The sequence below is a fragment of the Ochotona curzoniae genome, unplaced genomic scaffold (genome assembly GCF_017591425.1).
Source record: "Ochotona curzoniae isolate NIBS_2020 unplaced genomic scaffold, NIBS_Ocur_1.0 contig_430, whole genome shotgun sequence".
Taxonomy (NCBI): Eukaryota; Metazoa; Chordata; class Mammalia; order Lagomorpha; family Ochotonidae; genus Ochotona; species Ochotona curzoniae.
Genome location: NW_024466219.1, coordinates 443452 through 510035, shown reverse-complemented (window position 1 = coordinate 510035; position 66584 = coordinate 443452). Strand labels below are relative to the sequence as shown.

General features: G+C 60.8%; 5 protein-coding genes across 6 annotated transcripts in view; 3 read left to right on the top strand and 2 right to left on the bottom strand.

The window, feature by feature from the left end:
• Positions 1 to 4212, top strand: part of LOC121159795 (regulator of G-protein signaling 8) — a 7873-nt gene extending 3661 nt beyond the window's left edge. Inside the window, exons 4-5 of the mRNA XM_040985181.1 lie at positions 3715 to 3881; positions 4030 to 4212. Of these exons, the coding sequence (XP_040841115.1) occupies positions 3715 to 3881; positions 4030 to 4212 (350 nt within the window). The remainder of the gene's footprint in view (positions 1 to 3714; positions 3882 to 4029) is intronic.
• A 9357-nt stretch (positions 4213 to 13569) lies between these two features.
• RGS16 (regulator of G protein signaling 16) lies at positions 13570 to 15006 on the top strand. Its single transcript, XM_040985768.1, has 5 exons — positions 13570 to 13643; positions 13861 to 13962; positions 14288 to 14352; positions 14463 to 14629; positions 14821 to 15006. The coding sequence occupies exons 1-5, from the start codon at positions 13612 to 13614 to the stop codon at positions 15004 to 15006; spliced, it is 552 nt and encodes a 183-aa protein (XP_040841702.1). The 5' UTR covers positions 13570 to 13611.
• A 2241-nt stretch (positions 15007 to 17247) lies between these two features.
• On the top strand, positions 17248 to 25587 carry RNASEL (ribonuclease L). 2 transcript variants are annotated; one of them, XM_040985341.1, is made up of 7 exons: positions 17248 to 17310; positions 20274 to 21765; positions 23561 to 23655; positions 23919 to 24124; positions 24200 to 24332; positions 24786 to 24928; positions 25239 to 25587. In XM_040985341.1, exons 2-7 carry the CDS (start codon positions 20349 to 20351, stop codon positions 25426 to 25428), a joined length of 2184 nt encoding a protein of 727 aa, XP_040841275.1. In that variant the 5' UTR covers positions 17248 to 17310; positions 20274 to 20348; the 3' UTR covers positions 25429 to 25587. The 2 variants fall into 2 exon arrangements, with proteins under 2 accessions (XP_040841275.1, XP_040841274.1); XM_040985340.1 differs by lacking the exon at positions 17248 to 17310 and having other exon boundaries at positions 20123 to 21765.
• Positions 25588 to 28720: 3133 nt separating this feature from the next.
• On the bottom strand, positions 28721 to 51588 carry RGSL1 (regulator of G protein signaling like 1). Its single transcript, XM_040985767.1, has 21 exons — positions 51576 to 51588; positions 50321 to 50436; positions 47789 to 47863; positions 46716 to 46845; positions 44141 to 44245; positions 43099 to 43260; positions 41641 to 42572; positions 39405 to 39467; positions 38778 to 38997; positions 36924 to 37031; positions 35398 to 35500; positions 34934 to 35127; positions 34504 to 34621; positions 34287 to 34419; positions 33690 to 33819; positions 33089 to 33260; positions 31930 to 32068; positions 31675 to 31799; positions 31239 to 31345; positions 29206 to 29298; positions 28721 to 28849 (listed from the first exon to the last, which is right to left on the bottom strand). Exons 1-21 carry the CDS (start codon positions 51586 to 51588, stop codon positions 28779 to 28781), a joined length of 3309 nt encoding a protein of 1102 aa, XP_040841701.1. The 3' UTR covers positions 28721 to 28778.
• An 11378-nt stretch (positions 51589 to 62966) lies between these two features.
• LOC121160075 (transmembrane epididymal protein 1-like) lies at positions 62967 to 63815 on the bottom strand. Its single transcript, XM_040985766.1, has one exon. It carries the CDS (start codon positions 63813 to 63815, stop codon positions 62967 to 62969), a length of 849 nt encoding a protein of 282 aa, XP_040841700.1.
• Positions 63816 to 66584: the final 2769 nt, after the last annotated feature.

The following is a 66584-nucleotide window of genomic DNA, read 5'->3' as shown; positions in this document are numbered from 1 at the left end:
TGCGTAGCCTGGTGGGAGACCCCAGCAGGGGCTGGGTCCTGTCTGCACCTGTTCCAAGGGCACTGGAGCGGCATCAGACTCGGCACCTGCAGGACACCCAGGAGCTGAAGCAGCCCCACTGGCCAGAGAGGGCTGTGTGAGCCCAACGGCTTCTGGGCTCAGATCTCAGCAAAGGGGGAAGCGGCTCCTCCAGCTGCGGAAAGCCGCGTTTGAGGTGACATTCGCAGTCATTTGGGGAGCACCCCCAGGCCTGCGAAGTGACCGCTTGCTCTGTGTCCATTCTCATCCCACATGGGAAGTGGAAGTTGCCAATGTCTTTATCACAAGGAACAAGTTTGCAAAGTGGGTTAATCTGAATTTCCCCTGTTCACCCAGGATCAGTTAGAGCAATGTTAGACTGTGTTCACATAGCTCATCCCTGAGGGCGTGTGTGCAGGTGTGTTTGAGCAAGTACACAAATGTATGTGCATGTCCACATGTGTATGCCCATATAGGTGTGCCAACATGGGATGTATGTGCCCATGTGTATCTGCATATGTGTCCACACATGCACACCCAACATATGTGCATATGTGTGCCCTATAGTGTGCACATGTGTGATATGTGCATGTGCCCACATGTGTGTGCCGTGTGTCATGTGCCCACATGGATGTGCACACACACATGCACCTACGTTTATGTGTGTATCTGCATATGTGTGGGCCCACAGGCGTGTGACCACATATGTGTGTGACCACACACATGTGTATGGGCACACCCACATGGGTGTGCTGCATGTGTGTATTGCAGCATGTGTATGTTGATGTGTCCACATGGGTGTGCCTGCATGTGTTTGTGTGCTTGCAGTGGGTGGGTATACCTGCACACACATGTGGGTGTGTATATATGAGTGTGTGTCATGCACATGTACAGGAGTTTGTGTGACCACATATGATGCAGCTGTTTGTAGGTATGCGTGCACCTCTGTTTGCATATATGGGCCATTTACTCATGTGCATGTGTGTATCTGTGTGCTTGTGCTTTTGTGTGCCACTGTGAGCTTGTTCATGCATGAGTATATATGCGCAGGTATGTGCGTTCATCTGTGTATATGATGTACACATGGGGTTGTATTTTTCAACATGTGTATCTGTATTGCATGTCTACATTGTATGCATATATGTAGATGTGTCAGCTGTGTGCTCACATATGCCTTGCATTGTGGGCTTTGTGCCTGCACATGCATGAGTGGGTTTGTACATGTGTGGGCATGCATGTGCATGCTCATGTGTCTAGGTGTGCTTCCCTGCACATGCACACCTAGAGCCCTGCCTCCCAGGAGGGGGAGCCATGAAAGGTGCATGTCTTTCCTGTGGCGTCGCCCCGGCCCAGGCATATGGTGGTGTGTTTCATGTACAGACCTAAGCCCCTCTCTGCTCCCTCACCATCCTCCTGCCACTGCTGGTTTTTCTCTCTGGTTTTGAGATACAGGTGCAAGCAGGGTTTCATTCCTGTGCTTGTGTATCTTCCATGAACGTACACCCTGGGGCATGGGAGAACTTAGCAGTCCTGTGGTTGCCAGGAGCTCATGTGGCGGGGTATGCCTGTGGGGCTCCATGAATGAGAGCAGTGTGGCCCAGGGCTCTGGCCTGGGGGCCCCAAGGGGGTGAGCAGTGTGGCCCAGGGCTCTGGCCTGTGGGGCTCCATGAATGAGAGCAGTGTGGCCCAGGGCTCTGGCCTGGGGGCCCCAAGGGAGTGAGCAGTGTGGCCCAGGGCTCTGGCCTAGGAGCCCCAGGGGTTCAGCAGAGGCTCATGTCTTGCTCATGACTTTGTCATTTTCCAAATACAGGCTCCAGCTCCCGGGGACTGCTTGCTAGGCTCCTGCACACTCAGCATGCACCCCACCCTGCCTGCTCTCTGTGTTCTACTTTCTCTCTTATGTAAGCTCTGCTGAGGCCGGGCAGGGAGCTGACTGATGGCAGTGTGGCCGTGGCTAGGGTGGGGGTGGTTCGCTGTGCACACTCAGGGTTCTGGACACAGTGCCCACCCTCTGTGCTCTGTATGTCACTTGTTCCCTGGGAACTGGGTTCCCCAGATGGTGGGGCAGCAAGGACACATTGCCAAGTGCCTCTCACTGCCCTGAGCTGTGCTCTGACTGCCACCGAGGTCCCAGGTGGCTCAGCCCTCGGGCTGCCACAGTGTGGCAGGGTCACAGTCACTGACCCAGCCAATGGTTGGTATCGCGCTCTGTATGTACTACATGTGTGTGATGTGTATGTTCCATGTTTGTAAACTCACACATCCCTGTGACCCTGGGGAAGAGGCTGTTAGAGCCTGCCGTCACAGGTGAGCATATAGAGACACAGGCAGCTCCGCCTCCGCCTGCAGCCCAGGAGGCAGTGACAGGCCCTGCTCTGGCTACCAGGCAGCTGAGGGACAGTGAGGGGCAGCCGAAGGGCTGTGAGCATCAGTGAGGGGCAGTAAGGGGCAGAAGGCAGCGGAGGGGCAGCAGGCAGTGGAGGGGCAGCTGAGGGGCAGAAGGCAGCGGAGGGGCAGTAAGGGGTAGCAGAGGGGCAGCTGAGGGACAGTAGGCAGTGGAGGGGTAGCTGAGGGCCTGGCCCTGACCTCCCTCCTAGCTCGGTGTGGTATGTGCTCTCAGCAGCCGTAGGACTGTAGCTGACGCGGCTCCTGCTTGCTGAAAGCAGACAGGGCTGGTGCTGCAGGGACCCCAAGAACAAACATGGCTAATGTACAGTATCCTCAGGGCCTCCCCTTCTGACCGAGGACATGGCTTGTCCAGCGCCCCTGAGACCCTGTTCTCCCCAGTCTGGGGGCCCCACATGGACTCTGAGTGCCCATCCTCACTGAAGGCCCCGCCATTTCTGCCTGCACTGTGGCTAGTATTTTAGCACCTTCCCCTATTTTTCTTTTTGAAGGTTCATTTGAAAGACAGGGAGAGACTCTTCTATCAGCTGTTTCACTCCCCACAGGCGGGGCCAGGCTTAAGGCTTGAGCTCAACTCTGCACAGCTGACATCATGGCCTTGGGCAGTGGGGGGTGGATGCACAGGGAGCTGCCTGGCTGCTTCAGTCACTGCCCACAGTTAGGGGACTCACGTGGGTGCAGGGGTCCAAGCCCTTGGGACACCCTCTGCTGCTTTCCCAGGTTGTTAGCAGGCAGCAGGAGCAGAACTGGAGCAGCCAAGACTCGACCCAGTGCTGGTGTGGGGGTCGGCCTGCACACCACGATGCTAGCACCTCCTTTGGTGTTTCTGGCACATGCCCGGAGGATGTGGGCTGGGGGCTATTCCTGGTCCAGAGTCTTCTGCCTGCTCCCAGGATGGCTGATGGAAAGCTATGGTGCTATGAGGTACCAGCAGAGTGTGAGGATCCAAAAGTGTCGCTGGACGCATACCCTGGGGACCAGCGCCGTCCCTGCCCGCCTTGGAAGTGTCACCATAGGGCAGACATCATGGATGACATGACTGATGTGTTAACTGCGCAGGCACAGGAAGAACCATGCTGGTGGCCTTCACAGAGGCCTGTGATCTGGTGGGCTAGAGGCAAGGACTGAGCCGTTGGACCAGAAGTTCTCTGCAGTGCTTGCTGGGGAAGTGGGGGGGCAGGGGTGATCAGCTGGGGCAGTGTGGCTGGCTCCTGGGTTCCCCCTCGTGTAGCTGGGGGGCCATCTTACGGTCCTCTGGGCACTCACTGTAGCCCCCGGCTCTCCTCGCAGACGGCGTGGCGGCCTTCCGAGCCTTCCTTAAGACCGAGTTCAGTGAGGAGAACCTGGAGTTCTGGCTGGCCTGCGAGGACTTCAAGAGGACGCGGTCGGCGGCCAAGCTGGCGTCCAGGGCGCACCGCATCTTCGAGGAGTTTGTGGATGTGCAGGCTCCGCGGGAGGTGCGCTGGCTCCACCTGCCTATTTGGCCCTGGGGGCGGGGGTACCTCCCTCAGGGGCAGTGGTCCTCCCTGGCAGCATGGGCTGGTGTGGGAGCGGCAGTGGCATGGAGCCGGGCTGCCAGCTTGCTGTGCATCTGCACCCCTGTAGGTGAACATCGACTTCCAGACCCGAGAAGCCACGAGGAAGAACATGGAGGAGCCCTCTCTGAGCTGCTTCGACCAAGCCCAGGGCAAGGTGCACAGCCTCATGGAAAAGGACTCTTACCCTCGATTCCTGAGGTCCAAAATGTACTTGGATTTGCTATCCCAGAGCCAGAGGAGGCTCAGCTAGGCCGGCACTCCCTGCCCTATGCAGATGGCTGAGGTCCGGGGAGGAGTCCCCCGGGTGGGTGAGGAGGGTATGGGAGCCCTGCAGTACTTCCCCTGGCCCCTGCTCTGGGTCCTGACCAAGGGGAGGCAGATTCACTCCCAGGCCCAGCTGACTTGTAAATAGCACAGGACGACGCCCACTGCTTCCGGTTCACCCATCTGCTCACTTGGCCGGCTGGGGAGGGGCTCCATGGTCTGGTCCCCACAGAGCCCCAGCAGCTCACTGACATTGGTCTTTGCCTGCCCCCTCCCATGTGGCTCCAGCAAGTGTCTTGGACAATGCCCTCCATGACCTCTGACCTGACACTGCCCTTGGTAGATTCAGCTGGGAACCCTCCCAGCTCTGCCCATAGACTGGAACTGGCAAAGCTGGGGTCCCCTGACTGTGGGCAGTGACTGAGGCAGCCAGGCAGCTCCCTGTGCATCCACCCCCCCCACTACCCAAGGCCATGATGTCTCAGCTGTGCAGAGTTGAGTTCCAGGCAGTTTGTTGCCCAGGAACATGCTGTTGGGACAGGCTCTTCTTGACCTCTGACCTCTGGCATTGCAACCCCAATGGACAGGGTAAAAGGCTGAGGGTCGTGGACTTCTGGCTGCACAGGACTTGCCCACAAGGATGCTCTCCTGAGAGCCGGCGAGCACATGGAAGACACCGACCACGGTGCAGGGCCTGGTCCCAGCAGAGCTGAGGGACCAAGTGTGGAGACTGGACCAACCGCCCAGCAATGCGCCCAGCAATGCGCCCAGCAATGCGCCCAGCTGGGCAAGGCTGGCTACGTGCTCTGGGCTGCAAAGGGGGAGCCCTCTCCTTGCAGGGGAAGCAGCTGTGGCTGGGAGCTGACCACAACTGGATGGGGCCAAGCAGGCCCTCATCTCATGCTGTAAGGACCACTGTCCTGCCTTGCGTGTCATCATCCCAGAGTGAGGGCTGGTGCATGGGTGTGCAACACATGTGCCCAGAGCTTGTACCTCTTGGGGGCTCCCAACCAGACCCTAGAGCCCCAAGGGGACATTCCCAGGGGCACGGGTCAGTGCCGTCCTCAGTTGAGTCTGCCGGAATGAGTCTGTGATGGAACTCTGCTGCCGGGAGCCACAATGTTTACATGCAGCTCGGGCCTCGGCAGCCTGCTCTGTGGCCCGAAGGCTCATGTGGACAAGGAACCGTCATGGGGGTCAGCATGGACAGCTCGGCAGAGCACACCGGCAACCCAGACAGCACAGGTGCAGAGGTGTGGCTGGGCCAGGCGTATGGGCACCTGTCTGCATGCCCAATGCCCCCTGCCAGCACAAGTGGTCTTCCAGGGGGTGGGGCCCACACCCATCTCTCCATTGTCTTCCTGAGCTTCTCACCGCATGTGGCCACATTCCCCATCCTGGGCCTGGCAGTGGTTGGGGCTCTGTGGCTCCAAGACCTGTCCCTCTGCCCACCGAGCCCCATCTGAGAACTCACAGAGCCCATTGACCAGCAGGCAAGCCTGTTTCAGGCATGGCAGCTCCTGCTCCCCTAACAGTTGCACTGGGTAGGCCCTGACGTTTGTGCTTCTCCTGGGCCCTGGACTGCGCCCTGGGCTTCCATGGCCGCCCAGCATCCACATCCCGCCACAGAACTGACCCGGCGACGCTGGTGGGGGACTGGGACGAGCTGGGGCCGGAGTGGCCAGAGAGGAACCAGGAACCAGAACAGTGCTGGGATCCCCGCAGCCTGAGGGGGCAGGGACCCCATAGTTATCAGCGGGGAGCACAGGCACCTCCAGGACTGAACCCCCATCAGAGCTGGCTTCAGCGGCCTTTCTAGAGGCCCTCTCCCTCCGCCCCACACACAAGCTGCCATCTCCAGTGGTACCTCCTGCACCGGTGCCCTTTGCCAGCGCTCCTCCTGCTCCTGGCAGCCGAGGCCTCATCTGTCCTCCCAATGCCCGGCTCCCCTACCCTGCCAGCGTGGCAGAGGGGCTGAGCCGAGCAGAACCGGTGGTGCCCGCCCCGCAGCTTCCTTCCAACAGGCCGCGAGCACAATAAACTCAGCTGGAACCCGCCGCGCTCCTGCCCGCCTGTTTCGCTGCAGACACGTGGGCGCCTGGCTCCGCAGCACGCGGCTTGTGGCGCGGAGGCAGAGGCCAGGGGGACGGGGGGACGCGGGCGCGGGAGCCCGGCGGCGGTGGGTTTGGGAGAACGGCTTGAAGCAGGCAGGTGTGCGTTCACGGGGGCGCAACGGGCCCTGTGCTGTCTGGCTTTGGGGAGAGGGAAGGCTGAGAAGGAGCCAGGGGTTCTGTGATCCCTCAGGTTGGAGCAGCAGCTGGCCTGGCTAGAAGGCATCCCTTTGGTGAACCGCCCGTTTTTTCCTATGCAAATTGTGGCCCCATTCTAGGGCTGTCGGTGGGGGCGGGGTTGTGCAGACCCGGCCCCGGAGGGGTGAGGCAGCTCGCTTTCCTCCTCCTCCTCCTGCTGCTTTTGAACGTGCTCCTGGGTCTGCTTCCCCCTGGTGACCAGGCCACCCTCCAGAGACCCTGCCCCAGAGTCCTTGGCCGCCCACCGCCCTGCAGTCTGCTCCCTGACTGGCAGCACCTGCGGATATTCTGATCCTCCTGCCTTGGTGATGTGTAGGCTCCGACCCTGGCCCCTCTCTGCCCAGGAAGAGGGGTGCCGGCTGCCCTTCCTAAACAGTCAGTCTGGGCCCTCCCAAGGCCCCTGGGCCTGGTCCTCATTACCTTTCCTGGGCGGTTGCTTGTGGTGGAGTCTGCATGGGCCATCGGAACGGGTCCTGCTGTTCGATGCAGCTGTGCAGGCAGGCTGGGATCTTGGGTGTTTGAAGCCCCACCTGCTGTGCACAGACACCTCCCTGAGCCTGACGGGGTGAGGGGACTCCTGCCAGAGGTGTGGATCCCTGCTCCCCCACAGTGCCCACCTTCTGACTCCAACTCCACATGCGGGAATGGCGCAGGGACCAATCCAGTCTCCTTCAGGACCCCTCCTCATTGCTGCCCAGGAGATGTGGGACACAGTGCAGGAGTGGAGTGGGACGTGTTGTGACCTCTGTCCATGCCTTCTGGCCCTGCCCCTATCAGCCACGGACACAGGGGACCCCGAGTCCATGTCTAGGTGATGCCTATATACCCTGATGGAGTCAGGCTCTGGTCTGTGACTCGGGTTACCCTGAAACTCCTTCTGCACCCTTGATAAGGTGGACTTCAGAGTTGGACCACCTGCGTTGACACTCCAGCATGACTCACTCAGCTGTTTGGCCAGGGGAAGTACTTCTGATCCCAACTGTGACACTAACAGTGGCCACACGTGGGCCCCACGAGCATGTCACGTGTGTTGCAGCCACAGGGGACAGCACTGACTGCATCCCCACCCACTGGCTTCTGGCTCCTGAGAGCCTCGGCTAGCCCACAACACACAGAGGGTGCCAGGCCTGGAGCTCTGCACAGAGGTGGGAACTGAACAGCAAGCCACCACTGGGGCCTCAGAAACAGCTCTGCCTTCTCACAGGACCTGTGTGTGAATGTGAGAGGAATGAGGAGTGAGTGTGAGGAGTGAGAGGAGTGTGAGGAGTGTGAGAACTGTGAGGAGGGAGTGTGAGGAGTGTGAGGAGGGAGTGTGAGGAGTGTGAGGAGTGTGAGGAGGGAGTGTGAGGAGGGAGTGTGAGGAGTGTGAGGAGGGAGTGTGAGGAGTGTGAGGAGGGAGTGTGAGGAGTGTGAGGAGGGAGTGTGAGGAGTGTGAGGAGTGTGAGGAGTGTGAGGAGGGAGTGTGAGGAGGGAGTGTGAGGAGTGTGAGGAGCGAGTGTGAGGAGTGTGAGGAGGGAGTGTGAGGAGTGTGAGGAGGGAGTGTGAGGAAGGAGTGTGAGGAGTGTGAGGAGTGTGAGGAGCGAGTGTGAGGAGTGTGAGGAGTGTGAGGGGGGAGTGTGAGGAGTGTGAGGAGTGTGAGGAGTGTGAGGAGGGAGTGTGAGGAGTGTGAGGAGGGAGTGTGAGGAGTGTGAGGAGGGAGTGTGAGGAAGGAGTGTGAGGAGTGTGAGGAGTGTGAGGAGCGAGTGTGAGGAGTGTGAGGAGGGAGTGTGAGGAGTGTGAGGAGGGAGTGTGAGGAGTGTGAGGAGGGAGTGTGAGGAGTGTGAGGAAGGAGTGTGAGGAGTGTGAGGAAGGAGTGTGAGGAGTGTGAGGAGTGTGAGGAAGGAGTGTGAGGAGGGAGTGTGAGGAGCGAGTGTGAGGAGTGTGAGGAGTGTGAGGAGTGTGAGGAGCGAGTGTGAGGAGTGTGAGGAGGGAGTGTGAGGAAGGAGTGTGAGGAGTGTGAGGAGTGTGAGGAGCGAGTGTGAGGAGTGTGAGGAGTGTGAGGAGTGTGAGGAGGGAGTGTGAGGAGTGTGAGGAGTGTGAGGAGTGTGAGGAGGGAGTGTGAGGAGTGTGAGGAGTGTGAGGAGTGTGAGGAGTGTGAGGAAGGAGTGTGAGGAGGGAGTGTGAGGAGTGTGAGGAGGGAGTGTGAGGAGGGAGTGTGAGGAGTGTGAGGAAGGAGTGTGAGGAGTGTGAGGAGTGTGAGGAGTGTGAGGAGTGTGAGGAAGGAGTGTGAGGAGGGAGTGTGAGGAGTGTGAGGAGGGAGTGTGAGGAGCGAGTGTGAGGAGTGTGAGGAGTGTGAGGAGTGTGAGGAGTGTGAGGAGTGTGAGGAAGGAGTGTGAGGAGGGAGTGTGAGGAGTGTGAGGAGGGAGTGTGAGGAGTGTGAGGAGTGTGAGGAGTGTGGAGGAAGTGTGAGCAGTGTGAGGAGGGAGTGTGAGGAAGGAGTGTGAGGAGTGTGAGGAGGGAGTGTGAGGAGTGTGAGGAGTGTGAGGAGTGTGAGGAGTGTGAGGAGGGAGTGTGAGGAGGGAGTGTGAGGAGTGTGAGGAGGGAGTGTGAGGAGTGTGAGGAGTGTGAGGAGTGTGAGGAGTGTGAGGAAGGAGTGTGAGGAGGGAGTGTGAGGAGTGTGAGGAGGGAGTGTGAGCAGTGTGAGGAGTGTGAGGAGTGTGGAGGAAGTGTGAGGAGTGTGAGGAGGGAGTGTGAGGAAGGAGTGTGAGGAGTGTGAGGTATGCAGGTGTGTGAGGTGTGTGAGGAGGAGTGTGTCCGCAGGATTCCTTGAATTCCCCACAGGCCCAGCTTGGCCACCTAGCCCAGCACGTGGCCTGTGTGGCGTGGGCAGCTGAATCCTGTGTCTTTGTGGCAGTGGCAGACTCCAGGCCACTGCCCCGCAGGGTCACTGGCTGCCGAGGACCCACATGCTGCCTGAAGATCCTGTCCTGACAGGGTCTCCCTTTGTGGTCTTCTTGTTCAGGCCCACCCTGAGGTCTCTGCTGACAGTCACTGGTTAGAATCCCAGCTCTGACATGGTGACAGCAAGAGGCTGGGCTCAGGCCTTTGGAAGGACGTGGCTCCGCCGTGACTGGTGGATGTGGTCACAGAGAGGTGACTGCACAGCCTACGAGTAGGTCCCAAGGCAGCAGGGTTGGGGGCAGACAGGCTCAGTGCTCGCTGGTTCTGTCTCATCTGTCTCCCTTCCCTCTCTGTCTCCTCCCTGTCTCCCTGTCTCTCTATATCCCTCTCTCCCTCTTCCCCTGTCTCCCTCTCTGTCTCAAACCGCCCCCCCCCCCCGGTCTCACCCCTTCTCTCTCTCACCCCCTCTGCCTCTCCCTCTCTCTTGCTGTCTCAGCACTGAGCTCCTGGGGGAGGCAGTGGTGCTCAGAGACACTGGGAGGCTGTGTGAGCTGGACTGTCCAGCTGTTGGTCCCGTGGGGCCCACACGGTCTGCCTAGCCCTATGTGTGCCCTGCCCAGGGGTGGGCAGCCTGGGGAGGCTGACTCACTGCAGGGGATTCACGTGGTCCTGCCCTGAGCCACCTCGAGGGCTGCAGGCCCCAGCAGTCCTTCCCCAAGTAAGACATGGCTGATGGCTGTATTCCCTGGGCCCAGTTGCCACAGCCAGACCAAGGGTGGGCAGAAACCTGGGACCAGGCCCCTGTGCACCTGTGCCCCTCTCTGCCTCATCTCCTGTGAGCTAGAAGCACCCATGTTTCTGGGCAGGATGACCATGGACACTGCCCCAGGGGGCACTGTCCCAGGGTGACCATGGATACTGCCAGGTGCTGTGGCATCAAGGGCTGCTGAGGGACCAGTAGCTTCTCTGGGGCAGAACCTGTGGCAAGTGGCTGTGGTGGATGCTCTGGGGCCCAGCGTAAGCTGACCTCACGGGAAAGGCAGCTCGCTAAGCTGGAGCTGTAAAGGTGTGAGTCCATGACTCGGAGCCTCGGAACATGGCCCAGGGTCCCCATCATTCCCTGGTACCCAGAGCCCAGATGATGCCCAGGGGCATCTGGGCAGGCAGAATTCACCCAGGGCCCCAGCTAGCGGGCAGCGCAGGCCTCACACCTCAGGCCCCCCTCAGGTCCTGGGTGGGGAGAGGAGAGGGGGAGGAGGCCCAGGAGGGGGAAGAGGGTCCTGAGCGGGGAGGAGTGGAGGGACCTGGGAGGAGGAAGAGAAGCGTTAGAGGAAGACAAGGAGGAAGAGTGTCCTGGGCAGGGACAGCCAGTCCCCCATGTCACCTGGCCCTGCCTCTGACCCCGGCTACAGAGGGCCGGAAGGGGTCCGGTTGCTGACCTGGGGCCTCACTTAAACCAGGACCACCTGCTCTACCCCGTGGGCTCTGTTGAGAGCTTCTCCACCAGCAGAAAGCTCTGTGCCTGCTCGGCCCCTCCCCCAGCACATTCAGGCATGGATGGAGCAGCTGCGGGCCACCTGCTCTGCGGCTGCTGAGCCCTTTTGTGACTGGGAACACGTGTGCCTGACACGGTGGGCGGAGGACCCTGGAGGGACTGCCTGGGCCTTCAGCTGCCTGTGATCACCTGTGCAGGGCCCCTAGCCGCCTCCTGCAGCCCCTGGCTGCCTCCCTCAGCCGGCCCGGCCCCTCTCCACTGCACTGGGTTCCCCTCCCCCCTGGTCTGGGAGCAGGGCCGGAGCTGGGGTCTCTCCGGGCTTCTGCCCACTCCAGCCCACCCTGTGGACAGGTGTTGGCTGCAGGGGCAGGAATGTCCTCAGGCTCCTAGGCTCCTGTTTTCACCAAAGAGCCACAAAGATGGCAGTGCCCACCAAGGACTTCAAGCTGGGGTCAGGAGTCACTGCTTCCACGTTGCAGGGACAGTGAGGTTCTGGCTGGCATCCATCCACAGCAGCTCACAGCAGGCTCCTGCCCTGTGAGGCTGGCTTCTGCTTGGATTCTGGCTCCCCCAGCTGCCTTGATGCCCCCAGAGCCTCTCAGGGACATGGGCACTGACCCCCAGCCTCTGCACCAGGTGGCTTTTCTCCTGGAGACCCTCCCTGTTCCAGAGAGCCTGCAGGGATCCCACCCAGGTCCATGGCCCAGGGATACCTGCAAGGAAAGGATGCAAGAGCCACACCAGGTGAGCATCTCCCCCTCTCCCCCCCCCCCCCACCAGGGCTGAGGACCTCACTGAGGAGGGGTGGGTCCTGATTCTCCATCTTGTCTCCCTCCTGCGCAGGCCCCCCTGAAGGCTGGGAACCCCAATGAGGAGGGGGCAGGATTACATGACCCTTACTGTCTCTTGGAATTTGGTCTCTCCAATCCGGGTTTGAGGCTTCCTGGCAAAGCCAGGTGGTCCTTGGCTGTTCCCTGTGTCTGGGAGCAGGGCCCTGAGAGGTGGTGAGGACCCCAGCGCACAGGCTGCAGAGTCCTCTGCGCAGTGAGAGCCAGCTGGGAGGCTCTGCTTAGAAACAGGGGGAGTCGTGTGTGGACCAGATCCCCCTAGGAATGGATGCACAGCACCTCACAGCCCCCAAGTGCCATCTCTGGCCCCTGTAGCGGTCTCCCCACCCAGCCTCTGCCCTGTGCCTGTCCCTAGTCTGAGTCAGCCTCAGCAGGAAGTAGAACAGGTGCAGCCCAGTGCTGATGCTGCTGAGGGTCATGGGGCACACGTGTGCGGGACAGATGTCCACACGCGTGTGCACACACTCTGTGCTCAGGGTGGGGCAGAGGAAGTGATTGGAGCCCGTGTGGCCCCGAGGGAGGGGAGACTCTGGGGAGCTGCCATGAGCAGCCACGGCACCAGAGGCAGCCGATTGGATGCAGCAGACGTGGCCCATGGCCACTCAAGGCAGAGGGAGGCGTGGCCGGTACGCAGCTCCGGCTGAGCCAGAGCGCCCGCTTCCAGACGTCACGCGCCACCGCCTCTTTCCCTAGCCAGCGTGTGTTTCCAGGGAAACCGATGCCCACCCTGAAGCCCTCTCTCCCCCGCCTGCACGTGGACCCACTCCCTTTCCCCGGGATGCAGCCTGCCTCGCGTGTGGGGACTCTAGGACACAGATGGGCGCCCAGAGGGCAGGCCCTGACCTCGGGAAAGGGGCGCCGGGAACCTCTGGGCCACTGCATTCAGGGAAAACTGGGGGGGGGGGGGTTGTCAGCTGGGACTCGCCCGATCCCCGTTGCAGGGATGGCCCACTAGCAGGACTTGGTCAGTTCCAGCAGGATGGTGAGATCTGGGGTCCAGCTGCTGGGTGCCCCACCCCGCCCATCCTGACTCTTTCCCTGGAGAAATGGTGGGCCAGGGCTGGGCCTCTACAGGAGTATCCTCATGCTTGGGTGAGGGTCGGGGCTGGGTCCTAGCCACTCTGCAGTGAGTGGGGAAGGGGTCCATGCCCCATGCCACTACTAGTGCAAAGGAGATGTGGGACCAATGTGAAGTCCCTACCCACAGACCTTAGCTAACCACTGCAAGTGGCAGAGGCCTTCTGCTCTGTGTCCTCAGAGGGAGGGCAGCTGGGAGCTTGGACAGCGCTGGGCAGAAACTCGGCTATTCTGTCTGCAGAAGGGAGCATCGCTGGGGGCACAGAGACACCAAGAGGAGGTCTCGCTCCATATCCGGCTCTGTCTCCCCCGGGGAGATTCACACGTTTGAAATGCGGCATGACACAGAGAAGGGGATAGACAGGTCCCCACCCCAGCTCGCACCTGTTCTGCGGCAGAAGAGCGAGGGGGGTCTCAAAGAAAGGGGGTCCTGGCATTCACATTCCAGGTGCGTACCCTGAGCGCGCCTGGGGCGTAGTGCGTTCAGGTTCCCTGCAGGGCACTGCAGACGTTAGCGGTGGCGCTACCTCGAGACTTCCCTGCCACCTGTCCCTAGGCGCCCCGCGTGGTCCTTCCTGGAGAGTGGGCGCGGCAGTGGGAAAGTGGCGCCTCGTCCCTCCCGGCGCTGATTGGCCGGCGGCTCCTGACCCGATCCCCGATTTGTCGGCCGTGCCAGCCGCGCCCCCGGCGATGGCATAAATCAGGTGGAGCGCGCGGTCCAGGAGCCGGCTAAGGAGCAGGGGCGGAACGGCTGGGCCCTCCCGCGGCTGGCAGCCATGTGCCGCATCCCCGCCTCCTGCCTGGAGCGGTAAGAGGCCGGCGGGGTCCGCCCCCGACACGGGGTGCCAGGGCTAGACAGGGGATCCCCGCAGCCTCCAGCCCTCCCCGAACTGGGTTGGTTTTTTACCTAGTTCCAGGAAAGGATGGGAGCAGCCCGCAGCCCCTGTCTCCAGCCGAGGCAGAGCCTGGGGCATCCCGGGGTGGAGGCAGCTGAGAAACCGCTGCGCTCTGGATTTGCCTTTCAGAGCCAAAGGGTTCAGGGCGCGCTTGGAGAGCTGGCTGCACAGACCGGAGCCGGGAGCCGAGACCGGGAGCGCCGCACTGAGTGGGAAGCTCAGCCGAAACAGGTACAAGCCGCTGACCAGCCGGAGAGTCCCGGGCGGGGCGTGCGCGCAGCGGGGACGCTCGGGGGTCGGTGGATGGGGCCGGGCAGCTCCATGGCTTCGCTCCTGGGCGAGGGGACGCAGGGTCATCCGGGGCGCGTGCACCCTCCCGGAAACCCACCCGCTGTGCACGTGGCTCAAAGGCAGGGGCAGCGGCCTCGGGAGTCCGCGGGATGGACCCCTGTGCTCGCCTGCTGCCCTGGGGTTCCTTTTCGGTTCTGAGTGCAGCAGCCCTGGGCCGGGCGCTGTGGTCCTGTAAACGTGCGTTGGGGCCTCTTTGTGTCTGCAGAGGGAAGCTCTCGGAAGAGGCGCTGGGCTGGCAGGACTGCTTTGATCAGCTGTTGCACAACCCGCGTGAGTGGAGGGGGACGCGGGTGGCTGCGGGAGCGGGGTTTGTGCTGGGTGACCTCAGAACGAGCCACTGTCCAGCCATCCCGCTGACTGCACTCCTTCTCCCATCCCAGGGGGACTGGCGGCCTTCCGAGCCTTCCTTAAGACCGAGTTCAGTGAGGAGAACCTGGAGTTCTGGCTGGCCTGCGAGGACTTCAAGAGGACGCGGTCGGCGGCCAAGCTGGCCTCCAGGGCGCACAGCATCTTCGAGGAATTCGTTCGCATAGAGGCGCCTAGAGAGGTCGGCACCCAGAGGCGCCCCAGCCCCGAGAGCCGGGGACCCTCTGGAGAGGCGCTGGGGCCAGCCCTGGGTGCTGCTGCCTGCGGGTCCGGGCTGCTGGGCGCGCCTGCTCTTACCCGGCTGACCTGGCTGGGGAGGCCTGGAGAGCGGGCCTGCCCTCTCAGCCTGGTCCACTGGCTACCCGCCCGCAGGTGAACATCGACCACGAGACGCGGGAGCTGACCCGGAGGAACCTGGAGGCTGCCACGGCCGCGTGCTTCGACCAGGCGCAGGGACAGGCGCGAGCGCTGATGGAGAAGGACTCCTTCCGCCGCTTCCTCAGGTCGCCCGCCTACCTGGCCCTGCTGGCCGGCGCCCCGCAGCCCTCGCACGCCTGAGCCGCCCTGGCCGGCGCCAGAAGGCTCCCAGCCCCGGGCCACCCCGGGCCAGGCTGGACGCGCTGCCCAGGCTCCGTGGGCGCTCTCGCCTGCCTGGGGCCACTCAGCTCTTCTCTGGAACCCTGACCCGGGATGAGGACCTGACACCCCAGGCCCTGCCCGTGAGCCCCATCCAGCTCCGCGGATGCTCTTGGTGGTCTCTGCTGGTGGCCTTTGGTGGTGTCCGGCCAGGACCCCAGCTGGGCGGTAGGGATGACGCAGCCCCTGCCTGCCTGACACAGCAAGGCCCCGCCCCCTCCTGCCTGTCACAGCTCAGGACCCGCCCCTGCCTGCCTGTCACACAGCTGGCCCCGCCCCTGCCTGCCTGTCACACCACTGGTCACGCCCCCTGCCGGTCACACCGCTGGCCCCGCCCCCTGCCGCCTGTCACACCGCTGGCCCCGCCCCCTGCCTGTTACACAGCTGGCCCCGCCCCCTACCTGCCTGTCACGCCGCTGGTCACGCCCCTGCCGCCTGTCACACCGCTGGCCCCGCCCCCATTCTTAGTGTCTGGATGTCCCCAGTGTCCAGCCACTTGCAGCACGACCGCATCTGGGTTGCAAAGGCTGAGGCCGCGGGTTTCACAGGTATCTCCAAGGGGGCCCAGGTCCTGCAACATGCCCTCCCCATGGGCAGCCCGGGTGCCCTCCTTTGCCTGACACCCTTCCATGCCCTTCAGCCGCTGTGAGAGCCTGGCACACAGGGCCCTGTTCCCCCAGGCAAGTGTCTGCGTGGACCCTTAGCCCGCAGGGGCCTATGCTACTGACCTGGGAGGGCTAAGGGTTCTGGCAGGATGCCCGAGCGAAGTTGGGGGTCTGGGAGCTTCCTGTCCTGGGCCCCTGGGTGCGCTGGGCACAATGCCCACCTGGCAGAAAGCCCACACTGCCCATGATGGGTCAGAGCCCGCAGGACAGGACATGACACGCCTCCCACAGGCCACACCAGCTCCAGAGCACCCATGAGGCCTCTGCGTTGGCTGGGCACCCAGCGGTCCACCCGGACGTGGCCACTCCCTCCCCTACCCGAACAGGGTCCAATCCTGCCCCAGGGTCCCCATTCCAACCTGGTCGGCAGAGAGGAACACCAGCGACCTGGGGCCAAGTGGGGTCTCTGTCTACACCTGCCTGCTGGGCTGCCTGGGAGAGGCTCCCAACCCTTGCTTCTCTCCGTCCTCAGGCCCAGGCTTTCAAATTCTGACAGGGTTGTCAAAATGTTTCCATCTGAATAGAACAAGTATTAAAGTTGATTTACACCAAGCTGTGTGTGTCTACACCCGCTTTGTCTACACTCGCCGTGTCTCCTGGACTGACCCATGGACTAGGTTGGCCCTGCCCTACCCTGTTTTTCGGCACGACACTGATTCAGGTTGGCTCAGGTGCTTGCGTGGATCGTGTGCACAGGATCCGGACGTCTCAGAGCATGAAGCTGCTCAGGTGGATGGGGTCTCTGACACCGTGGGGCAGGGACAGGGTCCAGGGACTCACTGAGCGGGCTGTCCCGTGTCCCCCTGTGACAATCTGCATTGATGTGACTTGGGTACCTACAGGAGTCCAGATGTGCTGTGGGCCCCCAGAGCGCAGGCTCACCTGGGGAGATGGAGGCAGAGACCAGCTGCACAGTTACAGGGCAGGAAACCCTGGGCGGCTTCCAGGTAGGGGTTCCAGGTGGGGGTCTTCCAAATGGGGGTTCCAGGTGGGGGTCTTCCAGGTAGGGGTTCCAGGTGAGCCTTCCAGGTGGGGGTTCCAGGTGGGCTTCTCAGAGCCACACAGAGGCTAATTTCTCCAACTTGGTGCCCGGTCAGAGGTGCTCCGAGTGTATCCTGGGCGGAGGACGAGGGGCAGACAGTTGTGGCCAAGTGGGATGAAGGGGCCCGTTCCAGGTCCTTGTCTCTCACCAGAGAGCGCAGTGGGCACAGGGGAGGACGTGTGGGCACTGCTCAGGGTAAAGGGGAGGAGAGCCCTGTCCACGGAGGGCGCTCCCTCCTGCTGCTGGCCTAGGAATGACAAAGGGTGTGGTTCCTGGGCTTCACCCCAGGCTTCCAGGAGAGGGACAGTATCTCTGGTCACTTGGTTACTTGACCGGCAAGTGGCCTGGGGCAGCAAGTGGGGCTCCCTGCTCTCTGCAGAAAGGCGTGGGTGAGGCCTGGGCAGGGAGGAGGGGATTGAAGTGTGTTCATGTCTGTCCTTTGCTTCCTGGATCTCCTCTGGCCCCGCCTCCACAGGGCCAGGCTTTGGGGCAGTTGGAGGCCACGGGGAGCAACTGCAGGTAAGGGGTACAGGGACTCCCTGCAGTGCTGGAACCAGGCTTCCCGGAGTGCTGCCTCCTGGGAGGGCTGGGTGCGGGGTGGGAGCGGGTGGGGGAGATACGTGGTTGCCCAGCAGAGGTTTGAATCCAGACTCAAGCTGGCGCCCGAATGGGATGCCAGTGCGGCAGTGCTGGCTAGAGGCTCCTGATTGGTCCATGCCAGCACAGCCCTGCTGATCAAGGCATCGGGATGGCACCATCGGGATGCCAGTGGCGCCACCTAGGGCCCCCCGTGGGACTGTCTGCCTGCCTGTGGTGGTCTGGCCTCGCAAGGGACCCTGTGGCCCTCCCTCCCCCAAGGGCCGGGTTTGGGGAAACTGAAACTGGAGCCCTAGCGGAGAGGAAGTGGCTGTGGGGAGTGACACACCCAGGGCTGAGTCAGGCTGGCTTTGTAGAGTCCAAGGTCCTTACACTACTGCCCGGCTGAGGGCAGCAGAAAAGCAGGTGGGCCAAGGCTACAGGTGTGTTCCTGGGCGGCGAGGGCTCCCTCCTTCAGGGGGTCTGCCTTCTGCAGAGGGGGCTCCAATGCTGCTGAAGGAAAGGTTCCCACACCCCTCAGGGCTGGGAAATCCACCCTAAGGAAGCCAGGAGCCCAACTCACCACCATGTCATTGAGACGTCTGGCCACCACTTGCCACGTGTCATTTGGACAGGTAACCCCTGCCAGGAGGGCCTCTGTCTGGCTGGCCTGGGTCCCCCGACAGCTGTCCTGGTCCCCCCACACTGGCCTGGTGTCCCCCACAGCTGGCCTGGTTCCCCCCCACAGCTGGCCTGGTCCCTCCACAGCTGGTCTGGTCCCCCCACACTGGCCTGGTCTCCCCACGGCTGGTTAGAGCCAGCCCTAACAACTCACACCAGTGCAGCCATGCAGCTTTCAGGATCTGAGTGGGGAAGAACTGCCAAGGACTCCTTCTTTGTTCCTTTTATTATTATTTAAAACTGAGAAAGTGAACAATCTCACTTAAGGCCTCAGTTGATGGAGGCATGGAGCCTTCATTCTGGCTCCCATGCTGGGCTCTTGCCCCGTGCAGGGGCCAGGACAGAATCCCAGGCCCAGTCTGGCCAGTCCAGGAGTTGTGTAGGCATCTAGGGGTATATCTTCATTTACTTATTTTTATTGGAAAGTCAGATATACAGAGAGGAGAAGAGACAGAGAGGAAGATCTTCTGTCCAATGATTCACTCCCCAAGTGACCACAATGGCCAGTGCTGGCCAATCCGAAGCCAGGAGCCAGGAACTTCCTCCAGGTCTCCCATGCCGGCGTAGGGTCCCAAAGCTTTGGGCTGTCCTCGACTGTTTTCCCAGGCCACAAACAAGAAGCTGGACAGGAAATGGGGCTGTCGGGGTTAGAACCGCTGCCCATATGGGATCCTGGCACATTCAAGGAGAGGACTTTAGCCGCTAGGCCACGGCGCCAGGCCCAATCCTGACTTTGGACCAGCTCTGATGGTTGGGGCCACGTAGGAAGTAAACCAACAGATGGAATCGTGCTCTTTGTAGCTCTGACTCTCAAATAAACAAGGCTGTAAAGGATTTATTCATTTTTATTTAAAAGGCAGAGCTACAGAGGGAGAGACAGAGTTCCATCTGCTGGTTCACTCCTCAGATGGCCGCAATGGCCGGAGCTGAGCTGAGCTGATGCCAGGAGCCAGGAGCTTCTTCCAGGTCCCCCACGCGGTCAGGGTCCCAAGGCTTTGGGCTGTCCTCCGCTGCTTTCCTAGGCCGTAAGTAGAGGTGGATGGGCAGTGGAACAGCCAGGACACAAACCAGAGCTCATATGGGATGGCTGGTGCATAGGAGCAGGACTAACCTTCTTCAGCTCCGTGCCAGGCCCGAAAGAAGCAAACCTTAAAAATAAAACCAAACACTTTAGTAAGAGAAGCAAGGGGCCACCACGAGCTCCTAGCAGTGCAGACAAACACAGACTGGCATGGCTGCCTGCGCTGAGGGACAGAACCCAGCTTCTCTTTAACAGGCACATACTGCGGCCGCAGGATCTGGGGGCATCACTCTCAGCCAGCCCAGGATCCGGGGGCGTCACTCTTAGCCAGCCCAGGATCCAGGGGCCGTCACTCTCAGCCACCCCAGGATCCGGGGGAGTCACTCTCAGCCAGCCCAGGATCCGGGGGCCGTCACTCTCAGCCAGCCCAGGATCTGGGGGGGAGCAGTCACTCTCAGCCAGCCCAGGACCTGGGACGGGGCAGTCACTCTCAGCCACCCCAGGATCCGGGGGCGTCACTGTCAGCCACCCCAGGATCCGGGGGCGTCACTGTCAGCCACCCCAGGATCTGGGGGCAGTCACTCTCAGCCACCCCAGGATCCGGGGGCGTCACTCTCAGCCACACCAGGATCTGGGGGTGTCACTCTCAGCCACACCAGGATCTGGGGGCAGTCACTCTCAGCCACCCCAGGATCTGGGGGCGTCACTCTCAGCCAGCCCAGGATCCGGGGGCGTCACTCTCAGCCACCCCAGGATCCGGGGGAGTCACTCTCAGCCACCCCAGGATCCGGGGGAGTCACTCTCAGCCAGCCCAGGATCTTGGGGGGAGCAGTCACTCTCAGCCAGCCCAGGACCTGGGACGGGGCAGTCACTCTCAGCCACCCCAGGATCCGGGGGCAGAGGTGGCAAGGAAGCCTTGGCTCAGGGATTAAGCCCTAACGCTGCACCAGAGAATCTCGCTGGGGCCAGTTCTGCCACCACATGGAAGGCAGGAGGCTCCAGCAGCACCTGCCCTCCACCTCCCCCCAAGGGGTTCTCACCCTCTGGCCTCTTTCATTCCTCCCTGCCCTGTGGGTGTTTGAAGGGCACGGGAGGGTGGCTGGTCTCCCTGCTTCCCCAATGCTTCGTGAACATGCTCCCCAGCTCTGTGATGAGCAGAAAGTATCCGAACCAGACTGCCAAGTTATGATCTCTCAGATTCCAGCCTCCTCCCCAGGAAGCTGCCGCCCGCCTGTCTCGCCCAGATCCACGATAGCCTGCAGCCTGGGCAGCGACCACCATGGACACGGAGGACACTGGCCCAGCCCTGAAGCTTGCTGTGGAGGCTGGGGACCTGCAGCAGGTCCGCCGGCTGTTGAACAGTGGCGCCGATGCCAACTTTCAGGAGAAGCAGAATGGCTGGTCGCCCCTGCACAGCGCCGTGCAGTGTGACCGCGCCGATCTGGTGGAGCTGCTGCTGGCCCACGGCGCCGATCCGTGCCTCAGGAAGCACAATGGGGCCACGGCCCTGATCATCGCCGGGATAGAGGGCAACGTGCAGGTGCTGCAGCTCCTGCTGGACGCCGGCGCAGACGTCAACGAGCGCGACCTGCACGGCTTCACGGCGCTCATGGAGGCTGCGGGGCGCGGGCACGTCGAGGCCCTGCGCTTCCTGCACTCTCGGGGCGCGCAGGTGAACATGGCCCGGGACCCCCCAACCGAGCGGCAGGCGCTGCGCCAGGGTGGAGCCACGGCGCTCATGGACGCAGCCGAAGGGGGCCACGTGGAGGCGGTGCGCACGCTGCTGGAGATGGGCGCGGAGGTGGCTGCCCGCGACCTCATGCACCGCGGCGCCCTAGAGCACGCACTGTTGAAGGGCCCGGAGGAGCGCGCAGAGGACACGGTCCGCCTCCTGTTGCACCACGGCGCGGATGTGAACGCGCGTGACGCCGAGGGCAAGACGCCCCTGATCCTGGCAGTGGAGAAGCGGCGTCTGGGGCTGGTGCGGCTGCTGCTGGAGCAAGGACACGTAGACCTGGACGGCAAGAACCATGAGGGCAGGACGGCACTGCAGGTGGCTGTGCAGCTTGGCCTGGGCGAGGTGGCCCGGCTGCTGTGCCACAAGGGGGCCCGCGTGGATTACGGTGACCTGGTGGCCAATGCCAGGAAGAATTATGACAATGACCTTGCCAGGTTCCTTCTTGAGCAAGGAGCTCCAGAAGCTGCGCCGCCCCCGACGCCCGCCTGGAGACCTCGGAGCTTGCGCTGGGGCAGTGCCCTGAGCCGGCTGCATGGCTCAAACCGCAAGCTCATCAACAAGCTCAAGATCTGTCCTGACAAAGAGTACAAAATCGCCAACACTCCCCACGGCCGCGTCTATCTGGGGCTCCACGAGGACCAGGAGGTGGCCGTGAAGGTCTTCGTTCAGGACAATGAATGCGCCCGCAGGGAGCTGTCCGCCCTTAAGAGTGGCCAGGACAGCAGCCGCCTGGTGACCTTGCTTGGCTGCGAAAGCCACGAAGGCAACATGTACGTGTGTATGACCCTGTGTGAGTACACGCTGCAGGAGTTCCTGGAGCAGCAGCTTCAGCCTGCCCAAGACGATGAGGACAAGTGGGCCCGCCAGGTGTTGCGTTCTGTGTTTGAGGCAGTTCAAGAGCTGCACCTACGGCGTGCTCATGCCCACCAGGACCTGCAGCCACAGAACATTCTCATAGGTGGGTCCCTGTCCCCACAGCTGGGTCCCCGCTCTCACCTGGGTCCCTGTTCCCACAGCTGGGTCCCTGTCCCCACAGCTGGGTCCCTGCCCCCACAGCTGGGTCCCTGTCCCCACAGGTGGGTCCCTGTCCTCACAGCTGGGTCCTTGTCCTTACAGCTGGGTCCTGCCCTTACAGCTGGGTCCCTGTCACCACACCTGGGTCTGTGTCCCCAAAGCTAGGTCCCTGTCCTCACAGCTGGGTCCCTGTCCTCACAGCTGGGTCCCTGTTCCCACAGCTGGGTCCCTGTTCCCACAACTGGGTCCCCATCCTCACAGCTGGGTCCTCGTCCTCACAGCTGGGTCCCACCCTCACAGCTGGATCCCAACCTCACAGTTGGGTCCCCTCCCCCACAGCTGGTCCCTGTCCTCACAGCTGGGTCCCCGCTCTCACCTGGGTCCCTGTTCCCACAGCTGGGTCCCTGTCCTCACAGCTGGGTCCCTGTCCTCACAGCTGGGTCCCACCCTCACAGCTGGTTCCCTGCCCTCACAGCTGGGTCCCTGTCCTCACAGCTGGGTCCCCGTCTCCACAGCTGGGTCCCTGTCCCCACAGCTGGGTCCATGTCCCCACAGCTGGATACCTGTCCCCACAGCTGGGTACCTGTCCCCACAGCTGGGTCCCACCCTCACAGCTGGATCCCGCCCACACAGCTGGGTCCCTGTCCCCAAAGCTAGGTCCCTGTCCTCACAGCTGGGTCCCTGTCCCCACAGCTGGGTCCCTGCCCTCACAGCTGGGTCCCTGTCCCCACAGCTGGGTCCCCGTCCCCACAGCTGGGTCCCTGTCCTCACAGCTGGGCCCCTGTCCTCACAGCTGGGTCCCTGTCCTCACAGCTGGGTCCCTGTCCCCACAGCTGGGTCCCTGTCCCCAAAGCTGGGTCCCTGTCCTCACAACTGGGTCCCTGTCCCCACAGCTGGGTCCCTGTCCCCACAACTGGGTCCCCATCCTCACAGCTGGGTCCCACCCTCACAGCGGGATCCCCGCCCTCACAGCTGGGTCCCTGTCCCCACAGGTGGGCGCTACCCTCACAGCTGGGTCCCCACCTGCACAGCTGGGTCCCCGTCCCCACAGCTGGGTCCCACCCTCACAGCTGGGTCCCTGTCCTCACAGCTGGGTCCCTGCCCTCAAAGCTGGGTCCCCGTCCTTACAGCTGGTCCCTGTCCCCACAACTGGGTCCCCGTCCGCACAGCTGGGTCCTCGTCCTCACAGCTGGGTCCCACCCTCACAGCTGGATCCCACCCTCACAGCTGGGTCCCTGCCCTCACAGCTGGGCCCCCCACCTCACAGGTCAGGGTTGGGGAAGGGGCTTTTAGACCAGGTGGCCTGCAAAGTTAGGGTAAAACAGGACACAGAGAACAAGGCAGCCAACACCTCAGGAGGCAGCCAGCCAGGGTGGAGCTGCTGGCAGCTGAGTCACTGAGCAGCAGATAAGCCACCCAGGCTACCTCCCACCCAGGAACAACGCTCTTCCAGCCGATTGTGCTGGCCATAGGACAGGAACTACATACCCCACAGAAAGCCAGCTCGGAGTGGAGACCTAAACGTGCTGTGGGGTCTGTGCCCTCCAGGCTCCCCCTGCCCTGCCTTGCTCAGGGACCCAAGCTGGAATCCCCTCCCCCCCTTCCTTTCTCCAATGCCACCGGAGGCCACATAGCTCCGTGCACGTTGGTGGCCCAAGGACTGTCAGTGCCAGCGGCAGAGCGGGGCTGTGGCTCTCCTGTGAGGTTTGGAGCTCACATGCTTACCCCTGCCCCCCAAGACGCTGCGCACGGCATCCGCCTGGCTGATTTTGATCAGAGCGTCCAGCTGGCTGAACCCGCCAAAGCCGCACAGGCCGTCAGGACAGACCTGCAGGTGAGCCTGGCCCGTGTTCTAGTGGCCTCCTCCTTTTTCCAGCCCCTGGCCTGTGGTGACCTCCCACCCCTGTTGTTCGGAAAGGAGAGAGCTGGTATCGCCACAGCCCTCCCCTCCCCTAGAGGCCTGCCCTCTCCTGGCATGGGCACTCGCCCTCCTCCTCTGCACCTTCGGCTGCGGGGTGCCCACCCCACCCTGCTGAGCTCAAGCTGGTTCTGCCTGCTGTCCCTGCACATGGCGGCCTGACAGTGGCTCCCGCACAGGCCCTGGGCCGGCTGGTCGTCTACGTGCTGTTGAAGGGGGACGTCCCGTTTGAGCAGCTGAGCACCATGAGTAATTGCGAGGTCCGGCGTCTCTGTCCTGACCTGGAGGCTGAGGACCTCACTCACTGCCTGCTGACCCCCCAGCAGGCTCAGAAGGACCCTCTGGGCAGCCTGCTGGGCCACCCCTTCTTCTGGGAGCGGCAGAGGTGAGCCGGTGCCCAGCCTGGGCGGGGGTCTGTCTCTGGAGAGAAAGTGAGACCACCAGGACTCTGTGGTCCCAGCCGCTACAGGACGCTCCGGAACGTGGGGAACGAATCTGACATCAAAAAGTGCAACCCCCAGGGCTCCATCGTGCAGCTGCTGCGTCCGGAGCCCTCGGAGCAGAGCCTCAGCTTCGCCCAGTGGACGGGCAAGGTGAGGATGGCGCCGTGGGGACCTTCTGCGTGGCTCCCCAGCCTTCTCCAGCTGGACTGAGAGGAGACCCTCCCCACCTGGCCCATCCCTCCACTCTGTCCCCACATCTGGCCTCTGGTGACTGTCATTCAGCCTCGGCCTGGCCCTGGCTGGTCATCAGTCACCGGTCACCTTGTTGGCGATGCTTGCTGAGCGCACTGGGCCATGGGACAGTGGTGAGGGCCCCTCAGGGCAGATCTTGTGGGAGGGCCCCACTTGGCCCTCCCGCTGAGCCCGCCCGCCAGTGCGGTCATGGACAGCGTCGGCTCACCGTGGCCAGGCAGCTGCGAGTCCTCTGCTGGCGCCTGGGACTAGGTCTCTCCTGGCTGTGGGGTCTGCAGCTCAGTCCTAGGGCGGCCCCCTCCCACTAGCTCCTGGGCGTCACTCAGGCCCCGCGTGACATCTGCTTCCCAGGTGGACAGCTACGTGCTGAGCAAAATGAACAACTTCTACCGGAACAAGAACCAACCTCACCTGCGCTACAGAGACAGCGTGGGGGACCTGCTGAGGTTCATCCGCAACATCGGGGAACACATCGACGAGGAACAAAACCAAAAGCAAGTGATCCCAGCGCAGGGTCAAGTCCAGCTCCGTGGGGCGGGGGGGGTGGCATAGGGGACAGACGGGGACAGCTCCCTCCTTGGCCTCCTGGGCGCTCCCTGTGGCAGAGGATGGTCTGGGGGTCTGACTCCATTCCTGGCCAGAGAGCAGGTGGGGTCTGGGAGGGTCTGCGCAGGCGTGGCCAACCCTGTGCCCTGTGCCCTGTGGCAGAGGATGGTCTGGGGGTCTGACTCCATTCCTGACCAGAGAGCAGGTGAGGTCTGGGTGGGTCTGCGCAGGCGTGACCAACCCTGTGCCCTGTGGCAGGATGAAGGCTCGGCTGGGGGACCCGGCTCTCTACTTCCTGCGCACGTTTCCAGACCTGCTGCTGCACGTGTACCACCGGCTGCGGCAGTCGGAATTCCGGAGGCACTTCCCACAGCTCCCTCTGCCCGCGGGGCCCGGCGTGCTGGAGACGGAGGTGCCGGGGGGCCAGGCGCCGGGGGCTGACCCCTGACCTGAGCGGCGTGGGTTCAGCGAGCTGCTCAGGAGTAGGCAGGTGGCGACCCTTGGGGGTGGTGGTGGTCTGTAACAGAAGCGATGTCTGCCCACAGCTCGCGACCCAGGGCTCGCTTTCAGGGGCAGGTGGTGGGAGGGCAGCGGCCAGGCACCTGGCCAGAGGCAAGGCTCCCGCAGGGCCGGGGCTCCCAGGACAGCATCTCTGCTTCACCCACAGCCTCGCCCGGCCACGGCCCACTCTCGCCCCGGCCACGGCCCACCCTCGCCCCGGCCACGGCCCACCCTCGCCCCGGCCACGGCCCACCCTCACGCAGGCAGGAGCCGCCCGCCAAGCTGCACCTCATGTCAGTGTTGCTGGCCCCCCATGTCCAGTCTAGGGGTTCCTGAGGGATTTGGCCGAGGTCTCTCCCTGTGGGCCCCATCCACACCCTGTGCACGCGCTCTCACTTTGGATAAATTTGCTTCTTTTCCACTCTGTTCATGCCTCAACCCAGATTCTTTCTTTGCCGGAGGGCAGGAACCAGGACACCACGGCATGTCTGACTTACTCACCCCGGGCTGGGCTGGGCCTACACCTAGTGTGTCACAGATGTTGTCTATACCCGCTGTGTCACAGGCTGTGAGTCTACACCCGGTATGTTACAGCTGTGTGTCTACACCCGCAATGTCAGCTCTGCGTCTATACCCGCTGTGCTACTGAGGCTCTCAGGTACCCAGGCTGTGCTCCGCCCTTGCCAGTGTGGCCCCTTCCCAGGCCTGGGTCCATGGTTCAAGTTGGAAGGGGCCCATGAGGAGGACACTGTGGACTCCACCCCTCATCTGCTCGCTGGGGGTCCCTGGTCTGAGGGTGTGGCCTGGGCCATGCTGGACTGGGCTCCAGTTGAGTGCTCTGGGTGAGATGGCCTGGCCGGAAGCCACAGGCCAGGCAGAGAGGGCAACGCGCAGTGAGACTGCAGTGGACACGGTGTAGACGGTGGAGTCCATGGGAGCCTGGGTCCTGACGTGGTGGTGGACAAGGAAAGGAGAGCTTCCTTTATTCTGACGTAGCCCCAGCTGAGGCCTAGGGGCAGTCAGGCGTGGTGGTGGTGGCTCCGGGTGTCCCTGCTGTTGTCGTCCTCCACCTCTGTCCGATGGGCCTCTGCACTCCCTATGGGACATGATGAAAGCTTGCTGTAGGCACCACTGAGCTGGCCGCTGGCAGCACGTCCATGCTGAGCACGCACGTGGTCATCTGGTCGCCTGCTCTCTACAACTTTCCCGGCCCAGGGCCTCTCGCTGCGGTGTGCTGGGGTCACCGTTAATGTGTGTGGTGGTGCCCTAGAGGTCCTGAGATGGGACGGAGTCCTTGCAGAGTGCATGGCTGAGTCCCAGTTGGGGGTGCCCTTCCTTCTGCACTAACAAGACCGCTCACCTGTTCCTGTCCCCTGGTGCCCAGTGCGCGCCTCCAACATGCTGTGGACGGCATGGGGAGCCCGTGTGTGCACAGGCTGCCGGTTCGACACTGCACACCACACACACCCCTTCCCTGAGGATGGGGCCTCTGGTGCTTGAGCGCCCCTGGGTGTTCTGGGGAGCTCGGGGCTTCCCCAGCTGAAGTCCTCCATGCACAGTCACACACTTCCCCACGGTGGGAGGTGCTTGGCCCGCCCAGCCGTGAAGACACCCCTTAAATCGGCATGTTGAGATTCACTTCTCAGCTCTGCCCAACCCCAACTTGTGACTGACATACGGCCTGGCAGGCAGGATGTGGCCACTCGGTGCTTGTGCCACTCACAGGGGACACTGGGGGGGGAGGGGGGCATCCCCGGCCCAGTCTGAGCCACGGTAGCCAGAGGGGGAGGGGTGAGGGTGGCAGCTCTTCTGTCTGCCTCATGACTGTGCTGGGCAGCTGTACGACCGCCTCCTGATCCACAGCTGGTGCCTGGGCCCTGTGCCTGGGAGAGCCGTTTCAGGATGGGCAGGACCGACTGGGGGCAGCTGGCTGGTGTGCACGGCTGCCAGGTGCACAGAAGCGAGAGCTGCTAGCCAGTGGAGTGTGTGGGCGGCTGGAGGGAGGCACCAGGTCGAGTCTCAGTGGCCTCGTGTGTGCCTGGAGAGCTGAGGGGTTCCAAGCAAGGAATGGGAGAAAGATTTTCACTTGGAGGGGAGGAGGGCTCAAACATGGCCTCAGTGTGCAGGGGTGAGACCTGATATAAGGAGATAAGTCAGGAGGATGGGGCGCAGGGCAGGGGCAAGGCAGAGAGGGCTGTGCGTGTGACAGCAGCTGAGTCAGGCAGGTCAAGGTGGAGAGGGATTTCTGTGGCATTATTGTGCAGCGCACCATGCAGCACTCTCTCTGGGGTCTTCTGGCCCCAGGAGGCCCATGTGGGCGCCCCATGCCCAGGTGGGTGCCCCAGGCCCATGTGGGCGCCCCATGCCCAGGTGGGTGCCTCAGGCCCAGGTGGGTGCCCCAGGCCCAGGTGGGTGCCCAGGCCCATGTGGGCGCCCCATGCCCAGGTGGGTGCCTCAGGCCCAGGTGGGTGCCCCAGGCCCAGGTGGGCGCCCCATGCCCAGGTGGGTGCCTCAGGCCCAGGTGGGTGCCCCAGGCCCAGGTGGGCGCCCCATGCCCAGGTGGGTGCCTCAGGCCCAGGTGGGTGCCTCAGGCCCAGGTGGGTGCCCCATGCCCAGGTGGGTGCCCATGCCCATGTGGGTGCTCCATGCCCAGGTGGGTGCCCCAGGCCCAGGTGGGCGCCCCATGCCCAGGTGGGTGCCCCAGGCCCATGTGGGTGCCCCAGGCCCAGGTGGGTGCCTCAGGCCCAGGTGGGTGCCCAGGCCCAGGTGTGTTCTCCAGGCCTATATCCTGCCTTACCCTTGTTTTGGGGTCTGGAGGTTGTGGGGTCACCACTGCCATCTTGATGCTTCTGGGGGCTTTGGTGTCCAGTGTTGCTGGGCTGTTGGTGTCCTGCTGGTCCCCCTCACTTCTCCTTTCTGGAGTGGGGCAGTTTTTGTCTGAGGATGAGCAGGGGTGACTGGTATCAGTAGGGCCATCCCGGAGCTGCCCTCGGAAACCCGTGGTCATCTCCAGGCTGGCGCCTCGGGAACAGGCTCAGGGAGACGTGGTCACCTCCTGCGGGCTGGGCTGGCCTCCCAGGGTTGCAGTCTACAGCCTGGCTCGCCCAGCCCCCGCGGCCACCCCACCCTGCCCTTGGGGCACTTGCTGCCTATGTGAGCTGGGCTCAGCCCTGCCCCGTGCCTCTCTCCCTGCAGGGCTGGTGCACCTGGGCACAGGTAGTGGTAGTGATAGAGCCACAGTAGGTTAGGAAGGAGCCTGCCCCCACGCTAGGGAACCCTTCTCCAGCCGGGCCGCACCTACCCCGGGACGGAGCAGAGCTGCCCTGAGGACAACACCAGTCGCATCTGGGTGAGGTTGCTGGAAGATGCTGAGGTCAAGGACGGACACACACACACACACACACACGTGAGGTTAGGCTGGGCCACGGCCTCGGGGCTGGATAGCCCTGGGACCCATCCCGCCTCTCCCTGTGGGACCCCAGCGCCTGAGGGGGGATGGGGCTGAACAGGGGGTGAGGGGTCTGGCTCAGGGCCTCCGCATGCAGTCCTGGGTGGTGAGGGCAGCAGAGGACCCTGCCAAGGCACCTGATGACTCAGCTAAGGGCAGTGCAGCCTACAGCACTGGAGACCCTCTTGGTGCCCCCACGGCCACTCCCAGTGTCCTCCCGCTGCCCGCCCCAGGGCTGAGCAGGGGCTGGGGCTCGGGTGTCCAGCCCTGACTCACAGTTCTGGGCTGGGCTGGATGTCACCTCCCGCTGCTGGGGCCGCAGCCACTCGACGCCACGCAGCAAGGAGAACCTCAGAACGGCATGGTCTCCTGGGACGAGAGGAGGGCGTCAGCTCCCTTCCACCACACTGACCGTGCCCTCAGTGCATCGCCAGGCCCTGCTGGGTGTGTCTGATGGGCAGCGTCCAGCCCGGGCTCAGTGTGAGGCGGAGGGCGCAGGGGCTTCAGGTGCCTAGCTTCTCTGTGGCAGCTGGGGGCAGGGCAGTGACCTGGCCTCCTCCTGTGGGAGGCTGGCCAGGGTGGGAGCCCAGGGTCTCCGGGGGCACCTGCCGTCTCCTCTCCTTTTCCTCCTGCTGTATTCCCTCCTGTCCTAGCAGACACCGCCCACCCGAGTGTGCTGAGATGTCCCAGGCAGGGGCAGGGCCCAGGAGCGCTCTGGGGTCAGCATGCAGCAGCTGCGTGGGCAGGAGCCCTCAGGGCAGGACTGAGCAGGACAAGCTGCAGGAGGCGGGCCTTGGGAGAGATGGACGTGTGAGGGGGCAGGCCATGGGGGTGATGGACGTGTGAGGGGGCGGGCCTTGGGAGTGACGGACATGTGAGGGGGCGGGCCATGGGGGTGATGGACGTGTGAGGGGGCGGGCCATGGGGGTGATGGACGTGTGAGGGGGCGGGCCATGGGGGTGATGGACATCTGAGGCCTTGGACTGGCACAGGGCTGAGGACAAATGCCAGAGCAGAGCAGGTGGTGCTGTCCCCCAGAGGACTCAGCCCTGTAGGGGAAGGGTTGCAGCTTTAGCTCTCCTGTGCTGAGCTGTCCTGTCCCAATCTTCTCAGACCTGTTTTCTGGTTTCCAAAACTTTCTACCTGCAGACTTAGGCCATGTCCTAACTCTCCCTGCCTTAAAACATTTTCCTCTGAGTTCAGGCAGGCTTCTACGTCAGGAAGGGTCACATGTGCATTTGTGTGATTATGTGGCACACAGACTGCATGCTAACGTACATGATTCGGTGCCAAGGCATGGGAATTAATGAACCCATATAATTGGACTCCCCAAAGGCATTGTCTTCCAAGCCTGAATCTCCCTCATGCCTTCATAAAAACAATTTACTCTGGCATTCCAAAGAGTTCATGGGACAGTGACATTAAAAACTCTGCTTTAGTACAAACTTTTGAAATCCATGCAAATTATTTGTAATGTGTGTTTCCCTCCAACACTGGAGCTGTTTCCCAGAGAAGCTGTACCCTGTGGCCCACCTCACCCCTTGGATGCCCACAGTGAGTGCTGCCCATGGGACAGGGTGTGACAGACAACTGAAACACCCCCACAGCCTCACAATGTGACCCATGGTCATTAAGGACACCCAATTACACCCCCACTGTGACCCTGTGCCATGATGGACACCCACCCCACACTGACCCCGTGCCATGGTGGACGCCTACCCCATGCTGTGACCCCGTGCCATGGTGGACACCCACCTACACTGTGACCCCATGGCTATGGTGGTGCTCCCTACAAACTCTGACCATGTGGCCATAGTGGATGCTTACCCCACACTGTAACCCCATGACCATGGTGGACACCCACCCCGTGCTGTGACCTCGTGGCCATGGTGGACATCCACCCACATTGTGACCTCATGCCAAAATGAATGCCCACCCCATACTGTGACCCTGTGGCCATGGTGGACACCCGCCCCGTGCTGTGACCTTGTGTCATGGTGGATGCCCACCCCGTGCTGTGACCTCATGCCATGATGGATGCCCACTCCGTGCTGTGACCCTGTGGCCGTGGTGACGCCACCCCTTGCTGTGATCCCGTGGTGGGCCTCTGGCCCTGGGCAGTGGTATGGGTGGGTGGCAAGACTGGTTCAGGGGCCCTCACCCCATGTTCTGCTTCTTCGAGGCCTGTGTCAGGGATGCTCCAGCGTCCAGCAGACACCCTGTGCCCTGTGAAATCCAGGGTCAGCCTCAGACCTCGCTGCCCCCTGCCAGGCCAGTGCCAGTCGTGGTTTGTGGCATGGGGGCCTCACCTCCGCTCCATGGCGGGTACTTGTAGCTGGGCTTAGGCGGGTTCCTGTCCTTGAGCCTGTGGCCCCTGTACTCCAGGTACGAGCGGACAGCCTTCCAGGAACAGAACCTATGGGGCACTCTGGTCACTAGAAGACCTGCGTGTCCAGCCAAGGGGATGCAGCAGGCAGTGGGCAGGAAAGACTGTCCCTACCACAGCCAGGCCTCAGGCCCCAGCTGACCCCTGCAGCCAACCCCACTCCCAGCCCCGACCTGAGCGCCCTGCTCCCTGGCACCCTCATTTCCAAGGACCGAGTAGGGCAGGTTGGGGCTCGGTAGATGCTCTTAGAGCACCCTCCCACCCCCAGCCTAAGACCAGGAAGCTGGAAGTCCTGGTTCGGGGCCGGGAGAAGGCACAGGGAGTTCCACGTGTCCCCCGAGACCCAGGGACATGGCTACCTTTTCCAGAAGTACATGAGAACAGGGAAGACGGACATGATGGCCCCGTGGAAGATGCTGCGGTCCAGATGCCCCTCGTTGAAGGCGGCGAGGACAGCGTCCTTCTGAGCCTCAGAGATGTTCACCTGCCGAGGGCAGGGGCCAGTCCTGGCTGAGCCCTCCCTGGCACTCTTGGTGGGCCCATCCGAGCTGGCTGGCTGTCTGCCCAGGGCTCTGGGGTCCATGGGCGGAATCTCACGGCTGGGGCCTGCCTACCCTGAGCTTGGGCGGGATATCGGAGCTGAGGAAGAGCTTGATGACCACGCTGGCCTTGTTCCTCAGGAGCACCACGTCGTTCTCGCTCGGGGCCCGGCTGCCATACAGCTTGTGGGCTGAGTTCACCAGCTCGTTAAACCTGTGGGCAGCACCGGGCTGCACTGGCTCACCACAACCTGCCCGTCGGCAAGTGGCCATGGGCCCTGCTCGTGAGCTGTCTGTCCACCCTGGCCCTGGCTGCCCTCTATGCTGAGCTGCCCAAGCCCCCGGCAAGCACCCCCGTGCAGTCAGGCCAGGATCGGGGAGGGGACAGAGGGCTTGCAGGGCCCCTCCGCTCCCCTGGCCACCCCTCACAGCCCTGTCCTTAGAGGTGCCCGGGAACTCAGTGGTCTCAGTGCAATCCCTTGTCTGCGTATGCGACCTCTCCTACACCCAGACCCCTGCCTGTGCCCGTCACTGGCCACTGCGAAGAGGGACACATCACTGGAGCTGCCTGCAAATCCAGGTCCACACCCACAGCTAGCTAAGCGAAGACCCTCGGGGTGTGGCCGGGTTCTCTCCACCCAGGATACCCCTTCGCCTTAGTTCTCTCAAGGGTATTAGCCCCCCACACCTCTGCCCCAGGTCCCCCGGGAGCTGCCTCAGGACCAGGTCACGTGTCTCTGCAGCAGCCACTGCCTCTGCCTGCTGTGCTCGTAGCCCTAATCTCTACCCAGCGAAGACTGGCAGAAAGTGCTGATCCTTGAGAAAGAGATCTGAATGCACTGAAGCATTGTAGTCCTGCCGGAGGGTTCTAGAACATGGCTCCCGAGTTAGCCATTGTGTGGTTCCCTGATGCATCCAAGCAGGCAAGTCTGGGACCCAGGAGGTTAGACTGCTCTGCAGGAACCTCTGAATTCTTGTTCCACTTTTAAGCTGGTGGTGTTAGGGAGCTTGGCAGGGAGAGGCCATGGACTCCCCACAGCACTGAAGCCCACTGGGGAATGAGGGCTGGGCTCATGTGGTTTCTCTAGTCACAACTGCCACTTCCACCAAAACACCAGAGGATCCCAGCCTCACAGCCTGGCAGGGGCAGTGCTCAGGGAGCCCCGAAGCCTCCCCCGCCTGGCGGCTCTTGCAGGCTCAGTGGTCTCAGTGGGGGGAAAGAGGAGAGACTCACTTCTCCATCTCAGAGAAGAAGTACAGGTCGTTGATGGCGAAGTTGATGGTGATGATCCTATGGCCGAATATGCGGCGCTTGGCAAGGCCGGGCTCCCCATTCTCCTGGTCTGCACTCCGTGTGCTGGGGGACAGGAAGGTCGGACGCCCCGTGACGTTGGGCGAGGTGAAGTCTAGCAGGAGTGAGAGACCTGTACTCAGATCTAACGTGGTCACTCCTTGGCCCAAGCCAAGGTGGAGGAAGCCGACCATGGCTCTGTGCTCTGGGCCTGTGGACATGGTCAGCCTGTGGACACGGTCAGCCTGTGGACATGATCAGCCTGTGGACATGGTCAGCCTGTGGACATGACCTACCTGGGCCCAGCCTCACTTCAGGCTAATGGTCTGTGTGATGACCATAGGGCATCAGTAGGAGGATAGTCCATGGTGCCTGCTCAGGAACGGGACCCACTGGAGCCATACAAATTCTGCACAGAAGCTGTGTGGACACTTTGGACTGGGCATGCAGTGCGGCCACGGGGACTGTGAGCACGGAGCATGCAGAGTGGCCACATCCAGTGAGCACTGGGCACACAGTGTGGCCACGGCAGAGTTTGACTTACTCTCTTTGTGGTTGTACATCTCCAGGTGCAGGTAGTCCTCGAACTCCTGGCGCCTGCTGGCATCGGCCGTGAACCTGCGGTACTTGCAGAAGCTCTTGATGAAGCTGACCATCTTCATCCAGCCTCTCTTCTATCAGGGGTCGGGGAGCAGACAGGGCCTCAGTGCGTGGCTTGGCAGGGCCACAGGACTGACCACCCAGAGCCCCTGGATGGGGTCGCCGTTGGCCCCCGGCCCAAGGTGGCAGAGGCAGGACGGAGGCCAGAGTTGGCACAGTGGGCCCCAGCAGCTGCAGCTTTTCAGTCTCTCTCAGCCAGGTAGGGCTGGGCTGCGGCACCCAGCTGTGACCATCCCAGCTGTGCTGACTGCAAGGGGCAGGAGCTGAGCACAGGGGCGGGGGCAGGACAAAGGTGGCATGTCACCCAAGGACAGGAGGCAGAGCACACTAAGTGAGCAGAGCCGTTTCCCTCTGGGTCGGGGGAAGCACCTAGTCTTACAGAGCCCCTATCCTGGGGGCCAGACGCCCATCCCAGACCACAGGAGAACGTGAGCAGGCTCTGGCAGCCGTCTTGTCCATCTGCGTCTTCACGCTCGCTGACCTGGGAGTCCTGCAAGTACGTCGAGGTCACAGTGGCCGCCGTGGTGACTTTAGATGGCTTGCGGGGCGCTGAGGGCATGTCGACGTCTGTCTCCAGAGGCCGGGCTGGGAACAGGTCCTGGTACTCCTTCAGCCTGCGATTGACAGAGGCCCGCTGTGCCAGGCCAAGCTGTCCAGCTCGCAGACCTGTGTCCCGTGAGCTGGGGCGGGGGCCTCACCACTTCTCCTCCAGCGACTTGGTGACGTGGCCCTGGAGCATCAGCAGGGTCGTGGTGCTGACGCGCCTCATGTTGGTGATCTCTCGCAGGATGGGGACGTTGCACTGCAGCATTTCCTCTGCCAGCACAGGGCAGGTGGGCAGCTGTCACTGGGGTGGCTGACTGTCCTCCCCTCCCAGTGTCTCCAGCTGGCACTGACGCGCACCTCAGTCAAAAACCTGAGTGGAGTGTCCTCAGCCCCGCCCCTGCCCCCTGTTGGTTGCAGGCGGTGCCCAGAAGCGGAGTCCAGGACCCGGGGCTGGACGGGGCGCGCTGTCCGTCCCGCATGCAGTGAGGAGAACCCCCGACTTTGGGATTAAGCTTGAGTAAAGCAAGGGAGGGGCGTGCGAGCGGCCTCCCTCCCTGGCTCCTGTGGGGCTGCGGGGCGCACCGGGCGGCAGCTTGCCGTGGAAGAATGTCTTGATGATGTTCTCCAGGGATGACTTGTAGAGCTTCTCGTTGGTCTCGGTGCTGAGCTTATGCACGGCCACGAGGAACTGCAGCGGGCTCTCGGCCTTGCGCTCCTTCAGGAACTCGCGGAAGAAGTCCAGGTGCTGCGGGTTCAGCAGGATCTCGGTCAGGTTCCTGCAAGACAGGGTGCTGCTGGATGGGGAGGCTTGGGCGCTGATCGGGGGGGGCCCACAGCAGGTGCTGGGAGCTCAGCAGGATCTCGGTCAGGTTCCTGCAAGACAGGGTGCTGCTGGATGGGGAGGCTTGGGCGCTGATCGGATGGGGGCCCACAGCAGGTGCTGGGAGCTCAGCACACGCCAAGGGGCATTCGCTATGGGAGACAGAGAGCCACCCAGGGTACATCTGGGTGGGGGGACAGAGGCGGGGGTGGCCCGGGCCGCCTACCGGGGTCTGACGGATGGTTTCCTGAGGCCCGCCTTCCTGTAGAAGGACAGCTTCCTGGGGGCAGGTGCTTTCTTGGGCTCCCTGACAATTTCCATGGTGAAATCTGAGCAAAACCACAAAATGGGGGGACATTGCGACACCAGGAGAAAGAGCACTGTCTGCTGCCTGTGTGGGACAGCCCTGGCTGTGACATCATGGGGCCGTGACCTCACAGGGCAGGGACCTCACAGGGCTGTGACCTCATGGGGGCTGTGACCTCACGGGGCTGTGACCTCATGGGGGCTGTGACCTCATGGGGCTATGACCTCACGGGACTGTGACTTCACAGGGCTGTGACCTCACAGGGCTATGGCATCACAAGGCTGTGACCTCACAAGGCTGTGACCTAATGGGGTTGTGACCTCATGGGGCTGCGACCTCACAGGGCTATGGCATCACAAGGCTGTGACCCCACGGGGCTGTGACCTCATGGGGCTGTGACCTCATGGGGCTGCGACCTCATGGGGCTGTGACCTCATGAAGCTGTGACCTCATGGGGGTTGTGACCTCATGGGGCTGTGACCTCACGGGGTTGTGACCTCACGGGGCTATGACTCCATGGGACAGCCTGGCTAGGATCTCAAAGCCAGTTTCCTCCTCCTCACGCTGCTCACCCCAGCTCCCCCTCTTGCTCCTGTCCCCAGCCCTGTCTGTATGCAGATCCCACAGTACCTCCTCTACCTCAAGGCCTGGGCTGCCAGTCTCCTCCGTGCCCTGCCTTCCACACCTCTGGCTTTGTGGTTAGCAAACGCTGGCAGAATCAGGGTCAGCTACGCAGTCTCTAGTTCTCCCAAGAGCCATGCCTTTCCTTTCCCAGGCCCTGCTCAGCCAGTATCCAGCACACACCTGTGTCTGGGCTGCCAAGGAGGACGGATCGTGCCCCAGACACACTGAGTGTCCTGTCGAGGACAAGAGGAGCCGAGGTGCGCAACACTCGGCTGGGGGTGGCAGCAGTCACCAGGTTCCCAAAGAGGTGAGGGGTCAACTGCCCAAGCCTCCCCCTAGGACATGGCCATATTGAAGTGTAGGCAGAGTCTACACTCAGGAATGTCTTCTAGGAGCAGTCCACCCCATGCAGAAGGTTCACTGGAGATGGGAACATTTAAGGACGTTCATTAACAAAAATATTAAAATGAGGGAATAGTGGAGCCCAGGCACAGAAGGCCAACATGGTGAGAGGAGAACCTTTAAAACCTTCCCCTCAGGGGTGTCCTCACAGGGTTATCACCCTCCCCTCAGGGGTGTAGGGGTGTCCTCACAGGGTTATCACCCTCCCCTCAGGGGTGTAGGGGTGTCCTCACAGGGTTATCACCCTCCCCTCAGGGGTGTAGGGGTGTCCTCACAGGGTTACCACCCTCCCCTCAGGGGTGTTCTCACCTGTGTAGGGGTGTTTTCCCAAGTACATACAGTCCTGCCTGTTCTGTGTGCATTCTCCCAGGTTTCTTCTAGGCCCTTGGGTGCCCTCCCCATGCTGCACCAACACCTGCCTTTAGGGGGCGCCTTCTCGCAGTATGCTCTGTAGTCGGCACTGATCTTCTCAATGGCCACCTTGGGGTTCTTGGAGCAGAGCTCCTCGAAGGTCATTTTGCTGAAGTCTGTGGTGGGAGGAAGGACAAGGCCTGGGTGAAGCTGTTCCACGGCCCAATCAGAGCAGGGACTGCAGTCTGCCCACCCCCCTGGCATCTCAGCTGTGACTGCCAGACAACAGAGCGGCAGCCCCAAGGCTCGCACGTCACAGCTCCTCGCAAGGGGATTTGGTGCTCTTGATGCAGTGGTGCTGTTTATTTTATTTTTATTTAAAAAGGAGATTTACAGAGAGGAGAGACAGAGACACATTCCATTCACTGTCACTCCTCACTTGAGTGAAATGGCCAGAGCTGAGCCAATCTGAAAGCAGGAGCCATTCTGGCCTCCACGCAGGTGTAGTGCCCCAAAGCTCTGGGCCATCTTCCTGTGCTTTCCCAGGCCATGAGCAGGGAACTGGATGGGAAATGGAGTAGCCAGAACACAAACCAGTGCCCCTAAGGGATGCTGGTGTTTCAGGTGAAAGATTATCTTACTATGCTACTATGCCAATCCCTAGGCAACCATTTCCGACCCATGAATGGAAACTGGGAGGTGACCCTGGTCATACCCATGAGGTGCCGGGGTGGGAAAGCCAGGTGAGCAGGCCTAGGAGAAGACGCTCGCAGGCGCCCGGAGCAGTGGGGTTTGTTCTGATGGTCTCCTTGGTGCTGGCAGGAACCCTGGGCTATGGCTCGTGAGGTGTCTCGGCCGCGAGAACCTGACCGCAGCGGAGACAGCAGCGACTCCCTGGGTCCTTGGTCCAGGTCAACCCCTCCCCTGCAGGGGGACCTTGGCGATCCCGTCTTTCTGGGGTTCTCAGTCGCCACAGGGAACTGAAGCCTCTGTGTGGGCTCCATCAGGCTGGGTCCAGGCTCTAAAGGGCAGGACCGAGGCTGGCAGTGACAGGGAGTGACACACACGGAGTCACACCCTCACACAGAGCCACAGTCACACATTCACACGTACTCACACATATGCTCACAGCCACACACAGGCACACCCTCACAAGTCACACACTCACACTTACAGTCACACCGAACCACAGTCAGACCCACAGCCACCCACACAATTACACAGAACCACACAGAACACACACACAGAGACACACGCACACATTCACACACAGGAAGTAGGCTGAGTCCTCACTGTGTCATGTGGAGGGCTGTACCGTCCTGGGTGGCAGTGTAGGCGTGGCAAGGGTTTCCCCCTTCTCTGGGCACACGCATTTGCAAGCAAGTGGTTGGGGAGCTGTGAGGCCAGGCGATGGACCGTGAGCTGTGCCCTGCCTGCCTCTGAATGGTGATTCCCCAGGAAAGCTCCCTGGAGTGCGCGTAGCAATGGCCAGTAGTCACTGGACTCCTGCTGTCCCTTGGGGTAACTTTATAGACCTTCCAGGATACTCCCATGTGAACTTTATAGCCCCCAATGCACTGAGGCCTAGGAGAAGTAGCATCCCGTTTTGTGAGTCAGTGTGTGGCTGACAGTGAGCCGGACTTGTCTCTCCACTGTGGGTGAGCGGAATGTCGAGGGAGGCGCTAGGGAGGATGCCTCCACAGAGGTGCGTCTCTGAGGGCTTGTGGGAGTTGGTGAGGTGGAGCAAACTCAAGTGGTGCCCAGAAGGGCATGGGCTGGTCTGGCCTGGGTTCCTGACTCTGCCACCTTCCACAGGAGCCACATCACAAGTTTGTGTGACCCAGAAGGCCACTGCCCTGTAGCAGCCTGGACACAGGGTGACTGGGGCACAAGTAGGGAACGTCCCGCTTTCGGCCCCTCACCTGCCAGGAACACTGGAGAGCTGAGCTCGACCTGCAGGGACCCTCCCTGCCGCAGGTCCTCTGTGGCCAGCCTCTGCCACTCTGCTGCCTCCATCTCCTCCAGGTGAGCAAGTGCCTGGCTCAGCAGCAGGGCCTCCTGGAGCCTCCTGCACAGGAAGCTGCTCTCACCATCTGCCGACTCTGTCTTTCGCCACCGACTTTTCACGAGCCTGCTCTGAGTCTAGAGGAAAGCAGGATGGTGTGGGCTGCAGGAATGAGCTGCACAAGTCAGGGTCTCCAGTTCTCCTGTTGCTTGCAACCTGCGCCCACTCCCTCCTGTGCCCACCTGCGCCCACTCCCTCCTGTGCCCACCTGTGCCCACTTCCTCATGTCCCCGCATGCGCCTACTCCTTCTCTGTCCACTCCCCACCCCACCTGGTACCCAGCAGCTGTTGTTGCTCTTAATGCCTGAGGGACTCTGTGACTCCCAGGTCAGTGTCCTCTGGACAGTTCAGGCCCATTGGGGTCACAGGGAATAGGCCAATCTGCTGCCTTCAGGGAATATTCGGCTTGCCTCAACAACTGAGGTTCCTCGAGCAGCAGGGCCCCTCCTCCCGCTGCTCCATCCGTCTGGGCAGAAGCTCCTACCGTAAAATTGAGGAACCAGTAATCCTCCTCATTTAGGAACTCTTCGTACCAGGGGCTGAGGGCCTGCAAGCAGACACAGCGCCGGCTTCAGGGTAGGGCTGTGGCTCTCCCCGGCCAGTGGACAAGCCTTTGCCTTGGGAGTGGCTCGTCACACAGCACTAAACATAATTTCCGGAGAAGCAACAAGTGGTTTATAGACCTGCTTCTCATCCGTTTACATGGGGCTCTTATCCAAGTGTCATCTTGGCTCTGAGAATCAAGCACCTTCGACCCAGCAGCTGCTGGGGCCTCTGGGACACAGCAGGAATAGTCCCAGTGCAGGGGTCCTGCTGAACTCATGGGAAGACCCAGATGGAGTCCCGGCTTTGGGCCTGGAGTGAGCCTCACAGGACGCTGGCATCTGCAGAGTGGAATGTACACATGTGGGCCCTTCTAAAGTTGGCAAGAAAGCAGGGCTGTAGTGTGAGCTATGGCGATGCATGTTGGGTGCTAGGTCCGGCTGGCTGCCAGTGGTTAGGATACCCATATCCAAAATCACGATACCAAGTTCGGCACAGGTCTCCGGCTCAGGGTCCTAGTGCCCTACTAAGAGCTAACTGGCAAGTCCACTGACTGGGGCATTTGCATCTGTGAGGGACACCTGTACTGAGGTCTGACTCACGGTTTCACATCCTCTAGACTGGAGGTAGCAGAAGTGAGGCAGGGGACGGGGCACACGGCCCTGGGAGTGAGGCAGGGCACAGGGGCACGTGGCCCTGGGAATGAGGCAGGGGACAGGGCACACGGCCCTGGGAGTGAGGCAGGGCACAGGGGCACACGGCCCTGGGAGTGAGGCAGGGCACAGGGGCACAATACCTGGGAGTGAGGCAGGGGACGGGGGCATAATACCTGGGAGTGAGGAACGGGATGGGGCACACGGCCCTGGGAGTGAGGCAGGGCACAGGGGCACAATACCTGGTCTCAAGTAATTTTTAAAGTGAAATTCATAAATAGCTTTTGCCTAACAGATTCCCTTCAGTGCTCGACCGTTTAACATGCAAGAAATGTTCTCTAACGCTTGCTTCCAGGACCCTCTGGGGAACCCTTCTCCTACTGATAAACAGCAAGTGTAACTAAGCCATATCTAAATCCTCGGACCATTTTCCGTCACAACATACCAGGCTTTTCTGCTGCCCTGTCACCACTGCCAGGCAGCGACTCCAAGTTGCAGGGTATGACAGGTGCGTTCCACCGAGGCCCGCAATGGCCCTCTAGGCTCTGGGGACTGGGCCTGTGTCAGCAGCACCTGCTCAGAACACACACTGGCCCAGCAGGACCGCAGCAAGCCTGGGCAGACACTCCGGCACCTGGCCTTTGCAGGACCCACAGTGTTGTGGTAGAGGTACTTAACCCTCAATCCCTCTTACAGCTGGAGACAGTCTATTTCCCAAATGCCAGCAATAGGTGGCAGCCAGGAGCCGTAGGTGGCAGGAGCCAAATACCTGGGCCATCTTCTGTTGCCTCTGGCACCCAGTGGGAGCTGGATGGGAAGCGGAGAAGCCAGGACCGGAACCAGCACTCCCTAAGTGAGGCTCAGCCTGCTGGGCCACTATGGTTGTGAGGGTCTGGACCCCTCTTGACAAGGCCCTTGCTGGCTCAGTCTGTGGCGCCCCTGTTTTTACCTGCCTAGGAGTGTGCTGTTTCATTGCATTCATCCACTTTTTCCATTTTTCTCAGTGTGATCGAATGCAATTAAGACTTCTCGAACTGTTCTTGTCTTCCTATACTCTTGGGATTGGCTCTGTGACCCCCGTGCTCTCTCCTGGACAGCACACACGTGACAGAATTCTCCTGTGTCTGCAGGAAAGCTCTGGTATGAATGCAAGGACTGTCTGTCTTTGCCATCACCTGACCATTCTGTCTGACCAGGTTCTGGCCCTGGGGCTCTGAAATTTACTCTTGCCATTCCCCTCTCGAAACCTGCCATTGTTTGGTTCACTTGAGAGCGTTTGTGGAGGCGTGTGTTTGTCATTGCCCCGGCTTCCTGTGGACTGGACCCTGGTATCAGTGCCTAAGGCCTGGGCAGCTGCGACTGGCTGAGGGAAGCCAGAGGGAGCAGGCACGGAGGATCCTGGCCATGGCAAGGTGATGTGGGCTCTGCCTGGGAGCTGCGACTGGCTGAGGGAAGCCGGAAGGGGCAGGCACGGAGGAGCCCGGGCCTGGGAGGGCAGTGTGGGCTACGGGCAGCGGCACTCACCTGGCAGATCTCCATCTGGGCCCTGGGAATCCAGGGGTTCACGTCCCCCGCTGGCAGCAGCTCCCTCAGGCCCTGCAGCGTCTGTGGCTTGAGCGGCAGGTGTGGGTGGCTGTGCTCGCCCAGGTAAAGCTGGCAGATCCTGTTGCACAGCACGTGCCGGAAGACTGCCTTCCCGGTCCTGCGGCTGCTCGTGAGGACACCCAGGAAGCTGTGCAGGTCCTGCCACAGGTCCAGGAGCTGGGTCTCCACCTTCAGGTTCAGCTTCTTCAGGAAGTCCCGGAAGGGGCCTCCGGCACAGGCGTCGGCGCACAGGGCCCAGTGGGTGCAGCCGCAGGACCGGCTGTGCCCAGGGGCACCCCGAATGGTCAGCGTCTGAGAGGAGTGGTTGATGATGGGGGTGTCGGTCTTCAGGTGGCTGGAGCAGAGTGTTTCAAGAAGGCCAGCCATGTGGAGGTGGCCCGCGGCCCTGCACCTCACACTGGCCTTCCAGCCGTAGGCAAGCTCCTCGTCCGTGGCTCTGTCCTTGGAGGATGGGGCCTGAGGGACCGGCCTCGCCCAAGGCGGTACAGGCCCGGCATCTGGTGGCAGGTCCATCTCCAGGGACCAGCAGCCAGAGTCCAGCAGCTGCCACAGCTTCTTCTTGGCGTGGCGGCTTGAGTAGCGCCTCTGGGCGTACGGGCCCTTCTGGATGCTCATGTTGAGGGGCAGGCCGCCGGAGTGGGCACAGCAGAAGCTGCACAGGCGGGTCTCATAGTCCTGCATCAGGCCACGGCACGCCTCCTGCTGGGCCAGCTGCGCCTTGGCGTGTGTGTAGAAGTTGGGCAGCCAGTAGCTCTGCAGCTTGAACAGGGCAACCTTCTGCATGTGCCCGAGGGTCTCCCTCCGGCTGACAGACTGCGTGGGGTGCCAGATGGAGAGGTTCAGCAGGGACTCTGCAGGGAACAAGAGAGACAACAGAGGGGGGAGAGAGAGGAAAGGGAGGGGAGGAGAGGGAGAGAGGATTTTTCACCCTTAGCAGTGTGAGCCCCTGGAGCAGAGGCTTAATCTAGTCTTTGTGCACCGAGTGCTCGATCAGGGTGCCCAGGTATGATCCCCGGCTACACTCCAACGTGGGCTTCCTGCTAGTTTCCTCCCTGGCGGGCAGCAGGTAAGGCCCCCCATGTGGGAGAGCTGGGCTGAGTGCCCCAGCTTTGGTCTGGTCCAGCCTCAACTGTTATGGCACTGGGGGAATAAAAAACCAGATGGATACTCCGTCTCCATTAAATGATAGATTTTAAATCATCCTTAGCATACATGACACATGTGCTGTGATTGGCCACGGCAACATGGGGGCCTCTCGGGTACCTGGTCCCTGCCACCTCGATGCCCGGCCTAGGGGCTGGGGGATCTCCACTGCCTCCTGGCTAAGCCTTTGTCAGTGTGGGCTGGGAGGTGGTGGCCACCGGGCGTGGTGCTCACTGATGTTCACGTTGCAGAGTGTGGCCACCCGCGAGCCCTCCTGCAGGTGGGTGGCCTTGAGCGCCAGCAGCAGGGACAGGTAGTGGTCTTCCACCTCCGGGTCCGTCTCATCCAGGCTCAGGATCTTCTCGGCAAGGATCCAGAAGTCCACCAGCTCCTCGCCTGCAGACCAGATAGACATGGAGCTGCCCCGGCCTCACTCTGAGGGCCGCTCCCCTGGCCTCGCGGGCAGCTGAGCCCTAACAGCAGGGAGGTGGGAAGGGTGCTCTTGGCCAGGGGCCTTGGAGACCTTGTGCTGCTGACACTCACGGAACACCTGTCTGAGGATGGTTCAGGGACACCTGTCTGAGGATGGCTCAGGGACACCTGTCTGAGGATGGCTCAGGGACACCTGTCTGAGGATGGCTCAGGGACACCTGTCTGAGGATGGCTCAGGGACACCTTCTGAGGATGGCTCAGGGACACCTGTCTGAGGATGGCTCAGGGACACCTGTCTGAGGATGGCTCAGGGACACCTGTCTGAGGATGGCTCAGGGGACATCTGTCTGAGGATGGCTCAGGGGACATCTGGGTGCTGCTGAAGTGACAGTGCGGGTGACGACTTCCACTGGGTCATGGACTCCAGGCAGCACCCAGAAGGACAGGAGCACCAAAGTGCCAGCAATGATGGTTAGGTGTGCACTCTGTGGGGTTGGGCCCTGGGGGACCCCACTTGACACCCCGAGGGAGGGCTCTGCCCAGCCAGACTCAGTCCTGCTGAGTGGGCTGTCGTCCAGGTCAAGCCCGGATATGCCCGGCACCTTTTCCTGGGGATGACTCCCACTTCTCCCTGCTGCACCCCAGTGGTCCAGCCTGGGGTCCCCAACACAGAGGCTGCTACAGGGGGCCCAAGTGGAATGAGGGAGCTGGTGACAAACAGATGGGTGAGTGAAGGGACTCTGGGAGCTTGCACTATGACCTCCCAGGTTCACAGGGCTCATCTTGACTGCATTTGGAATCAGCGTGCCTCGCTGTCTGCGGGGACCCAGGAAGGGGGACCCACCTGCACTGCCCTTGAGATAGGAGCAAAAGCGCCACATCCCACGGACCCCAGCGGTGCATTTCTGGAGCAGCCACTGGTCAGCCGTCTTCCACCGCATCATCTCGGCTGCAGGAAAAGTCCATGGTAAGAAGGGGGGCTGGGAGAGTCCACGGTGAGAAGGGGGGCTGGGAGAGTCCACGGTGAGAAGGGGGGCTGGGAGAGTCCATGGTAAGAAGGGGGGCTGGGAGAGTCCACGGTGAGAAGGGGGTTGGGAGAGTCCACGGTGAGAAAGGGGGCTGGGAGAGTCCACGGTGAGAAGGGGGGCTGGGAGAGTCCACGGTGAGAAAGGGGGCTGGGAGAGTCCACGGTGAGAAGGGGGTTGGGAGAGTCCACGGTGAGAAGGGGGGCTGGGAGAGTCCACGGTGAGAAGGGGGGCTGGGAGAGTCCATGGTAAGAAGGGGGTTGGGAGAGTCCACGGTGAGAAGGGGGCTGGGAGAGTCCATGGTAAGAAGGGGGGCTGGGAGAGTCCACGGTGAGAAGGGGGCTGGGAGAGTCCACGGTGAGAAGGGGGTTGGGAGAGTCCACGGTGAGAAAGGGGGCTGGGAGAGTCCACGGTGAGAAGGGGGGCTGGGAGAGTCCACGGTGAGAAAGGGGGCTGGGAGAGTCCACGGTGAGAAGGGGGTTGGGAGAGTCCACGGTGAGAAGGGGGGCTGGGAGAGTCCACGGTGAGAAGGGGGGCTGGGAGAGTCCACGGTGAGAAGGGGAGCTGGGAGAGTCCACGGTGAGAAGGGAGGCTGGGAGAATCCATGGTGAGACATGATATGGGTTCCTCCCAGCATCCTCCGCCTTGTGCACAGCCCGACGGCTACTGTCTGGGTGAGTCAGAGGGCCCCTGGCCTCTGGAATCCTGGTCATTTCTGCGGGGGCAGAGGTGCAGGGGTGTGTGGAGCCGATGCAAGCCCGAGCCCGGCAGACACACAGGGCTCTCCAGGCTCTGAGGCACACTGGCTCAGCTGAGGGATGTGCTAACAAGGTCCTCCGACCACCACAACCATCTGTCCCCAGAACTCTCTGGGATCAGAGACTGCCTTTGGCCAGCAGCTCCCTGTCCACCCCTGCCCTCCCACACTGCCCAGGGCCCCTCATACGAGGCATCATACATCTAGTCTTTTGGTGGCATGTGGGTACCCTTGTTAAGACTGTGGAACTGCCCCCATTTGACTCATTCCCCCACTGACGGGCACACGCGGTAGCAGCGTCAGCATGGCTGGGAGGGAGATGCGTCTGCTGGGTCTGAAGGACATGTGCCAGGGCCACACACAGGCTGCCAGCAGTGCCAGCCATGCCATGGAGCTTCCACAGGCTGACCATTCACCACCTGTCTCAGAAAGCCAGGGCCTCCCTCACCAAGGCGTGTTGCGTGGCGTCTGACAGTGGACATCTGGGCGGGGGGAGGCAGTCCCCAGAAGGTGGCTATGTGTGGAGTGAGGCTGTCCTCAAGACAGTGGACATGTTCTGCTTGCACTTCATCTCTGCCCTCAGCATTCCAGAACTTTCAAGGTTCCGCAGCCTTCCCTGCAGGAGCTGACAGCAGACCTTCCTCAGGCACAATTGCTTTTTGCTCTTTAAAGGAGCCATGTCTTTATTTAAAAAAAATGTATATTTTTAATTTGAAAGGTGAAATTACAGAGAGAGAGAAAGGTTTGAGGAGTGGGAGAGACCTTGCATTCACTTCCAAGAGGGGAGGTTGTGGGGAAGGGCTCAGCCCTGAGGACAGGCTGTGCCCCACAGTGGCCAGTCCCACTGTGGCAGGGACGGAGCCTGGTCAGAGCACTGTCCTGGTGTGTGGAGGACAGACCGTCTTTGCTCCATTTGATTGGCCCCAGCTTCCTGCAGGCTGCTCCAGCACGATGCCCAGCTCCGCCTGTCAGGGCAGGGGTGGGGAAGGAGGCTGCCCCGGTGCTGGGGACGGACCTTAAGCAATGCGGGCTGACTCACAGCCCTTGGTCCCCAACTGATGCGGAGTTCCCGAGCAGCAGCCACCGCTCTAGCGGTCTCCACAAGACAGGTGCGGGGGCTCCCACGGTCCCCTCCCTGGTCCTGAAGTGATGTTCTAAGAGGCCCAGTCTGCTGTCTTGGCAGGAGAGCAGGTGAGAGGTGGGCCCAGTCTGGAGACGGTTTCAGTTTCCAGGAACTTAGGCCAGGCAGTGGGACTCTTGACATATACAAAGGACCTTGTGGGGTCAACAGTCCAGCCTGCCTGACTCCTATTACTGCTCGTGGTGACAGGTTGCCAGCTGAAGATTTCTGCTACTGCTGCAGGGTGGGCTAGGCTGCCCACACGTGCACTAATTCATTTGCACCTTGTGACAGGGCAGGCTCATTATGCAGCGGGACCTCCCTGTTTTATACACACGCATACATCATACGCAGGCACACACACTACAGAAATGCACACGTTCACACATGTATATGCACACCTGTACACACACTTCCCACACATGTATAGGCATATACACACACCTTGTACGTGCATACACACCAACACATGCAGTGAGTGTATGTGCACCACACACGTGTGCCTGTGTGTACTTACCTCCTTCTGGAGATTTCACAAAACCGATGAGCTCCTGGCAGAGAATGTAGTGGAAGCACAGATTTGTTTTGCAGAAGAAAGGTAACCGGTATTTCTCCAACCAGGTCAGTAATCCTTTGTACTTGACGATCTGGAGTCCAACACAAAGACCACAGGGAGGGTGAATGGAGCCGAAGCGCTCTGGTGACAGAAACTTGGTTTGCAGTACCAGGCTGGGAGAGCCGAGTGCTGTGCTGACTGAGTGGGAGTGGGCGTCGGAAGGACAGTTGGCTAAGCCTGAGGCTGCCAAGGAGTGAAAGGACTGGAAGGAAACAAGAGGCTCCTCCCCTCAGGACTTCCTTTGCAAGCACATTGTCTCTGCTCATGTGTGTGCATCCCACATCCGTGGCCCACGTGCACCAAACGCACTGAGGCTCATAGGAGCCATCGTCCAGAGTCCAGGGTGGCTCTCCGAGGGGCACACCACCTCAGAACGCAGGGGAACTCCCAAAGTGCGAGTCTCTCGGTTGTGTGGAAAGCCTCGCAGGGAACCAGAGCTGGCAGCTCAGAGGCCAAGAGCTGAGCTGAGCAGGCCCCGGGGCAGGGGAGGGCGGTGGGCGGTGTCACATCAACCAAGGGGAAGAAGCAAGCAGGAAGGCGGAGAGGGGACGAAAGACAATGGGCAGGGAAATGCGGAGCCACTTAGCCTGAAAGAAGATCGGGAGTAGTAAAGGTCCCAGGAAGAGTGGCCGTGGCAAACTGCAGCTGGGCTCACCTCACATGGCCCCAAGGACTGCTCCCCCGCCCCACACCCACCACGTGTGCTGCCTCCACGTGGCCCCAGCATTCCCCTTGGTGCAGTACTCCAGGCATCCACCGTTCAACAGTGGACCTGCAGGAGTCAGGACTGGCCAGACACTCCTGGCCCAAGAGTGTCCCATCTGCCTCACTTGGTGCCCTCGGCTCTGCTCTGTGCTTCCTGGTCCCTGCCAGAGTCCTCACCCCACCACGTGTCCCCTCCCTCTCCCAACCCAGATGCCAGCAGCTCCCTTGGCCCTGTGCAAGCCCCTTCGATATTCGCAACCTCGACTCACCAAGTCATAAGGTATATTTGGCCAGAGGCTCCACTGTGAGTTTTCCACAGTATAAAATGGTGTCTGTCCAAAGACCTGCACAGAAGGAGACAGTACAGGCGTGGGGCTGCTCTTTCTGCCCACAGTGGGGTCAGTGCAGTCCTGTTGAGCTCGTTAACTAATCCCATTGAGTCACCTTGCGCTATGTGGCCTGACCCGACAGAACTATCAGAACTATTGTTATGTTTCTTTCTGCCTTGCTGGTCCTGGGAGCCATACTGCTATCTGCAAGACGGAGACCCAGGCGCTCGCAGCCAGGCCCTGCAGAGTGGGTACTCAGGCGCTCGCGGCCCAGGCCCTGCAGAGTGGGTACTCAGGCGCTCGCAGCCAGGCCCTGCAGAGTGGGTACCCAGGCGCTCGCAGCCAGGCCCTGCAGAGTGGGTACCCAGGCGCTCGCGGCCCAGGCCCTGTGCAGTGCGTTGCTCACTCTCCATGCACACTTTGAGAACCACCCAGTGAGGAGCAACTTTGGGTTTACCTGAACCTTGGAGACAGCAGAGGACTGAGACCCTGAAGGCCAGGGCTGTGAGCTCTAGAAAGAACGTCCCAAGTGTTACACTGAGAGGACCAGAGGGGACCACCGCGGGGGCAGTTGGCTTGGAACTGAGGGCGGCGTCTGGACCTGTCCAGGTCAACCATCTCACCACGCCCCTCAAACGGCCCACTTTGAGAGGTGCTGGGTTTGGGCTTCCATCAGGGCACTGTGGCTGTCTCCCCTGACCATGCCCCAGACGTGGCCCCTGGCCCCTCCCCCAGCCCTTTAGGAAAGTGGCAGGACTGTCCATGTTCAGATGCGTGTGCTGAAGAGACCCAGTGCTCGGGTGCACACAAGCTTATGGCCCGTATTAGTGCAGTGCAAAGTGAAGTCTGGGATGAAACGGTGGAGCCGGGGGTGGGGTGGGGTGGACATGGAAGGGGGTACACCTGCTGTCTGCCCTGAGGCTGTTGGAGTGTGCCAGTCTCTCAGCATACCAGAGTCACTGCGCCATCTGACGCTACTCATCAGCAATGAGGCTGCAGGCTGCCTTCAGGGTGTGACGTGCGGGGTGTCAGGGTGTGCACTGGCAGGAGTGTTCACTCGTAATGCTGCCGAGTTCCACAGTCACAGCAGCCTCAGTGCCCAGGACAGCCTTAGGTCTCTCCCATCACTGTGCTTCCAGGAGGTTTCTGTGAGCTGCTCAGGAAGTCACCGGGGTCTGGCCGCCGTCCACAAGCACGACAGTGAGCGTGAGCCACACCCCCAGGGGTGCCCCATCATCCAGACCTCCAGGTGGAGCCCACTTGAGGGTTCACCCTGGGCCTCCTGCTGACTGCCACCATGGCCCCTAAGTCAGCAGGAATACCAGCCTCCTCAACACGGCCTTTGCTCCTCGCTGCGCAGTCCCTCCGCTGCCCGTGCTGTCTCCAGAGCTCTCCTCACTGCCTCCTCTTCATCTCTGCTCCTCACCACTTGCCCCTTCTGTATTGCTCATCTCTCCTCTCCCAGGGTGGGGTGTGGTGCACTGTGGGAGAGGATGTGGTGCATTGTGGGAGAGGGTGGGGTGCATTGTGGGAGAGGGTGGGGTGTGGTGCACTGTGGGAGAGGGTGTGGTGCACTGTGGGAGAGGGTGTGGTGCACTGTGGGAGGGGTTGGGGTGCACTGTGGGAGGGGGTGTGGTGCACTGTGGGAGAGGGTAGGGTGCACTGTGGGAGAGGGTGCGGTGCACTGTGGGAGAGGGTGGGGTGCACTGTGGGAGGGGGTGGGGTGGGGTGCACTGTGGGAGGGGGTGGGGTGGGGTGCACTGTGGGAGGGGGTGCGGTGCACTGTGGGAGGGGGTGTGGTACACTGTGGGAGAGGGTGGGGAGCAGGGCACTGTGGGAGAGGGTGGGGTGTGGTGCACTGTGGGAGAGGGTGGGGTGCACTGTGGGAGAGGGTGCGGTGCACTGTGGGAGAGGGTGGGGTGCAGGGCACTGTGGGAGAGGGTGGGGTGCGGTGCACTGTGGGAGAGGGTGGGGTGTGGTGCACTGTGGGAGAGGGTGGGGTGCACTGTGGGAGAGGGTGCGGTGCACTGTGGGAGAGGGTGGGGTGCAGGGCACTGTGGGAGAGGGTGGGGTGCGGTGCACTGTGGGAGAGGGTGGGGTGTGGTGCACTGTGGGAGAGGGTGGGGTGCACTGTGGGAGAGGGTGCGGTGCACTGTGGGAGAGGGTGGGGTGCAGGGCACTGTGGGAGAGGGTGGGGTGTGGTGCACTGTGGGAGAGGGTGGGGTGGGGTGCACTCTGGGAGGGGATGGGGTGCACTGTGGGAGGGGGTGGGGTGCAGTGCCCTCTAGGAGGTACAGGAGTGGAACTGTTGCCTTCCAGGCCATGGTACCTGCAGCAGCAGGACTCCTGAGAGTGTCAGCCAAGTTCTATCATGTTTATTTGCTGAGTGGGAACTGAAAAGCCAGAGACAGGCACCAGGGTCCTGGTTCCAATTTGACCTTTTTGGGCCATTAGGTAGAGCCAGGGGCTTACCGGCAGGGAGAGGAAGGTGTTGAAAAAATCCGCGAAAATCTCATCCTCCAGCAGAATGATGAGGTTTGTGGACTTGATGAGCTCTGCCAGGGAGAAGGCCAAGGTGAGGGGCCGCCCTTGGGAGAGGGCTGGGGGGAGGGGGCCCACCTTTGGCGGAGGGAGGGGTGGGCCTGGGGGATGGGACCTGCCCTGTGGGGGGCCGGGCAGATGGTGCCACTCTGGACTGGCCAGCCTGGATGCCAGGGCTCTCACACATCCTCTCACAGTGTCACAAACTCATGCTCATACACTCTGCTCTCACGGTCCCCAACACAACCCCGTCCTACGCTGCCTCTCTCGCCCTCCCCCCTCTCTCCTCTCTCTCTCTCTGCTCTCCCCCTCCCACCTCCCCTCTATTTCCTCCCTCATTCTCCTGGCACCTCCATGGAGCCCCTGCGTGCTGCGTGCCCCATCTCTGCACTCTGCACCCCCTCATCCAGGCCACTGCACCTGTCCCTCAAACACGTTCCCCACGCAGCTGCACCCGACCCGCCACCCTCATTGTCCATGGAGACTATGGCCGAAGCCCTCCAGCTGCTGCTGGCCCTTCAGGTCCCCGGCTGGCCTTCCAGCCCCAGCTGGCCCTTCAGGTCCCCGGCTGGCCCTCCAGCCCCGGCTGGCCCTTCAGGTCCCCGGCTGGCCCTTCAGGTCCCCGGCTGGCCCTCCAGCCCCAGCTGGCCCTCCAGCCCCAGCTGGCCTAGCCTCTGAGGCTCCGTGCACTCAGTCCCTGTGCTGTCCACTTCGCAAGGCCCTAGTGGACATGCGTCTCCCGCGAGACAGGTGACATCGCTCACCCACCCGGCCACATGACACCACCAGGCCTCGTGCTTCTCTCTCCTGGCCAGGGACAGAGGGTGCTCAGCAGCTCCATCCTCTCAGAGGTAATGGGGGCCATGGACTCCTGTCGGCCCTCGTGAGCCCCTCAAACGTGGAAGGATGGCCTTTGCCAACAGCTTCCCCTTGCCTGCAGGTGACAGGGCTGGGCTGGGCCTGTGTGGCGCCTTCCCCACAGCACTGTGCTTCCTGCACATGCTCCGTCTTCAACCAGGCCACACTCCACACTGTGACACGCTGGACCACTGCCAATGGCTGGATCACCGAACTTGTCCATACGTGTCCCACTGGCTGAGCTCCCCTTCCCATCCCCTAGGGGCAGAGGCTGGAAGGGGGCAGCATGGATTACAGGGCCAGGAGACCCCCAGCCCTGAGCACTCACCTGCATTGCTCATGGTGAGGCCCCACACTGGCTGCTGCAGAACCCCACCCACAGAACCCAGCCCTTGTGAGCACACAGTCACGCAGGGTTCTGGATTCTACCATGGCACTCTGCCCACCCGCTTCAGGTGCTGCCACACGCTGGGGACAAGCCTGTCCCTCATGGTCGCCTAGGCACTTGAGGTGGCAGGCACCTCTGAGCTCAGGCCATGCTCAGAGCCAGGATGGAGTCCTACCCAGACTTCCTCTCCCTCCTTCCCCATGGAAGCAGCGTCTTCACAGCCTCATACTGCCAAGGGGACTGGGCTTGCAGTAGCAGTTCCACAGGCCATGTTGGCACCAGACCAAGCACCACAAAGTCAACACTGTTCCTTTGAGGAACCCCTGGCTCTTCATTAACCCCCTAGGACCTGGCATTCTGTCCTGGAGGGAGATGCCTAGGACTAAAGGACCACATATTCACCTGACACTCCAACCCAAGAGCACTGTACACTGTGAGGGCAGTGTGTCCTGAGGGGGCTGCGGGCTCCTGGGCTGTGAGGACGGGGCAGTGTGTCCTGAGGGGGCTCCTTGGCTGTGAGGACGGGGCAGTGTATCCTGAGGGGGCTGTGGGCTCCTGGGCTGTGAGGACGGGGCAGTGTGTCCTGAGGGGGCTCCTGGGCTGTGAGGACGGGGCAGTGTGTCCTGAGGGGGGCTCCTGGGCTGTGAGGACAGGGCAGTGTGTCCTGAGGGGGCTCCTGGGCTGTGAGGACGGGGCAGTGTGTCCTGAGGGGGCTGCTGGGCTGTGAGGACGGTTCAGTGTGTCCTGAGGGGGCTGCGGGCTCCTGGGCTGTGAGAACAGGGCAGTGTGTCCTGAGGGGGCTCCTGGGCTGTGAGGACGGTTCAGTGTGTCCTGAGGGGGCTCCTGGGCTGTGAGGACGGGGCAGTGTGTCCTGAGGGGGCTCCTGGGCTGTGAGGACAGGGCAGTGTATCCTGAGGGGGCTGCGGGCTCCTGGGCTGTGAGGACGGTTCAGTGTGTCCTGAGGGGGCTCCTGGGCTGTGAGGACAGGGCAGTGTATCCTGAGGGGGCTGCGGGCTCCTGGGCTGTGAGGACAGGGCAGTGTATCCTGAGGGGGCTCCTGGGCTGTGAGGACGGGGCAGTGTGTCCTGAGGGGGCTCCTGGGCTGTGAGGACGGGGCAGTGTGTCCTGAGGGGGCTCCTGGGCTGTGAGGACGGGGCAGTGTGTCCTGAGGGGGCTCCTTGGCTGTGAGGACGGGGCAGTGTATCCTGAGGGGGCTGCGGGCTCCTGGGCTGTGAGGACGGGGCAGTGTGTCCTGAGGGGGCTCCTGGGCTGTGAGGACGGGGCAGTGTGTCCTGAGGGGGCTGCTGGGCTGTGAGGACGGTTCAGTGTGTCCTGAGGGGGCTCCTGGGCTGTGAGGACAGTTCAGTGTGTCCTGAGGGGGCTCCTGGGCTGTGAGGACGGGGCAGTGTGTCCTGAGGGGGCTCCTGGGCTGTGAGGACGGGGCAGTGTATCCTGAGGGGGCTGCGGGCTCCTGGGCTGTGAGGACGGTTCAGTGTGTCCTGAGGGGGCTGCGGGCTCCTGGGCTGTGAGGACGGTTCAGTGTGTCCTGAGGGGGCTGCGGGCTCCTGGGCTGTGAGGACGGTTCAGTGTGTCCTGAGGGGGCTCCTGGGCTGTGAGGACGGTTCAGTGTGTCCTGAGGGGGCTCCTGGGCTGTGAGGACAGGGCAGTGTATCCTGAGGGGGCTGCGGGCTCCTGGGCTGTGAGGACAGGGCAGTGTGTCCTGAGGGGGCTCCTGGGCTGTGAGGACAGGGCAGTGTGTCCTGAGGGGGCTGCTGGGCTGTGAGGACGGTTCAGTGTGTCCTGAGGGGGCTGCGGGCTCCTGGGCTGTGAGGACGGTTCAGTGTGTCCTGAGGGGGCTGCGGGCTCCTGGGCCGAGAGGAAATGAAAGTGTAGACCTGAGGAGGGCTGAGGGATCAGGTGTCCTGGGATGTGTAGATTGAGACACTGGGCTGAGGCGAGGCTTGGGATGTGGCAGTTCCTGGCACTTGAGGAAGCGTCTGGCTCTTTGATCTCCCAGGATCCTGGATGAGGAGCTTGGGATATGGAGCTGTCAGTGCATCGGGCGTGTTTCACCAGTGTCTTCCTATTTGTATGTGTGAGGGCCAGCTGCTCCAGCAGGGGATGCCAGTGAAAGCAGTTCTTCTGTGTCTATTTGTTTCGATATGCCCAGTCAGCTTGTGGCCAGCCCCTTGTTCCTTAGGCAACTTCCAGCATACTTCTCAAGAGTTCACTGCCAAGCTCCAATGGTTCTAGAACGCTCCTGCGTGCTTGGGATGCTGTGGAGGAAAGACGATGCCACTATGCCTCTGAGAGAAGCCTAGGCCCAGTGCTGGCCGGCCCACACCCTTCCCTGTGGCCTGGTGGTCAAGATGGCCACATGGCGCTCTCACTCCTCACGCTCGTTCTGTGGAGGTCGCCCCAGCTCTGGAAGGAAGGTCATGTCTGTCTGGCTTGGCTTGCATGGAGCTGTGTCCATGGCACACTGGGGACCCTCTGTTCCCAGGACAGTGCCCCCTTCCCCCGAGCTGCCCCCACCTGCAGGGCTGGAGAGGCGCTGCCTTCAGGTGACAGTGGGCAGTGCTGGGTCTCCAGTTGGACCCAAGTTCTCATACGGGCAGCGGTGTGCACCAGTTGCCATGAAATGGGGCCCGGAAGTGATTGCCCAGAACCCCGTGCATCTGCTTTCCCTATACTAGGCCCTGAGACCTCGCAGGGAGGTACAGAAGCCGTCCCAGACACCTATGAAGGGAAACTGCTCACTTCCTCCTGAGGGAAAAATGGCTCCTCTGTCCCCCAGGATGTACCCTAGAGCTGTCCACTCAGCAAAGCTGCCCACCTCCCAGCAGCCGCTCTGGGCATCCGTCGCCTCCCTGTGTGGAGCCTCCACGCCCCCTGCCATGCTCCCTGGCAGAGGCTCCTGTCATCCACAACCTCCCACGACCACCATCTGACGTGCACCCTGGCACACCTGACGCCTCCACAGCCACCCCCCAGGCCTTGCTGGCAGCACCTTCTACAGGACCAGAGGTGCCCTGCCCTGAGCAGGTGGCCCCTCAGCAGCAGTGACAGCAGGACCTGCTGTGACCCAGCACCCAGAGAGGCCTCAGCAGGCATGTGTTTGTTCCACGATGGGACGCTGCCCCTCACGTGGCATCTAAGAAAACAGTGGTCAAGTGAGGGGACTGGGAAGTTTTTGACACACACGTCTGTCCCTTTTGTCAATTTGTGCTTGTCACTGTCCAAACTCCACAGGAACAGGCCGCCGATATGCATCCCCAGTCTCTCTCTCTCTAAGGATTCCACACCTAAAGAGCTACATGGGGGGAGATGCTGCCCTCTGGTGGACGTGATGAGGATAACAGCTTCTATCTCAGTGTTTGGCTTGAATTTATTATTTTTTTTTAAATATATTTTTTATGTTGATAATCTTACATAGTTGATTAGGGCGCAGAGGGTCCAGGGTTACAGGAAAGTGGGTAAGACCATTGTTTCCACACTAATATCATTTCCCCCCTGTACCTGGGGTGAGGGGAGAAACAAAGGGAGAAGCTGCACCCATCCCCTCACCCAGTCTCCCACCCATCCCAGGTCCCTGACGTGGGGAATGCTCCGAGGGTCCTGCTCAAGCAGTTTTGATAGTTCAACAGTTCTGAATTGCTGCCAGTCTCACCGTTCCAAGCACGATGAACTCAGAATTCACTGGCTTACACAGTCTTTTCATGGCTGGGGTTCTGAGATCAGCAGTTCAGTTGGAAGGCTCCCCAGAGAAACTTCGTCTGAGGTGATCCCAGACCTGATTCTTGTGTGTGCTTGCCAGTACAGGGTCCGGCACCCTGTTGCCCCAATCAGCTTATGCACATGCTGGTCGTTGTAATTGCTGGGTCAGTTCTGTTTCCAGCCTTGTCTTCCACGCGAACCAGTGGGTGTTGCAGTCCAGCCTGATCCTGCCCACTTTATACTCGGCCTTCTGTTGCCAGCCGTATCTGTATGTACTGGCCACATGCCGTACCCAAAATGGCGCCGGCCAGAGAAGCCACATCTTGGTGTTTGGTGGAGAGTCATGTAGCTTTCGCAGTACTGCGCAGGCGCCTAGTGCATGTGCAGTGAGCTGCGGCGCGGCAGGCACGTAAACACTGGGACTGACGAATCCAGTCGCCCAGAACCCTGCGTAATCATGACGCCGACCTATCATCGGCGGAGGCGGGGCCAGACAGCACATAAGAGCAGAAAGCCTGCCGGGGTCGGAGCCTCTTTCCTCCTCATCTTGCTGTGCACAATAAATTTTACCGCAGAAGACTTCACTCGCGTCTGCGTCTTATTGCTGGGCGGTAAGACACGTGGGCGCGACAACTGGTGCCCGAAACCCGGGACTTGGAGGGGGCCTCCCATTTCGAACGGGTGGAAGTCAGAACTGCGGCCAAAAAACAGGTAAGGAGCTCTGAGAGGGAGAACTTTCGGGTGACTAGGAGCGAGGTATATGAGCCACCGCTTCTGGTTATAGACATGGGCGCACGGATCTCTCTGGTGAAATTTTTGCAGAGGGTTTATGCCCTCCGTAAGGGAGCGGTCAGAGAGAGTGACAAAGCCCTTCAGTCTGCCCAGGATAGTCTCTCAGAAACAGAGCGGGAGAGGAGAACCGGTTTGAAGCAAAAAATAGAGGTGAAATTGAAAGCAGTATCTTCCTCATCAAGTTCGGAGACGTCCGACGCGGAGGAAGGGTACAAGCGGCATAGGCGCTTAGGACGCAAACAACCCGCAGGAAACAGAGGAGGATCAGAAAAGGAGAAGAAAGAGAATGGCGGTGCTACTGCGCCGGCCACGCGCGGCCCATGGCCTCGGGGCTCTGGAGCCATTACACTAATGGCTCCTCCTGCTGTGAAGCCATCTGCCCCGCCCATGAGTTGTGGTGCCGGCTCCTCCTTCATCGATCCAGCCACACGCCGGGAACTTCAAAATATGTTCCCCGTCTTAGAAGAAGAAAGGGAAAGAGTTTACAGACAGGTAGATGCATCATTAGTGCGAGAATTGGCCATGTCTGTAAAGCAATATGGTCTTCATGCCAATTACACTTTGTCCCTGTTAGAACGTATGGGGGGAATGAATATGACTCCCTCTGATTGGCAATTTGTGGTGAAGGCTGTTCTCCCTAATATGGGATCATATCTAAATTGGAAGGGCCTATGGCAAGAGCTTTTGGTTGAGACCGCCCGGGCAAATCAACAGCGCGGCGGCGATGCTCTGACGTGGACTTATAATATGCTTTCCGGACAAGGCCAATACTCTGATGATCAAAATAGCTATCCATGGCCAGTGTATACCCAGATCTCTGCTGCAGCTATAAAGGCTTGGAAGGCCCTTTCACTTAAAGGGCAAGAGAAACTGGGCATTACACAGGTTAAGCAGGAGCCGGATGAGCCCTTTGATTTTGTGGCATGTGTAATGCAGAAAATGAGTGTCAAATTAGTGACTGGCATCCCTTATAATCCACAAGGTCAGGGGATAATCGAACGTGCTTATCGCTCTATTAAGGAATTATTGCAAAAACAAAAAACCACCTGGGAATCACTTGGTCTCGCCAGTCAGAGCCCTCGGGGCACTCTAGCCCTGGTTCTCTTCACCATCAATTTTTTACAGCTGGATGAGCAAGGCCTCAGTGCTGCAGATCGTCATTCCCTTAACACGGCGCAAGAGCAATCTTGGGTCAAGTGGAAGGATGTTCTGGAGTCCAAATGGAAGGGCCCAGACCCAGTTATTAGGCAGGCTCGAGGAGCCATTTGTGTGTTTCCACAGGACGCCCCAGTTCCGGTTTGGGTTCCAGCTCGATTGACTCGTTCCTGTCCATCACCACCTTCTGACGTTTCTGCAACCGCTGGAACGCTTGCGCGAGGATCTGACTTGGGGAAGATTCATGCAACCCCGCAATCAGAAACTCCTCCTACAATCCCACAGGACAATGGTGCCCCGCCCAGTGCAAACACGGCTGATGGTGCAACTAATGGTCTGTATGGTGCTTGTGAGGACCGTGATTGCTGAGCCACGATGAGGAGTTTTGAGTGTTTTTCCACGACCCCTACCGGTCGCCCACTCAGCCCGAGTGTTTCCTTGATTTTTTCTTCTTTGGATTTGCCTTTTCTCCCTTATGATGATATTAAGGAGAATGTGAGTAATTTTTTATTCCCCCTACAGGATGCACCTTGTTTTCAAGCGTCTCCTGAGAATTTTAGTGTCAAGGTTTATGTGTTATTCCTTTTCAAAATGTTTCAACGGCTGCTAATCTTTCTTGCCAGCTTTCTTCCTATCTTTTAGGAAATTGGACGAGAGAATTTGATATTTTACAGTCGGAGTTGAGAATTGCCATTGTCCAGATTAATTCTACACGAGTGGAGCCTGTTGTTGCTGAAACCCTGGCCACTTGGATTTGGAACATCACTTCCCATATTAAGGAAGTGGGTGGGAGTGGTTGTGCTGATTCTGCTCTTGTGTGCAGGCTGTGCCTTATGCCTTTTTTGCCTGTGTTGTCTGAGACACCGTGCTCAGCGAGATCGTGTGGCAATACATCAAGCCCTACTAGCCATGCAGAATGGTGACTCCCCCATGGTATGGTTGAGCATGCTTCAACAGGTTTAGTTAAGAGCATGGACATCATGGCTCCTGCACCTCAGGTCATTATGGCATTGCACTGAGTTCGAGCATGATGCATGATGCACCTGACTAGCCCTTGCACCTCGCAGGACTTGTCCATTGCACGCGAGAGGGTAGTCAATCTTATAACTAACTTGTCGAGACATTGCTCTTTACAACCACCGCGGTTGTAGCCCATGACGGGTAAGATAGACCCAGACAATTATCGGCCTAAGACAGGGACTACGTCAAGCCACGCAGCCTCCCTATGACGGATCGTGCGCCTTGAGTCTACAACCTAAGACAGGCCCATACCAGCTTATTTTTCTATTGTATAAGAAGGAGGGAGATGTTGCCAGCCGTATCTGTATGTACTGGCCACATGCCGTACCCAAAATGGCGCCGGCCAGAGAAGCCACATCTTGGTGTTTGGTGGAGAGTCACGTAGCTTTCGCAGTACTGCGCAGGCGCCTGCGCAGTGAGCTGCGGCGCGGCAGGCACGTAAACACTGGGACTGACGAATCCAGTCGCCCAGAACCCTGCGTAATCATGACGCCGACCTATCATCGGCGGAGGCGGGGCCAGACAGCACATAAGAGCAGAAAGCCTGCCGGGGTCGGAGCCTCTTTCCTCCTCATCTTGCTGTGCACAATAAATTTTACCGCAGAAGACTTCACTCGCGTCTGCGTCTTATTGCTGGGCGGTAAGACACGTGGGCGCGACAGCCTTCCCGCAAACCAGTGGGAGCTGCAGCCTAGTTGGGGTGATTCCCCTTAACCCCCACCAGGTCTGCCCCCTGCCCTGGTTCCCATGCTTGCCATTATGTGCAGTAGACTTGTTCAGTCTGTCCCACATCCCATTTAGCTCTCATACATGTCAGTGGGCGTTGAAGCCTAGTGCCACCCAATCAGCTCCACTATCTAGCCCACACACATACTGGCGGGTGCCTTTCTGTCTAACCACCCCTGCCCCGTTCTGGTTTTCATGCTCTCCAGTGGGGGTGGTAACCCAACAGGAAGACACCCACTATTTCCCTCCTAGGCCACCCCTGAATTATGCACTCCCCAGGTGGTTCTGGAGTTTAACTTGACAGAATTAGCCCCTAGTGCCAGCCTCTACCAGCTGATGCTGCAGCTAAGCCCAATCAACCCTCGCCCACTCTAATTTATGCTTACACCAGTCAAAACAGTCAGCCCAGTCCGGCTTTTCCCTGATCTAACTCACATGAGGCCCACAGGTGTTGTAGCCCAGCAGGAGCAGCTGTCCAGCAGGGGGAGCCCTCCACATTAGCCCTGCTGGCTTTGCCCTCTCCCTCCCTGGTTCTCACGTGTGCTGTTTGGGTGCTGCGGCCACATCTGGTACAGCTCACCTCACCTTGGCATTCCGTAATGTGCGCTGGTATGTGTTGCGACTGAATCTGGCTGACCCACATTCTGTTCTGGTGCTCAGATTCTCCCATGGGTGATGTGAACTGGTTCATCCTGGTCTGCCCCCAAACTATGCCAAATGTATGATGGTGGGTATCTTTCTTTGGCCTGATCTGGCTTGCTTCCTATCATGGTTTTTGCGCTCACCTGCAGGACTTGTGTCCTGACAGAGGAGTTTCCCAGGCTCCTCCACCAGAACCTCTTCCTATGGCAGATCTTGTGCATACCGGTGGGTCCTTGGGCCAGCCCTACTCAGTCTACCTCCTGTCCTGGCAGTTACAGAGGCCTTTCCTTGCTGGCCTTCAATCCATTCCGGTTCTTACTGTGGGATGTTTCAGCATTGCCAAGGCTTGTCCATACCCAGACACTGTTCACACATGGCTCAGTAGGGGCAGAGACCTAGCCTGGTCTATCCTACATCTACCCAGGATCTCCAGAGCACCAGATGGTGCTGGAGTCTAGCCCGGTTAGGTGTGCCCAGCCCCAGTACAAGGGAGATTACAGCCATATCCAGACCAGAACACAGACCCCACTCTAGCCCCTGCAGTCACCAGGGTGAACCCCAACCCAGCAAGGGTGTACTCTCACAGCTTCCCAACTGGGCCGATTCCCAGCCCTAGATTATGCGTGTGCCAGTGATTGCTCTGACAAGTTGGCTTAGCCCCTCACCTGTCTCAGCCTTTGCCTTCGATGCTATGGCCTAGCATCCTTGACTAATGAAGACCAGTAGATGTAAGAGCCTACTTGCACCTACTCGCCATGACCTGTGCTCCATACTGATTTCTGTTCTTCCTTGTGAGTTAAGGTTTGCTTGGCCCTGCCCAGTCCATTCCCTTCCAGTTGCAGCCTGGCCCACCCCACATCCTGTTACAGGATGCACATGCAGGTGCTGCTGCCTTGACCTGCCCAGACTGTTGTCAGTTCCTTTACCCATAAGTGATGGCAGGTTCTATGGTCACACCTAGCTCAGCCCATCATCACCCCAGCTTGGGAGCTAACCAGCAGGACTTGTATTTCCACAGGGTTCGGCCCACACTTCCCCCACAGAATCTACTCCTGGACCTGGTTTTCTCACGTGCTGGTTAGTGTCTTGACCCTGCCAAGTGTGACCCATCCCCTGTTCCACCACTTAGTCAGGTACTGGTACCTAGCCCTGCCAGACAGGCCCCCAGCCATAGTTTTCATGTGGACTGGTGTGTGGCAGTCAGTGATGCTCTATGGTAACAGCCCATCTCAGGATTCTCATGTGGGCTGGTGAATCAGTCTGGCCCAAATAGAGCTTACGGATTCTCCCCTCCAGCCACCAGGTCTCGGTCCCCACGCTTGCCAGAAAGTTCCTTGATCCTGTCACTAGGAATCACCCAGAATTCGTCGCTCACCTACACTCACACTGGCCTTATCCATGGGTGTTCCTAGGCAGCAATTACCAGAGCTCACTGCTGGGTGGCCAGCAGGCAGAACCTGGTGCCAAATAGGCCACCCAAAGCCTAGGACTCAATCACCACATGGTGGCAATGACCATGGCCTAAGTCCCCAGCGTTGAGTCTAGCCTGGCTCGGGCTCTCCCTGCAGCCACCACACTGCAGAGGGCTCCTTTTGCCCCAACCCCACTGCCAAATCCTGCCCAAGCCCCCCCTGCCACAAGATGATGGCAGCAGGGCGGAGCCAGGGTCTTAGTCCAGTTCCCAAGATTCCCTCATGGTGTGCTTATCCTGAGGGAAGAAATCTCTTGAGCCTGGAATCGCCTGGGACTCAGTCACGGTGTGGCGGCAGTGACCATGGCGAGTCCCCAGTATTGGGTCTGGCCTGGCTCAGGCACCCCCACGGTCGTCACACTGCAGAGGGCTCCTGTCGGCCCAGCCTCCTGGCCAAACCTTGGTTTGAATTTAAGTCCCTGCTGCACCCCCACCACCAAACGTGTTTCTGATTGCTTTCATGAACCAGGGTGATAAGGCTTGTGTGGGTATTTGCACCTACAGAAGCGGGTGGGCCTCAGCATCCCCAGTGGACCTACCTGCCTTGGCTTTAATTCAATATTTGCACACTACTCCTCTCCCTTTTTCAGCCAAGATTTGCCTTGAGGCCTGATTGTAACAGCAAAAATGAAATACCAATTTTAGGGCTTGGCGCGGTAGCCTAGCGGCTAAAGTTCTTGCTCTGCATGCTCCAGGATCCTATATGGGCACCGGTTCTAATCCCAGTGGTCCTGCTTCCCATCCAGCTCCCTGCCTGTGGCCTGGGAAAGCAGTGGAGAACGGCCCAAAGCCTTGGGACCCTGCACCCGCATGGAGATCCAGAAGAGGCTCCTGGCTCCTGACTTTGGATCGGCTCGGCTCTGGCTGTCCGCTTGGGACGTGAATCAACACACAGAAGATCTTGCTCTCTGTCTACTCCTCTCTGTATATATTTGACTTTCCAATTAAAATAAACAAGTCTTTAAAAAGAACATCAATTTTAGGCTTAAAAATTGCGCATAATGTGTGTTAACATCTAGAGGAGGGTGGGGTGAACACAGCGCAAAGGGAGCAGATGGCCCACGTCCAGCCAGGCCAGAGGAGAGAGGAGCTGCAGGGCTGTGAGGCACGTGCGACACCGAGACCCAACTGGGACAGGTTGGGCCTAGGGGAAGTCCAGGGCTGGGCAGAGGTGGGGACTCCGGACCGTGCCCAAAGCTCACTTCATTCTCACCCTGAGGATGTCCCCACTGAGCCAGGATCCAGGGAGCTGGAAGTGTGCACACACACTTGTGCAGATGCACACACCATGTACACCCATGCACACACATGCGCATGCACACAAGTAACCTGGCAGGGCTTGACCCCATCTAAGCGCCCTGGAAGCACTGCACCCTGGAGGCTTATCCCCAGCTCCAGGTGTGAGGTGCAGCCCTCGGCAGCAGCACCTCCACCCAGAAACAAAGGACACCCCCAGAAGCAGACAGCAAGTGGGAGGGTGGTGAGCCCTCAGGACCCCTGTCCTGCTCTGTCCCCATGAGGTGTCTGACCCCCGCCCTACCCGGGGTAAGGGAAGCTGGCACTCAGGGTCCAGGGTTCCAGGGTTTGAGATCACTCACCCACATCCCTTCTGGAAGTGGACTTGGGGCTCAGGGGAGCACCTGGGGAACAGGCCACATGGGTTCAGGGGAGCCACGGCTGTGAGGGAAGAACCAGATGCAGCCATTTATTCCAACATCCTTGGAGGCAAGATCCATCCTTGAGGGGCTCAGGTGCACAGCCCTGAGCAGGGCAGGCCTGGGGCAGCTGTGGCTCAGATTCCACACTGCTCACAGAAGGAGCAGGGAGGAGCTGCAGGTGCTCCCGCGGGCCCCTTGGGACTGCGCTTGACCTGCCCGGGCCATGGCAGAGACATAGCCGTACCACACCCAGCAGCAGCCATGGATCCAGAGCATCAGGATGGCCACACAGGTCACGTGGCAGCAGAAGGCAGTGGTGACGAACGCAAGGTCATTCTGGTCATCGTCCATCCACTTGTAGCCCGACATGGGCTTATATAGCATGAAGGCCAGCTGCATGAGCCAGGAGCCGCTGAGGGTGCACAGGAAGGCTTTTAGCGCCTGCAGTCGCAACTCACTGGGGACCCACAGCTCTGCGGTCAGCACCAGTGTGAGCAAGAACATGACCTGTGTGAGCAGCAGGTGAGACCTCAGCTCCACGCCCTCCGTGTCCTGCATGTGGGACAGCATCAGAGGCAGGAGCACGGCCATGCCCAGGGCCTGGGCACCTTGCTCCAGCGCCATGCGGCGGCATGCCAGCACGTGCTGGCTGGCCACGTCTACACAGCCACTCAGCAGGAAGGCAGCGTAGAGGGTGACATGCTGCCACTGCTTACGGAACAGGAAGTCCCTCTGGTGGTACCTCTTGGTTAGCAGTGCGAATGGTCTGGGGAGGCTGTGCAGTTCCTGGGCCACCAAGATGCAGGCGCTGAGAATCTTGACCAAGCCTACATCACACACCTGCCAAAGCCTTGCCCATGGCCCCCTGCCCCAGGCACCACATGGTGGGTGCTGGGCAGGTGAGTTGCATATCAGGGCCCTGGAGAACAGCTGTGCCTGATGGAGCCCATAGAGGAGAAAGGACAGCCCCGGGTACAGGTGCCCCTCAAAGCCACCCATCGGTCCCAGGCAGCTCTGCCCAGAGGCAGATGTGAGAGGCTGGGCACCCCAGCTCCCAGCACTTATGTCCTTGGCACGACCCACGGCAGCCTTGTCCTGGGGAAATGAGCTGGGTGGGAGGCTGCTCTCCTTCCTGTCTCGCTCTGCTTCATTGATGCCCAGCTGAGCGTTGACAAGGAAGGTGACAGGTCCCTGTGGCCAGTGCCTGTCTACCACTCTTGGGGACCAGGCCTCAGCCACAGGCCCCTCCTCATCCTGGACCCCTCCCCACCTCCGGGCCCCTCCTGCCGACACCTGTCCAGGCTGCGGGACCCTGTCCACCATCAGCAGGTCCTATGGCTGGAAGTGCCGGGCCAGGGCCAGCAGACACAGGGTCCGGGAAGGCTATTGCCATGGAGGACATGCTTCTCTATCCTGCTGTTTCCAAAGAGCAGCACTCGTAAATCCTGTGTCAAGGTTATATCCATTGATTTATTTGAGTCGAGAGAGATCTTTCATGTGCTGGTTCCCTCCCCAGATGGCCGCAGAAGCCAGGCCTGGGTCAGGCTGACACACCAGGAGCTCCCTCTTGGCTACACGTTGGCACGTGGGCCATCATGGTTGCCTTCCTGGGGACACCGACAGGAGCTGGACGGGAGTGGGCAGCCAGGACAGGGGCCAGGGGCTCATTCTGGTTGCCAGTGTTTCACTCGGTGTGTCATGCCACTGCTGTGCTGACCTGCTCTGGGGGGCAGTTGGGTTTAGATGGCTGTATCTTCAGTTTTGAAGCTGTGGCAAATCTACTTGTCCAGGACGATGGTCACCTGCATAAACGAGCTCCCCTCTGGACCTCCTGGCACATCCCTTCCTTGGAGCAGCTGTGGCAATGGCACTAGTGGGGCCTGACCGCCGTGACAAGAGGCTGCGTGGGCCAGGTGGGCTGCTGCCATGGGGTGCCACACTTCACCGCAATGCTGGCCTCACCAATCCCTATGGGAGCATGTGGACTGGGAATGTGCGAGGCGCCTGTGATCCAGTTACCACTGGGGAGCAGGGGGGAGTGGTCCCTCGCATGGGCGGCTTGGACGTCAGCTCTGGGGGCCAGAGATGCAGTCTGAAGTGTGGGGGCCCAGGCTGGACACGAGGCACTGCCGCTCTCCGCCATCCTCCTCGGCTCTGGAACCCTGGGCCTCTCTGCTCTCCCACATGTAGCTGCGGGTTTAGGTTCTGGCTCTACTCACCATGCCAGCTTCCTCAAGCATATCCTGGAAGGCAGTGGGGATGGTTCAGGTGATGGCCTTGGCACCTCTGGGGATACCTAGATGGAACTCCTGACTGCTGGCGTCAGCCTGGCCCAGCCCTGACTGCTGTGGCCACTGAGGGGCGGGGGGAATAAACCAGCAGACAGAAGATTCTCTCTGCCTTTCAAATAAATAAATAACAAGCAACCTTCTAAAAGTCCACCTGGGCACAACATTAGCTCTGGGATCAAACTGAAACAGCTGCTGCCAAACCAGCCACTTTGAGGGGCTGAAGGAGAGACCGCTCAGAGGGGGACATGGTGGGGTGTAGCAGGGAGGCGCTTTGGGGATGGCAGGCCGAACTCCCAGGGCTCCAATCTATGAGGAACTGTCCTCCTGGCCTGAGTGGCTGGTGTCCCGTGCAGCCCTCGCCACCTGACCCGCTGTGCGTGCGAGGACAGGGAGGTTTCTTCCCGGCTCCTGCCCTCACATCCTGACCCTCAGGACGAAAACTGGCCTGCAGGGGAAACCATGCTTCACATCTCGTGCCAGCTGCCAGCCCTTGGCAGCAGAGGCCCGGGTGGACGCCAGGTCCACGTGACTCCTAGCTGCTCAGCCGGCCTCTGGAAGAGGACTTCCCGTTGTGAGGCAGGAAATGAAAGGGTCCTTCCCAGCACCAGGACCTCGGGTTCCAGCCCCTTCCTGACCCTCCTGGAAAAATCCGCCCTTCCCTTTACAGCGTACTTCCAGGGACAAAACGCTGTTGGGGACCCAGCCTCCACCTGACCCTCATACAGCACTGGGCAGGGCAGTGATGGGTGATGGCACGAGGCTGGCCCAGGGCCCTGCTGGGGTCCCTGCCCTGCTGCCCTCCAGGGCCCTGCTGGGGGTCCCTGCCCTGCTGCCCTCCAGGGCCCTGCTGGGGGTCCCTGCCCTGCTGCCCTCCAGGGCCCTGATGGGGGTCCCTGCCCTGCTGCCCTCCAGGGTCCTGTGCGCACTCAGCACCAGCAGCCCCCAGGTCTCTGCCTGTACCGTAAGTGCTCTGCTCAAGAGCATTTCTTCATGCTGCTGCCAAGAGGAGGCCCACACAAGACCCTGCCCTCACCCCTGCTGGCCTGGCACGCTAGCCTTGCCCTCCTGCTGCCCCTGGTCCCAGCAGAAAGCCTGGCTCAGGAACCCCGAGCTAAAAGCCATGGGAAGGGCAGCTTCCCATGGTGTCTGGCCTCTGCTCAAGATTGTGGTTAAAAAAAAAAAAAAGGTGTGTCATCATCATGAACTAACAAGTTCAAGCGAGAGAGAAGGCCAGACACCTGGGGGAGTAGATATGGTGGGAGGGCCTGAACCCTAAGGCCACAGAGGATGCATGAGTCTGTCTCCCCTCACACCAGGTCCCCGCGTGGTCCTCACCCCTCCCTCACACCTGGTCCCCGCGTGGTCCCCACCCCTCCCTCACACCTGGTCCCCGCGTGGTCCCCACTCCTCCCTCACACCAGCTCCCCGCGTGGTCCCCACCCCTCCCTCACACCTGGTCCCCGCGTGGTCCCCACCC

What these genes read in the sequence shown, in the direction of transcription:
- RGS16 (XM_040985768.1), top strand. Translation starts at nt 13,612, where the DNA reads ATGTGCCGCATCCCCGCCTCCTGCCTGGAGCG. An exon ending in CCCGCCTCCTGCCTGGAGCG is followed by an intron (nt 13,644 to 13,860) that starts GTAAGAGGCCGG and finishes TTTGCCTTTCAG; the next exon opens with AGCCAAAGGGTTCAGGGCGC. An exon ending in GCATAGAGGCGCCTAGAGAG is followed by an intron (nt 14,630 to 14,820) that starts GTCGGCACCCAG and finishes ACCCGCCCGCAG; the next exon opens with GTGAACATCGACCACGAGAC.
- RNASEL (XM_040985341.1), top strand. Translation starts at nt 20,349, where the DNA reads ATGGACACGGAGGACACTGGCCCAGCCCTGAAGCTTGCTGTGGAGGCT. An exon ending in GCCACAGAACATTCTCATAG is followed by an intron (nt 21,766 to 23,560) that starts GTGGGTCCCTGT and finishes CTGCCCCCCAAG; the next exon opens with ACGCTGCGCACGGCATCCGC. An exon ending in TTCTTCTGGGAGCGGCAGAG is followed by an intron (nt 24,125 to 24,199) that starts GTGAGCCGGTGC and finishes CTGTGGTCCCAG; the next exon opens with CCGCTACAGGACGCTCCGGA.
- RGSL1 (XM_040985767.1), bottom strand. An exon ending in TGTGAAATCTCCAGAAGGAG is followed by an intron (nt 44,246 to 46,715) that starts GTAAGTACACAC and finishes CTTTTCCTGCAG; the next exon opens with CCGAGATGATGCGGTGGAAG. An exon ending in ATATCCCGCCCAAGCTCAGG is followed by an intron (nt 31,800 to 31,929) that starts GTAGGCAGGCCC and finishes TGCCCTCGGCAG; the next exon opens with GTGAACATCTCTGAGGCTCA.
- LOC121160075 (XM_040985766.1), bottom strand. Translation starts at nt 63,815, where the DNA reads ATGGGTGGCTTTGAGGGGCACCTGTACCCGGGGCTGTCCTTTCTCCTC.